This window comes from Argopecten irradians, chromosome 11, assembly GCF_041381155.1.
Source record: "Argopecten irradians isolate NY chromosome 11, Ai_NY, whole genome shotgun sequence".
In the NCBI taxonomy this organism is placed as follows: domain Eukaryota; kingdom Metazoa; phylum Mollusca; class Bivalvia; order Pectinida; family Pectinidae; genus Argopecten; species Argopecten irradians.
Window position 1 is genome coordinate 30,696,240 of NC_091144.1, and position 72,089 is coordinate 30,768,328.

General features: G+C 35.5%; 4 protein-coding genes and 1 pseudogene across 5 annotated transcripts; 2 read left to right on the forward strand and 3 right to left on the reverse strand.

Annotated features, from left to right (window-relative positions):
* Positions 1-1,868: 1,868 nt before the first annotated feature.
* LOC138335279 (syntaxin-18-like) lies at positions 1,869-17,952 on the reverse strand. The gene is made up of 11 exons (XM_069284297.1): positions 17,725-17,952; positions 17,130-17,197; positions 16,549-16,664; positions 14,691-14,768; positions 13,414-13,480; positions 12,506-12,594; positions 11,902-11,999; positions 11,338-11,396; positions 10,886-10,955; positions 10,009-10,089; positions 1,869-4,044 (listed from the first exon to the last, which is right to left on the reverse strand). The coding sequence occupies exons 1-11, from the start codon at positions 17,887-17,889 to the stop codon at positions 3,949-3,951; spliced, it is 987 nt and encodes a 328-aa protein (XP_069140398.1). The 5' UTR covers positions 17,890-17,952; the 3' UTR covers positions 1,869-3,948.
* Positions 17,953-18,850: 898 nt separating this feature from the next.
* LOC138335280 (uncharacterized protein C2orf42 homolog) lies at positions 18,851-31,680 on the reverse strand. The gene is made up of 9 exons (XM_069284298.1): positions 31,543-31,680; positions 29,840-30,530; positions 29,460-29,601; positions 29,085-29,246; positions 28,427-28,564; positions 27,715-27,819; positions 24,990-25,198; positions 23,990-24,149; positions 18,851-22,077 (listed from the first exon to the last, which is right to left on the reverse strand). Exons 2-9 carry the CDS (start codon positions 30,527-30,529, stop codon positions 21,881-21,883), a joined length of 1,803 nt encoding a protein of 600 aa, XP_069140399.1. The 5' UTR covers position 30,530; positions 31,543-31,680; the 3' UTR covers positions 18,851-21,880.
* A 3,473-nt stretch (positions 31,681-35,153) lies between these two features.
* Positions 35,154-46,912, reverse strand: LOC138335281 (uncharacterized). Its single transcript, XM_069284299.1, has 4 exons — positions 46,628-46,912; positions 38,153-38,377; positions 37,506-37,727; positions 35,154-36,838 (listed from the first exon to the last, which is right to left on the reverse strand). Exons 1-4 carry the CDS (start codon positions 46,824-46,826, stop codon positions 36,189-36,191), a joined length of 1,296 nt encoding a protein of 431 aa, XP_069140400.1. The 5' UTR covers positions 46,827-46,912; the 3' UTR covers positions 35,154-36,188.
* On the forward strand, positions 44,730-45,600 carry LOC138335284 (uncharacterized; annotated as a pseudogene).
* On the forward strand, positions 45,840-59,979 carry LOC138335283 (chitinase domain-containing protein 1-like). Of its 2 annotated transcripts, none has more exons than XM_069284301.1 (10): positions 45,840-45,926; positions 48,443-48,565; positions 49,002-49,160; positions 49,846-49,978; positions 51,757-51,798; positions 52,987-53,093; positions 57,563-57,624; positions 58,103-58,195; positions 58,697-58,795; positions 59,796-59,979. In XM_069284301.1, exons 2-10 carry the CDS (start codon positions 48,467-48,469, stop codon positions 59,962-59,964), a joined length of 963 nt encoding a protein of 320 aa, XP_069140402.1. In that variant the 5' UTR covers positions 45,840-45,926; positions 48,443-48,466; the 3' UTR covers positions 59,965-59,979. The 2 variants fall into 2 exon arrangements, with proteins under 2 accessions (XP_069140402.1, XP_069140401.1); XM_069284300.1 differs by lacking the exon at positions 45,840-45,926 and adding an exon at positions 47,090-47,143.
* Positions 59,980-72,089: the final 12,110 nt, after the last annotated feature.

A 72,089-nucleotide genomic window follows, 5' to 3' on the forward strand; every position in this document is an offset into this window, starting at 1 on the left:
CATCCAGCTGTGTTCTCCAGTCTACCAAACGCCCGCGAACCAGTTCGAATTGGCGTCAAACTTAAAATCTTAAACGGCACATATATACTACAAACCAACAGAGCTGCCTTCAGCCAGAACCAACGTGTCTTCTCTGCAAACGGGTCACTTACTACTACGTACACTGTACCGAACTACACGACAGCAGATCTTCGGCGTCAATTTTATATCAGAAACTAAAGAAGAACTATCGATGATGAAACCATTCTACAATATATTCTCGACTCCTCTAAACTTCAACTGGATTCAAAGACCACAGAAACGTTAGCGTTCCATGTTACTCCATCCACTCTCAACGCTGCATAAGACTGGCAATAAATCCGAAGCGACATAGGATGTGTATAATATCAAGAGAATACAGTATGACATATGTACAGTTCCCTATCCTAAATTCTATATCTTACCATAAAAAATCATCCCAGAACTTTTTAATCATGTAAATATGTTTTAACTCCGAAAGGAAGTGTTGCTACGAAGGAGGGAACTGCATACAAGAAAAACAAGGCAAGACAAGACAGTGGCCATGGCTTCTTCCATGGCTGACAAACTAATCAGGGGATAATGACGATGTGCACTTTTGTGCATGTTGAGCATGTTCAACTCAGAATAACTGGGAATGTAGTGACAAGTTTTACTTTCAGTCCAAACAATCATCTTGGTTTTTTTTTTAATAAAAGATGTAACTGCTTTTTACGAGTTTTGGATCAAAATGCGATACTCATATTAATTGTATACTCTAATTCTTTTACGCTAAGATGAACAACATAAAGTGATGTCACAATAAAAACAAAACTGTACAGAGTTGAGTCTGGTGTTGAGGATGTATTATCCTGTACCAGAAATCCATCACTTGATATCATTAGATAAATAGGTTGTTCGGGTTGCTTAGATTATCGCCCCATTAACAACCAGACTAAGATAGATCCAACTATCTACTATAACATATATACGACTGTATGTAGTTCACTATGACACAGAATAGTTAAAACTGGATAGCTAGACAGCATTAATAATTTATATTGCAGTAACTAAAATCTAATTCTCTATACATTCAATTTGCTGGTTCTAAATTATTCACCTGGCAATTTAGTTTGAAATTTACGACCCTCATAATTTGGAAATTTATCATCATCTGAAATATACACATAAACTGGGGGAATTTATCCCAAAAAGGAAATCAGTAGTTCATCAAGTTAGAGAAATGTAAGTATGCTATCTAATGCTGTAGTCACCAGTAAACCTCAGAGACTTTTTATTTGGCAATTTGAAGGAAACAACGACAATCCTAAAAGACATTAAAACGTCTTCAAACAAACAAAACAATCTAAATGAGTGTAATGTGCCCGGGTATAATACCATGTTGTCATTCGTCAGTACAAACAAATAAATCACAAACCCCAATATAACTTGAGCGGCCCATATATAAACTATAAAAAATTCCATGGTTAGTATTCTAAATGTCAACTCTGTTGTAATCTAAACACAATTATGAATACCAAACATGATTTATGTGTCAGCGATATGGAATAACTTGATATTTTGCTTTAAAATAGTTTTGAAATTTATACTGCATCAGTGTCCCTTTGGTGTTGGTATATCTTTGGAAGTCGTCATAAATCTTAAGTTGTATCATAGGATCATCATTGATTCCTGTCGTCTTGCAGCAAATGAGTTCCCTCGGGCGTCACATGTTTAATACTTGCATTAAAGTGCTTGTTTTGCAGAATGCAATGCAAATAGAATGTTATCTTTTCTCAAGTTAGCAATTTATACGTTACTGGAGTCATAAACACACATGTAGCACATGTAAGATATAAAATCAAGTCAAATAATTGTTTTCTTTTTATTTCACTTGAAGAATATTGCACAATTAACAAACTGATATTTCATGAATCAAAATGATAATTCATGAAAATTTTAAATGTATGAAACAGATTATCTGAATCTGCAACAACATTCAAAATCAACAGCAAAGCAATAAATTTAAATTAAGGCAATTCTGCGATACAACAATAAAGCAGACCAATTTTATTAAGTAGTCGTATTTCATTTGTAATCAATCAAAAATGTATCTTCTTTGTTTGGGTTTATTAATGTTCCATAACATTTCAATGCAATAACATTATGATATATAGTTTTAATGTGGTGCATTCCCCCACACTACTATAAACAAGAGTTTCGTTTAACAATGCTGTAAACCAACTTATTTCCATTAGCGTATTCCACAGACGTTTAGAATTCGCAAAAATAAATCGCAGCGAAAACGATTCAACATCAAGAACAGTAGAGCGTTTTACATGCAAATCGCAAAATTAAAGCTCCGTGAAAATAAGTTGGTTTGCAGTAGCTGATCTTCTACCCTTCTATCTTTGCATCTGGACAGACCATGACAATAGGTAGATGGATGATATTTCCTCTGACCCCCACACCAGACATACAACACTAATACTCAGACTTATGATGACTGGTGTTCTCGGAGTTTCCTCTGACCCCCACACCAGACATAAACACTCACACTCTGACTTATGATGCCTGGTGTACTCGGAGTTTCCTCCGACCCCCACACCAGACATAGACACTCACACTCTGACTTATGATGACTGGTGAACTCGGAGTTTCCTCTGACCCCGACACCCGACATAGACACTCACACTCTGACTTATGATGCCTGGTGTACTCGGAGTTTCCTCTGACCCCCACACCCGACATAGACACTCACACTCTGACTTATGATGACTGGTGTACTCGGAGTTTCCTCTGACCCTCACACTAGACATAGACACTCACACTCTGACTTATGATGACTGGTGTACTCGGAGTTTCCTCTGACCCCCACACCAGATATAGACACTCACACTCTGACTTGTGATGCCTGGTGTACTCGGAGTTTCCTCTGACCCCCACACCAGACATAGACACTCACACTCTGACTTATGATAGCTGGTGTACTCGGAGTTTCCTCTGACCCTCACACCAGACATAGACACTCACGCTGACTTATGATGTCTGGTGTACTCTAGTTACCTCTGGCCTCTACATCCGATTTAGACACTGACGGATGATATTTGTTTACTCAGAGTTTCCTTTGACCTCACACCAGACTAAGACAATGAGAGATATTGGCTGGTGTACTCAGTTTCCTTTGGCGCAAGTACCAGACTTAGACACTATGACAGAGGTTTCCTTGGTAGACAGATTTTACTATGAACCCAGTACCAGACTTAGACAATCTGACAGAGGATGCCTGGACTGTTAACCGAGTTTCTTTTGACCCCTGTACCAGACCTGGTTACTCTGAGAGAGGATATTAGGGCTGTTTTCAATAATACGGTTTAACTGGTTGGACCTAGTTGTTCATTTATGAATTAACGACAGACCTGGTGGTATTATAATGTTTTCAGATGAATCTTAACAAATCCCTCACAGGCCTGTTTAAAAACTACAGCTCAGCAGGAATTATACATGAAATAATGACTTTAACCAACGGTCGAACTGGTTGTTTCGAATAAACCAAAACCGCCCTGGTGTACTCTGTGTTTCCTTTGACCCTCACACCAGATTTTAACACTATCACAATATGTCTGGTGTAGCCTGAGTTTCCTTTAACCCTAGTGCCAGACACTCTGACAGAGGATGTCTTGTGTAATCAGAATTTCCTTTGACCCCCAGTACCCGACTTGGACACTCTGACAAATGATGTCTGGCTTAGTCCATGTTTCCTGTGACCCTGACACATTACCTAGACACTCTGAAAGATATGTCGTTTTAGTACAAGAGTTCTCTTGACTATGTACTCTTCTAAACCAATCAATAAACAACACTCTTCTACCACTTAAACAATACAAAGCAAAAGGGCTCCACTAGCAGCTTTGACACATATGATAGTTTATGATACATATCCATGAATTATTAGTCGTTGTACCAATGTAAGAAAAGTAGAGAGAGCGGCAGGACAAGTAAGAAAAATAAAATCCACACACGCAATCCAGCACTGTTCTTTATAGCCTGCAAAAAAGAGAGAAAATGTTATTTACAACTCACATTCCACTATATCTAATCAATAACAATTATAATAGAATAATGTTATCATTCATTCATTTAAGACAATTAAACAAGAGGCCCAAGGGCCTTAACAGTCAACTGACTACCTTAGCAATAGCCATACAGGAAATTAATTAGATATGTTGTTGTGGTTAAAAAATGAAAACACTTGGTCGGGACAATGTAAGGATCATTTCATGCAAATTTCAGACAAACTGCATGGGAAGAACTTAAGAGGAGTTCAAAATGTGTTTTCAAGATGGCGGCTATGGTGGCCATCTTGGTTTACGGACCAACCCTACAAATAACAACACTTTGTTGGGACAATGTCAAGATCATTTCATGCAAGTGTCAGCTAAATCACACTGGCAGAACTTGAGAAGAAGTTCAAAATTCAAGATTTTAGAATATTTGACCTTCGTGACCTTGATCTTCATAGTTTTCACAACTTTTGTAGCCCTTTATCTCAGCATGCTACTGGCTAAAGATGAATACCCTGGGCCTTTCGGCTAGTTTGAAGAACTTAAAGATATTAGCCTATTTGACCCCTGTGACCTTGAAAGAATGTAAAGGTCATTCATTTTAACAATTTTGGTAACCCTTCATCCCAGCATACCACAGGCCAAATGTGAGAACCCTTGACCTTTCGGTTAGTACAAAGAAGGCACTCAAAGAATTAGCCTATTTGACCCAAGTGACCTTGAAAATAAGTCAAGGTCATTCATTTTCACACCTTATTAAGCCTTCATCCCAGCATGCTACAGGCCATATATAGGTACTCTGGGCCTTACTGTTATTGAGAAGAAGTTCTTCAAAGATTTTAGCCTATTTGACCCTGTGACCGTCAAAGTAGGTCAAGGTCATTCATTTTCATAACTTTGGTCGCTTTGTACAAGCATACCAAAGGCCAAAAAATAAGCACTCTGGAACTTTCGGTTACTTTGAAGAAATTCCTTCAAAGGTTTTAGCTTATTTGACCCATGTGACCTTGAAAGTAGTCGAGGTCATACATTTTCGGAATATTGGTAGCCCTTCATCCCAGTATGCTACATACCATATATGAGTACTCTGAGCCTTACAGCTATTGAGAAGTCGTTCAAAAAATGTAGCTTATTTGACCCCTGTGACCTTGAGAGTAGGTCAAGGTCATTCATATTCACAACTTTGGTAGCCCTTGATCCCAGCATGCTACAGGCCAAATATAAGTATTCTGGGCCTTACATTTACTGAGAAGTAGTCATTCAAAGATTTTAGCCTATTTGACCCCCGTGACCTTGAGAGTAGGTCAAGGTCATTCATTTTCACAACTTTAATTGCCCTTCATCCCAGCATGCTACAGGCTAAATATGAGTACTCTTGGCCGTACAGTTATTGAGAAGAAGTTGTTCAGAAATATTTCCCTTTTTTGACCCCTGTGACCTTGAAAGTAGGTCAAGGTCATTCATTTTCACAACTTTGGTAGCTCTTCATCCTAGCTTGCTACAGGCTAAATATAAGTACTCTGGGCCTTACAGTTACTGAGAAGTAGCCATTACAATATTTTAGCCTATTTGACCCCTGTGACCTTGAGAGTAGGTCAAGGTCATTTATTTTTACAACTCTGGTAGCGCTTCATCCCTGCATGCTTCAGTTTAAATATGAGTACTATGGGCCTTATGGTTATTGAGAAGTCTTTCAAAGATTTTAGCCTTTTTGACCCCTGTGACCTTGAAAGTAGGTCAAGGTCATTCATTTTCACAATTTTGGTAGCTCTTCATCCAAGCATGCTGCAGGCCAAATATGAGTACTTTAGGCCTTACAGTTATTGAGAAGAAGTCGTTTGAATGAAAAGTTTATGCACAGTGGAAGGCAAAAGACGAAGGATGGCACATGATGACTGTAGGTCATCCTGACCCTTCGGGTCAGATGACCTAAAAATTAGTCACACCATTAAAATAATTACACCCCCTCCCAATCTCCCTTTTTTCAATGTGCTGCATTTTTTCCCAATAGAAAATATGAAAGATTGAAACCATTGCAGGTTCTTAAACTTTACACCACTTATATTTTGGTAAATCATTATTTTTTTTACATCAAATTTTTATTAACTAACCTAAAGTAATTTGTTTATTTTGATTTAACTGTACTTTATGTGCACAGCTATGGTTAATTACAATGTAATGACACGTAAGGGTTTTGGTTCAAAGTGACTTAACTGTCGAAAAACTTCTGATAACTGCATCATCAAAAGGAACCAAATCTCATACATCTACATTCATCATAGTGAGTAAAGCAGAGGAGACTTCTTGTTAGTGCTGATAATGTGTCAACACAACCTTGAGCTTCAGAGGGATATCATTTTAACTCAATTTAGTGTAGCACTCGAGAAGTGTAAATAGTTGACATGTCAAGACGTTTTTGCGATAGGTTTTGTTTATCAGTGAGAGGAAACACATTTATAAACCACACAATGCACATCTATCACCTATGGAAACTTAATGAGTTGCTATATGACACAAAAACAAGGAATCTGCACACTAGATGCATAATAAGTAAATGTGACATTAGCAAGTCGGCCCACTAATGGTGTCTACAATGCTTTTATATTAAATGCAATGCTGTGGTTCAAGGAGCCAATTTCAGACATTGATCATCACCAAAGACCTTCACAAAGCTCCCCGGAGTAATAAAGATGATAAAAATGTTCAGCTTCAGACATTTTAAGTGTGGATGAATCTCCTAAAAACTGAACAAGGCTTTCACATGCCCTTGGATAAATACATATAAACATTACCATATATAAAGGAGTATTACTTTCTTATTTCACTTTGAATTTCTTATGTTATTTAACCTCACAACTAATAGGGATAAAAAACTAATGGATCTTCTGTAAAATTACCAGTTCAGAAATTCACAATATAATGGTAACTTACATCTACAAGGAATTAGAGGTCGAATTTCAAGACTGACCATAGATCACTTCATGTTCATTTGTCTATATGTGGCCAAGTGGACTATTCCACTATTAATTAATTGATTTGTATTTTATTAATTTGATTGCATTGTATATTGATACATGGGTTGTATATTGTTTTAATTTCATTTGTTTTAAAGTTATTTCTTTCAGGTCAAGGTAATGTTGATGTCTTACTGAATTATGTATCACAGAGTTTGGTGGTGCTCTGTGATATACAAGTAATGTATATATGTAGAGTGAGCTCACTCACTCTACCTGGTAGATGAGCTATAAATAGATTTTACCTGTGTATGTATGAAGTATGTATGGTCATGTGACTTGTGTCTTTGTTAATGTCCACTATTAAATGTACTGTCCATGTTCCTGTGCCCATGTAGAGTGAAGTCCAGTGTTTGACCTTGACCTGACCTATCTGACCTGTTGTCTTATTGGTTGATATAGTTTTGGAGGGAAAGTCTTTGTGCAAAAATTAGACAGTAGCTTGAGATCTGGGGAAGGAGCAACATCTCCCCTTTTTGGAGATCTATATCCTGATATATGCCTATAAGCTCAAACCCAAATGAAAGTCTAATACTTTTTATATTATCTTTTTACGTATTATTTTGGTATCTAAAGTATGGTAATTGAGAAATGTAGATTGATTCAATTAATTATTGAGAAAGTGTATACATTTTGAATAGAGAGCAATTTGAATTAGATTGTAACTTACATTTGTCATATCTCTAAGTCCAGTATGAATTTAGTAACTGTGTAATTTGTGTATGTATTTTAAAAGTAATTGTGTATGGTTTTATACTTGTTACTGATTGATTTATTTATAAATCTTTCAGTGAAATCATGCAGATGTCTGGTATTCTGCTGTAAACATATAAGTCATAAGTGACCCTTTACCCATAGTTGAGGTAAGCTACACATACATTATAGTTAGAAATGCTTTGTATATTGATCTGATAAAGTAAGATATTATTAAGTTTGCTATAATATGTAACTAAGGGTAATTGATAAATTTATGGTATATCGGATAATACATGTACCTATTTTCTATGGTTTACCAGTTTTAATGGTGTTAAGTGGGCAAGTGGATTATTTCCCCTAGTTGGTAACAAGTGGGTTACTTCCCCTTGTTACCTGACAACCAGATTACCCCTTCTTGTGTATATTGTACACTTTATGTATAACTATAATATTTACATAAAAATTAGTATTTTTATTATAGAGTATAGGGTAAATATTTCTCTTTATCTATAATGCTAATGCATGGTTGTAAGATTATGGTAACTACCTTTACTGATAGGAATTTATAGAGTTTTACGTATGTATTTGTATTTATATAACTGATATTTCGATAGGGATAATTTGTCTAGTGTACACGTTTAGTATATATTGTATGTTTGTTAGGGTAGTGATCCTAATGTACTTTTATTTATATGTTTCAGGGTCCTATATCTATATGTATATCAACTATATCAATAAGCAATATGTACATTCATTGCTGTATATGGAACTAGGCCGACTGAACCAACATGCAAGCAGTGTGAATAAATACCAGTGAACCCTACCCGGTTGTCTATGAGTTGTCATTGAGTTCTGATTAATAAGATCCCAGTTTGCAACCCGGTTACATATACATGATTGTATCTACTTCGTCAGACAATTCATCCCTTTAATTACCTTCAAATCTGAGGAATCTGACTTACCAGAACTCGCCTATTTCAACCCTTCCTACTCCCTTCCCTAAGGAGATATGCTGGGAAGCACTTGGCTATATCTATACTGCCAACCCTTGCACATACTTAATACCTTTAAAGACTACTTGGGCAACATCTGGCTATACCAACCTAAATTTGGCCATTCATTCTAATTAAATCTTTGTTGGCACTTAATCCTTCAGTAAATTTCCACCGCATCCTCTATAGAATTTTAGAAGGAATGGGTTATCCCTCTAAAATTTAAACAAACTTTGTACCCAAGAATGTTTCTGGCCAAAGTTGGTTACACTCCATGCAGACCCACTCCACTGTCACTGTATGTTTGATCCTTACTTTGCTATCTTGACCCCTTCAACTCTCCATCCGCCCTCCCCCTCCACTGTCACTGTATGTTTGATCCTTACTTTGCTATCTTGACCCCTTCTTCTCTCGATCCGCCCTCCCCCTCCACTGTTAAAGTATAACTGATCCTTACTTTGCTATCTTGACCCCATCAACCCTCCATCCAACTCCATCCACTGTCATAGTATGGTTGATAATTAATTTGTTATCTCGATCCCCTCAACCCGCCATTTGCCCCCTCTACTGCCAAAGTATGATTAGATTGTTGTCTTGATCTTACCCAGCTGCAATATTGTAGCTCAAAAGACAGAAAATGGTGTCATCTTTAGAGCTGCAATAAGTGCCTATTACTGCTAATGGAGCAAAGAAATGATCGTGTAAACCTTTATCAAAACATCTGTATGCATTTTATCCTAATTCTTTTATATCACTTATCTACTAGGCAATAAAACTGAACTTTATAAAATATTGAATATACAGCAAGACATTTTTTTCACATAAATATGATGGTCTTTTGCGAAGGACAATTATATGGCAAGTCTACAAATTATGAATTTGAAGTCTAATGAATGGTGAAGCAAATATTAAGAATGGTCGTTATGTTTCATTTGGACAAAAATAATATATAAATGCAAGTATACGCTTAAAATAATTGGAAACCTACAGCAAAGTATAGAAAATTGTGTCCGAGTGATTTTCTGCTGAAAGGTATAGAGGCCGGGTATGTATATTTGTTCTAGATCTAACCCCACCCTCCCTACCCACCTCTTAATATACCTAATCAGCATTTGACAAGTTTATACTGATTTTGTGAGACGTGTAATATATATTTTGAAAACTATATAATAATATCCAACAACTTGGAAATAAACTCTGAACAAATAAATCTGATAGAACTCATTTATAAAAGGATTAACTAACCTCTCGGATTTCTTCATTTCCATCCTTGATGTTTTCTGTAGCACCAACCACATTTTCAGCAATTCTGTCTATTTCTTTGTCCTGTTTGGGAATAAAATCAAATTAATAATATTATAAGGTTCTCTTTATATCTGAATGCAAAAATCTCAGTCTATAAGTCTATAACGTGTCCATAGGATGATTTCAAATATTTTGAACAATGTTAAAACACTACAAGAACAGGCATGGGGTAATCGTAATCGGGTAATCGTAATCGATTGTAATTAATTACATTTTCTCATGTAATTGACAGTAATCAGTAATTGAAGGCTATTTCGATTACTTGTAATCATAATCGTAATCGATTACGATTGCAGTGGATTACAGTGAAAATCTACTGTGTAATCGTAATTACATTTCGATTACTATTCAATTACATTATATCAATTATGAAGTTGAATTAACAAGAACAAAAAGTACATCTAGTATTTTGCAACACAATACATGTAGTAATTTACAATTGATATCAAAGACTTTCCATTTCATCATATCAAACTTATGTAACAGTATTTTAAGGTATAGCCTTAACTCTCTGAAACATTTCTTGATGATATTGTTGGTACCAGTATATAACATCAGTTATTTTTTCTTGAATTGGGGAAAACATTCATAAGAATTGGGAAAATACAGCAAAATATATCTGAAGAAAAACCTTTTTTCTGCCCCAAATGCATCATATTCATTTTGAAAGAAAATGTGTGTTAAGCATTTCTCTTATGAACTACACAGAGTGCCCAGATTGGTAATTTATGGGTAGTACTGTTAAAATGTAAAGTTCAGCTGTACAGAATTATTTGTTACTGAAGCTGTTCAGATACATGTGCCAGTATTCTCTAACCTGTTCTAAAACTTTTTCTGTAAAAATCTCCTGAAGACGAGCAATCTCCACCACTTGACCTTCAATATGACTGTCACAATAGAAAATATTACAAAATATTAATCACCCCTCAACGAAATTGGGAATAACACCAAATTTGATAGACACTTATATCAAACCTATATAACTGTAATAGATAATTTCACAAATTATCAAACAGATAAATGTGCAAAATTGTTAACTTTTTGATTAACATGTAAAATTCTTTCGCTGGAAAAAAGAAATTAAATTAAGAAATTAAATGTAGTATTAACCTTTATTTAAAAACATCATTTTTATCCAAAATTCTAAAGCAATAAAACCATTTGCTCAATGCCATTTCGAAAGGTTTTTATATTGTTGTACAACACATAATTATCAACAGTGTATTTCAGAATTTTACAATAGAATCCCTTTATGAAAACATAACGTACCTGACTTCCTGGGCTAAACTGTTCATTTCATCAAACAAGGTCTGGTTTTCTCTCTCAAACTAAAATAAACACAATTGATTATGATGAAGGTACAAAATCATATTAAAACATTATACAAAAGAAAATTTCCATTATAGAAATTTATCAGGGCAAAATACAGTGGACCCTATGATAATATCCAAGTTGATAGTCTGGAAAACTTACAATAAGGATGGAAATATCAAGAAACAGATTTTATTATTGACTAAGTAAAAAGAATCTGGTCCACCTGAAAATTACATGGTATGGGCTTGGGACGCAATTGTTCAGAATAACATGGGTCAATTGTATCAAGTGTATTTCTTCTCACTTTTGATAACTTTATATTATCTTATATCTTGAGGAAAATTATCTTACATTTACAGAAGCAATTTTACATTTTAATGTGATCCAAATTAAGATTTTCAATACTCCGCTTATTTCTTATTTTATTCCATTATTCTAACACATAATTCTGCAACATTTACAGTACAAATTTTAGCACAAAGAACAATAACTCAATATCAAACAAAACATCATTTTTACCATCTGGGCATCCTCTGGTGAGATATCACTATCATCATCGTCAAACATGGGATTCTCCAATGGAAGGGAATTCTTTGTTGGCTTTTCAGATTCCTGTGCTGTAGAATAAATCAAATCCTTAATGATAGCATATAAAATGAATTTAATAGGCTTATTATAAAGTTTAAAACTGCTAATTCTGCACTGAACTTTGTATAACCAATCTAAAGGAAAACACTATCTGACATATATATTCTATCATGACTTTGATAACCATATAATGTATTTTTTCATAAAAATACTGCTTTTATAAAGAGCATTTTCATTAAATTTAATTGTAATTCAAAATATCTTATTTCATGTTATTATCAAGAATACTTTCAAACTTGTTCCTGAACCAAATTTCATTTCATTTCAAAATATTTTTATTAAATCATTAGATTTAATAGGGATTGGGCAGCAGGCTATGCCTATATAAGCCCTCTCCTGAACCAGATCTACTGATACAAAATACAATGCACCCATTTAGAAATTGAAATCATGATTTCTCCTGGAAAAGATTTTAAAATTTCAATAGGTGGGATACACAAGTAACATCTAAAAAGATTGGTTGTTCAAAACATACTTTCAATGTTACTTTCTGTTTTTCTTTCTTTGGCTTCTTTTGCATCAAGTAACGCTTTTCTCTTCTTCCTTTCTGGCTCTAATTTAGAACTGAAAATAGAAATAGTCTCTGAAAGTCACCTCGGCTTCCATCAAATCTTCAATCACTGGTGCATATGTACATAAACATGATAACAGATTAAAAATATCAAGTTTTTTTTTATTTATGTAAAATTTTAATAACTTCTGTCAACAATATCAAAACAAGTCAATGATACCGGTACACTAGAATTATCCCTTAAAATGTCATAACGTTAGTTTATAAACAGGAATGTAATTAAAAATCACCTTAAAACTTTTCAATATAAGGATCAATTTTGAGAGCAGAGCATCATCGGAAACCCACAAGTCATCGTGCTATGATTGTTTATGACAACAAAAGAGCAGTGACATGTGGAGTTCTAACGAAGATGTCAGAGTAATGTAACCATAATGTAAATTTTATTAACTAATATGCTTTAATATCTAGTCTGTGTTATACTTAACTGATATACTTTAATATCTAGTCTGTGCTATACTTAACTGATATACTTTAATATCTAGTCTGTGTTATATTTAACTAATATGCTTTAATATCTAGTCTGTGTTATACATGTACTTACATTCGTTTTCTATCATTTGACTAATATGCTTTAATATCCACTCTGTGTTATATTTAACTAATATGCTTTAATATCTAGTCTGTGTTATACTTAACTGATATACTTTAATATCTAGTCTGTGTTATACATGTACTTACATTCGTTTTCTATCATTTGACTAATATGCTTTAATATCTAGTCTGTGCTATACTTAACTGATATACTTTAATATCCACTCTGTGTTATATTTAACTAATATGCTTTAATATCTAGTCTGTGTTATACTTACATTCGTTTCCTATCAACAACTCTTTTTACTCGTACAGCCTTTTGTTCACTGTATATTTTGCAAACAACTGAAATCAAAAGACAAGCAAATACCTACATAACATTCAAGAAACAAAGTCCATTCTTCAAATTGACATTAAATGTTTCCAAATGTAATATTTACGTTAAATATGTGTGTTCAGTCCAAGTTTCCTGGGTAATACAGGACATGCCAATTTTACATTAAAATGCTACAGTCAATATAGAAACAGTATTCCACCCAATAGGCGTCCAATTTGCTTTAAAAAAATTTAGAACAAAATAAGGGGGCTGTCAATAGAACTAAATCTGGATTACCAAGTAGCCTTTCATAAAACTATTTCACGAAGTAAGCAATAAATCGATTTTGAAAAAGAATTCAAATAAAGAAACCATTGGTTTTCATATTTTCAATTACTCCCATAACATTAAAGTCGACTGGTCAGCCGTTTTTTTATCGAACGTTATTTTGCTGACTGTTGACTCTCATTTCTGAAGGCCTATTTCTGTGAGGCACCTTCCGACGTCAGATGAAAGCGGAAGGAAAAATGCAATTATATCAATATCTATAGCTCTAACAGTGATAACATTGATGTGTACTTACAGTTTAGGTATTAATTATCCCACTTATATAGTATAACCATAACTTTAGGTCTCATAAAATAGTATTTTAGCAGATTAGATATGATGAATCCTTTCCGTAACATTTTGACCTAGTTTTAAATATGGCGACTGGTTACTACAAAAACGGAACATGAATTCAAGCAGGCAGAATACAACAAAAAGTAAAGACAGTCAAGTGTTTTTGGGACTTTGCAATTTATTTTTCTATTTACTGGCCGGATTGCTATCAACATGAAGTTTTGTTTGGGTCATGAAAGTCTATGTTAGGAGATATAAATACATGTATTTGTTTTTGATGGATTTTATGGCTGATTTTATCAAAATACTTGTTAATCTATGAAAAAGAGGTAGGTATTTGACATTGATGACTATTCAAATATGATTTAAACATTTTATATTGTCACAATCCAAACTTTGAAAATGTTACCCTCAGCATCGGGTAAATGGCCTGTCGGAAGTTAGAGGTTAAACACAACGTAATGTTCCAAAAGTGTCTCGTCGTGCTATACCTCTAACATTGGAGTAATTTCAATCTGCATTAAATTAATAAGGCCGCAAAAACAGGGAGGGGTGCTTAGCTTATATAGAGGAGGGCACTTAATGAGTTGAATAAGGTAACAGCCTAGTAGTCCTCACCTTTTAAATATTCCTCAATAAGTCTAATTACTCCATCTCGATGATCTTTCACTTGTTGATGAACCTTCTGAACTTCAGCTGTGACAAACAGAAAATCAAATCATATGAATACAAAACACTCTCCTTTTCATAATGTCATCATAAGAATAGAGGCCCATGTACCAGTCTGCTGGTCATTTGGACTAGTAAACCCCAAAGTTTTACTAGTCCGACTATTTAATTACTAGTCCAAATTAAATATACAGCCGGTTTGCTTCAGCACTTAGTCATTATCAGTTTACAATTGTGACCCAGATTACAGTCTGGATGCATTCCTGTGCGCAAATTCTCATAAATTGATGAATCCAGACTGAAATAATCTCATACATAATGCACTCAACATGTGTTGAAAAATGCAATTGACCACTGCTCTTGTAAATATAATATTAACCGATCTTAATCGAGTTGGGAGCCACTAGTCCAATTGGACTAGTTCATTACAATTAGCACTAGTCCAGCCGTAAAATTACTAGTTGTGGGCATCGGACTAGTGCTTAAAGTCGCAGACTGATGTACCTGATCAAACCAAATTTTTCAGGATTACATTATCTCTACCATATAGTTCAGGAGTACAGAACAGACATTTTAACAGAATAGTCATACCAGTACAACCAGTCACAGAAGATGATGTGTCAATAGTAGTCTCGGACTAATAGTATGATGTCAACAACAGTGAGTTATATTTTAATACCTGGTAACATTAATTTTCTTTATTTAATTTATATCAATGTGGCTATTATTAAGGTAGGTCCATACTTTTGAAAATCGTGCCAATTCATTTGACGCTATACCGGAAGTTGCGGAGGTTGTTTTGAATTCCAGAATGGTTTCCGATACGCCACGACATCACACTTGGATATTTTTTCAATAGGTGAAAATTGTCTACATATAATATTGAATGTTTAAAATCATTAAATAAATCAAATAAAAGCAGTGAAGTGAAAATTATATGCTATTTCTGAGGTTTTTGCGGTCCCTGTCGTAAATGGGAATGGATTTTTAAACACCGGAAGTGCCGTTCGTCGCTATAAATCATAAGACGGGACCCGGCCGGACCGAAATTCCGGAATTCTAAAAAAATCGCATACGGATTTCCTTTAAACACACAATTTGGAGAAAATCATAAAAACAAACAGACATAAACCAGATATAATATCACAAAAACGTATGAACTGATGTGGAATGTTTTTTTGCGGCATGATTTTCAAAAAATAGTCAAATATAACCCATCTTAGCACTAGATGAAATGGGGGTAGGGTTGCGAGTTACAAACTTCAAGCTTACAAAATTGTGAAATTTTGATCGAGGACCCCGTGTTTTTATATGATATTTGAAAAACATATTACCTTGGGCATATCATATACAAATATTGTGAAATTGACATGGGTTTTCATTTCCTTTTTGGCCTATTCATTGATTTTTTACGGGCGAAAATATGGCAAAACATGGTAATTACGTATAGAAACGGTCCTGGGAAATAACAAAAATTAGTTAGCATTTGTAAAAATAAAATAGTTTTGTATATTGTTCTATCGTAAGAAATTTAGGACAAAAAATCAACAGGATCGAGACTACATTCACCCTAATATTACAGAAAACATAATTTTATGAATTTTTCTATTTTCGGTCAGCAAATTTGCATGGATGGTATATTTCAAGCTCAAATATCTCAAAAAGTAGTTCGAGAACACCCATTTATCTTTACAGATTTGAAATCTACATGAAAAATGCAGGAAAATAAGACCTGTTAGAAAAAAATGACATGGGTTTTTCCAAAAGTATGGAGCTACCTTAATAAAATAAACTTGAACAGACTTACATTCATTTTTAAATTTCATGATGGTTTCGATGCAGGTTTTGATAATATCCTGAGCATCAGAATCAATTTGGTCTCTTTCAGTATCCGTCATCCTGGAGGCTTCCATGGTTACATGGCTACAACACAATAAATAATAGAGGATATTCCTTGTTTCTTGATTAATTACAGTTATGTTTCACAGAGTGGGGTGGAAGCTTTAAGAATTATATATGTCATACCTTTTCAGAGAAAATGATGTGAAAATAAGGCATTTATGGTCTTCCAGGAAATTAAAAAGATAATTGTTGATGGACTGATGAATGGATGGACAAAACTTGACATTACAAGTCACTGAACATAACAGTATGATATCACCTGTTAGACAATCTTGGTCCTTTGGGCTGGATGAACTGAAATCTCTGTAAGGAATCAGGGAGGCATGCTTCTGCATAGACATTGCCTTTTTGATAACAATTTAAGGTTAAAATCATTTAATCCCCTATCAAAACTTAAACCAAATGTTTGATATGTACTGTGATGAGTTTAGAGACTGCATGCACTTATGAGTTTCCATCTTTTAACACAATGTAAAAATCCATTACCTCCCAGCATTTATATATTCCTTCCGATGTTCCAGGAGAAAATCTCTAAGTCTGGTAATACTGGCCACCTAAAACAAATAGAAAATTTGTTGTTCTTTTGTTACTAATTTGCCGTTAATACTACATCTTAAGTCATCAATATGTATTTTCTTATTTTTTAAACCGGCATGAAATTTTACTCTGGAAAGATAGTGGGCCTTTGTAAAACAAAATTTAGCTTTTTTGTAAATGATAAAAAGTAACAAACACATAATGAGGTTTAGCTCACTTTACCACGCACAGTATGTTCTGGAAGGTACACATTTGGATTTAGCATGAGATCAAAGTTATCTCATTACAAAAGTATGCTAATGATGCAATGTTCAATATCTGTCCATCGCACTTTATGTTTACAAAGCTCTAAGCTTAGACCTACAGTGCAGTAACAATAATCTCTTTTGAAATTCCTCCTCGAGACTCTTTTATATCCAGACGTTTGATAGATGTCGACATCTATCAAACGTCCGAATAGAAAATCTAGATTATCGAGTAGGAATTCCAATAGGGTTTATGAGGCCTACAAATAACGATAAGCTGACAGACAGTTTTACGTTACCATTTCCTTTGCTTTCTGCTCAAAATCTCCTTTCAGCTTGGAAACAGGGAAGATTGAAGAAGATGAATTATTTTTCTTTCCTCCATTTGCAAAATCGCCGAGAACTTTATTTCTTGACTTGACTGTCTTGATCGTTGCTTTAAAAAGATTCGTCACATCAGCCATTCTAGTTGGAGGACTTGACGTGTTTTCCAACCGGAAGTGATCCAGTCATGAAACTAAAGCACTAAATGCCACATCGGACAAGAAGAGACGAACAAACAGCGAGACGTTGGTCGAGAAAGTCGAAATAGTATGCCAATTATCTCACTGATATTGAATGATTAAATTGACTTTGTGTTTTAAAAAAAAAACAGTTTCATGACAGAACTTACATGATCATGACTGCAAATGACAATCAGGCATTGGACAAAATGGACCAAGGGAGATAATCCATTCGTATGTAGGATACAGTGTATCGGATTATCATGTTGCCTTCAACCATTTTTTTTCACTCTACTGTAACGTTACATTTTTAGTGTTATCCGTTCTTTCAGAGCACGATACAGCAATTATCTTATCTTTTATTTTATTTAATTTTAAATACTTTCAGATGTAACAGTAGAGTATAAATGTAGCACCAGACAGAGGCCTCCCTACCTAGTCCAATCCGGCTACACTCCTCGACCATTTTACTAAGACGTTGCCTTCAAAAGCTAGACCCTTATATACCACCTATTTCAATTCTGTAGCAGTAGACATAGCCAGGCTTGAACCTGGGACCTCCGAATACTAGCCAGATGGTCTACTGATTGAGCTACCTAGTCACTGATAATCAGCGAAGATAAATCTTGCCAGGCTAAATAATAAGTTTTTTTCCAATGATCTTTCGGTAAATTCTGTTATATCATATTCCAGTGTGGTGTCATCCAAGAATTCCAGAGGTTTTTTTCGCAGGTTCCCCACTTGTAAATTGTATTGAGGTACAATTCAAAACTTTCAAGTGCATTATTCATTTTACATCAGATATTGTCACTTCAAAAATATCTCATGGCTTCAAATTGTATAAAATTTTGTTGCAATTGATGAACATAGATTTCCATATTGATAATTGATACATACTTTTGTAAGAATAACAATAGACAAATCACAATTAACAAGTTTTAATAACAGCTTAAGGAAAATCCAAACTTTAACATACAGCACAATGTCTTTGTGCTATAATCAAATTTTTCTCTTAATTAGAGAGCATTGACAATGATGATTCTTTGGAACAATAAATTACTACTCACTTATTTACAAATAAAACTCTCTAGTATACATGCACTGTATTGCTTAAAGATAAACGAAACAACAAACAAATACAATTCCATGTTTATGATATTTTACTCAGTTTTCATGTCCAGTAGTCAACTCAATTTTTGTTCTTCTTAGAGAAGAAGTTTTTTTTCCAGATCTTCAAGCTCATAGATGGCAGAGGTTGAAGTATCAGTATCTTCCAGAAGTAAAAGATGGCAAATTGAGACCCTTACAACAGAGATTCCTCACTTTTCAAACGGACAAAAACTAAACAAAACTTTGTGTATGAATCAAATAAATACTACTTTTTTCTTAATTTCAAGACATTTCCGTATTGTAAATTAACAGAGAACTTAAAAATCAACATATGCATTATACAATTTCAGGCAAAAACTCGTTAGAAATGTGCTGAACAAGGGTAAAAGTTGCTTAGGTACTCACTTCATTATCAGCGTCTCAAAATAGACTTAAACATTTAAATGTTAAATATATCCTAAAAAATAAGCATGCAAAGTTATATGCCAGGTTCTGCAAATGCTTTGAAAACAAATTTTCAGGATATCAAATTAAAAGTCATTTGATTTATTTAATTCCGAACTACCTGTGTGCACAGCTGTCACAGATTTTGCTACATTTTATTTGTGTATTAATAATTATAAATAATGCTGTAATAAGTTATACATACAGAGATCAAGCAACATACAACATTCTTTTACAATCTAGTAATTAACCAGAAAAAAATAAATAAAATCAATTCTTCCAAATACTTGTACCAGTAAGCTCAATTTTAAAATTTAAAGTGAAAGTTATCTGCTAGCAAATGATAATGAATTGTTTTTACTATATGCATCTTCCAGTGAAAAAGAAATTACAATACTGGAAATAGAAGCAGCTATGAATATTTTTATTTTGGTCTAGTTGGATACACCCATGACAAGCTTTCTATATATTCTTATCTTCTATACAGGTCAAAGGTCAAAAGTGAGCGAAGATTAAGTAATGCACCATGTCAGCTAGATGAGAAAGTAAACTTGCAACAGGCAAATAACCTTGTTATTTTAGAGTACCATTATCGTAATTAACTTCATATACTGAAGACTTCATCTATTGAAAAATGTATTATGACAAACTTCAAAATGATGGTAGATACCTGTACATAGCAATGACCATTGAAAACACTGAATAGGGCTCGACATGTAACATCACAAATCACATGTAACAGGGCACTTACATGTACAAACAGCTATGGACTAGGTACATCATTGTATCTATTGTTTAACTTTCACTCAAATATGAATAAACATTTAATACTGAAAATCACTGGTCTACACTTCCTTACAGACCCAAGGCCGTTTTTTATGCTGTTCCTTAATGGATAAAAGACAGATGTGGTGATTTTATTTTGTTTTAAACAAGCCTTGACAAAGCCCTCACAGGCCGGTATCAGAAACTGCAGGTCTGTCAGAATTTATATTTGAAATAATTACTTTAATAAACAGTTGAAATAGTTCTTCCAAATGCATAACTTCACAGATACTAAGTTAGGCTTCATATTATTTCGTAGAAAAGAATTCTTGTTTTATAAATTTATTGATATTTTAACGAAATTGCAATAAGTTTGTCAAGCAAACAAAAATCTGAATTTTCACTGCAGTCCTAAGGTGATTGAAAAATCAAGACTAACCAAACTAGTTCATCATTTTGAAAATTATACCAGTCAACCCACATGCAATGAGTTTTGAAACAGAAAATTTTAAAATAAATATTATGTCACAAACATATATTTTGGTTAAACACTATATTTATATTACAATGTGTATGTAATAATGAAACGAGTTTAGAAACAGAAATTCTAAAATACGCGGTAAATGATTTGAAATATAAAATTTTGATAAACACTTATATTTATATTACAATGTACATAGTACCAGATACAACAATGCATTTTACATTACTAGAATGATAAAATTATGCATCTTCCATGAAACTTTTTTCACAACCATTACTTTTATAGAAATACACTACATGTAAATGATTCAGATATTTAGATTTTTTTCCATATGACAGCTCTAGACATTTTTGCGTGCTAAAATCCGAGTAAACTAGATGAGTGACATGTTTGCTATAGATATATGATGAAATCTACAAGCTTACAAGGTATATGAATTTCTTTAACATTGGCCATTCAATTACTTGGGCAAACCATTTTTAATGTAACATTTTGAACAAAAAAAGATTGCCAGATATTCATATTTATGTAGATAAAGACCTTTCAGCATGAAAGTAAACTTCTAGGTTTATCCTTGAACATCCTCGATACTCCAGGGGTTCTGATCACATACCATTTCATTGGATTATCTCATAGTAAAACTTGAGGCAATAGAACAGAACAGGTAATTTGGTCCTTTGATGTACATCAAAAGAGAAGTATAATGGTACAAAATGGTTGACTGTGCAGCTTTGAAGTAGGGCGTTGTTCTCTCTGTAGTCTTCAAAGAAACTTTTTGCAGGCCTGTGATTGGTTCAGATTTGTTGCCTTGAGCTGCCTTCAGTTTTACTATGAGAAAGTCCAGGGGTGTAGATATTGTAAGTGATTGGAACCCCTGGAGTATTGAGGATGATCCTTTAATATTTCAGAAAGAAACTCTGAATAAAGTTTGGGTTTAGCAATAGACAAAAGAGATTGAAAGCAAATTTTTCATGTTGTATTCTACTGACAAGACTTTGTTTGGTATCAGTCATATTTATAATGTCTCCACATCTGATGACATTACACAGAACAGTTTACTAAATAGCTTACACACACTTACACACAAATCTTACAACACTAATCCCTATGGCCGTGCGACACTAAGGAACAGCATTCACACAATCAACATCATAACTCCTGTACATGTATAGTCTGAACCGGGATTTCTGATGGAGTAGCTACTAATCTGTGTTCAATCTGTCCATTTCTTTGATGTCCATACTCAAATTTTATTCTTAGTTCCCCTATTCTGGTTTTAGGAAGAATATCCGGTATCCATTCTATAATGAACGGTGTTGGCTCCTTTTGGTCAGAAGTTGAATTTCCTGTAAGGATAGATTCATAAGAGTGAAGTATAGCCTATTATATATCAAGAGAAATACTGTCAGTTAAACTGTTGTATGTTTGGAACAATGACATAAAATGCATGTCACTGAAGTCATAATAACATATAAAACATTTCTATGTATCTAAACTATTTTTGACAGTTATAATCATAAGTTAAAACTGGATACAGAATTTAGCTAAACAATTCACTAGCTATTCTGGATATCCATAGATTTTTTTCTGTGGTAAAATAAAATAACCAAATTATCAAAGTGCCAAGGCCACTCATAGATGCTGTGATTGAAGGATCCAAACCAAATAATAAAGAAATTGGTTTTTCATTTAAATATTGAATTTAGTATACTTTAACTGTGCATTGTTGAATTTCGGAGTTTAACAAAATATATTTACAGTATTTTATGATATTTAAAATTTTTCAAGATTAATAAGTTGAATAACTCATTTTCCTGAAATAACTGTAATAAATTTTATATCTGAATTATTTCTGAAATAACAATTTCGACACCAATGAAACCGTTCAGAATCTGAGTATCATTTTTTATAATTCTTTTTTAATTACTAAATTATCAATTTCATCAATGTCTCTTCAAAGACAAAAAATAATAAGTAAACATATCCGTATCTTAATATCCACTTAACATTGAAGAATATTTTCCGAAAAGTATAACATTAGAAATATTACCATTTCCGGATATGTTTTGGTTTCCTTTTTAGAAAACTTAAATGGGTTGCTTTGACGACTTTTGACTAATAAATCATGGCCAGATACTTTTGCCGAATAAAAGGTACATTATTTCATTACGTATATCACTCGGATTTCTTTTAAATTCACAAGATTGTTAGCCGTTAACATCAAGAAAACTTCATGTAATGTACCAGACATTAGCAAGTCTTCGTAAGCCTAACAGTAACTGGTTGGCGAGATATTATCTTGCAGAACATTATACTTTTGTGAGTTGTGCTTTGCCGACTTTTGACTCATGATGAAACATGGCCATATACTTTTGCCAAGTAAAAGGTACATTATTTGGTTACTTAAAACACTCAAATTTCTTTTGAATTCATAAGAACGCTAACATCAAAAAAACTTCATACGATACATCGGACTTTAGCAAGTCTTCATAAGGCTACTGTACATTACACTGCAATATAAGTTTATTTCTCACTTTAAAATGCTCGTACATATATAGATCTATATCATCATTATATTTTGTAAGTTTATGTTGATAAATTTTGTACCTTTCCCCTTTCAATATAACGTAGTTGTCGATAAACAAAAGACACAACTCCCAGTGACAGACACATAGGTTAAAACTATTAACTTTTTTGCGCAATAATACAGTGTATCATCGGATATAGATCGTCAATGCAACCAACACAGAAAACTTTATAAGCGTTATAAGAACTTTCTTTTGTAGTAACCTTCCAAACATTTGATTACAGTAATCGATCAGTAGCATGAATTACGTAAAATTTAAATAAATATACACAATCCATAATCCACCGAAAGTCTGCCGCGGAGGAAGGCAGTGAAGGCGTTGTTCGTGATTTTCGGGAGACTACTACCTCGGAGTAATACCAATATCATAGAGTCCCAACGGAACAATTAAAACACTCCATCCATGGTGTATATGTATGTACAAATTCAATGACTGTGGTTTTGAATATTGGGGTTTTATTTTTCATACCATCAAGTATTAAGTGAAATGAACAAAACAACTTTTAATTTTCATCGCGGAGTGGTTTCATTGTTCTGATGTGCACAGGCTCGCCGAGCGTACCTAAGAATGCTGTTTCACAGCATGAAAAATATCCTCCAATATTTTTTTTTTAATAATTCATTGAAGTCCTTTAAAATGTCCATGCAATACTCATTAATTTTATACTAACCAACTTTAAGGTAAGTTTTGAGCTCGAATGGCCTGATTGGCATTGGACTCTTCCCTTTGAAAGCTTCATCAATGTTCTCCACTTCTACCTTGGGAACTTCATACAGATCGTAGGTTCCATCTCTATTCTCCACAAAGTTTCTTGTGATGTCCAGGGGCATCTGAAAACCACAAATGCGAAAATGCAATTATTGTACTCTTTGAAACTTTGAAAGAGCTTGTATATGAGAAGCTGTGAAACTTTGAAAGAGCTTGTAGATAAGAAGCTGTGAAACTTTGAAAGAGCTTGTAGATAAGAAGCTGAACTTTTGACACTTAGAATACTTTGCCTACGTAATTTTTGAAAAATATGGAACCCTGATCACTGTCAATTTCAACTAATTTGTCATGAAGTTTATGAGAGACTATTGTAAGAAAGACTACAAATAGCATCCATGTCTGTACGTACATGATTTCATAACATTAAACTTAAATTATCCAGTAAATTAGCACATGTATTTTTTTAATGCATGTATCATTGGTAATATGCCCTGTGCAAGATACTGCATCAATAATGATGTCACCATAAACCATTGACATGTAAATAAGTAATGAAAATGTCATCTAAATGCAATAATAAATTGGCTGCTCCAGTCTGAATTTTATAACAAGGACATTTTTTCACTTTTCTGTCTATGGATAAAATAACAAATACAACTTTCAATGACCAAGTCTTTCAAAGTTTACAGTTTTTAAACATTGAGAGGTTAACTATTGTAACTTTATGCATTCATTAAGATCTATTCTGTATTGCAGGTAGGTATTGATAATGGATTGTAACGTTTACAAGCATATCATCATATTTTTCAGATAAAAAGATGTGAATTTTGCTCACAAAATAAAGACATCACAATGTATACCTACCCGAAGGAAGGTAACTCTGTGATATGCAAAGACAGAATATTGTCCATTTTATGTTAAAACTTTGGTCCTTGTATTTGGTAGAATGCTGAAACAATTACCGCTTGTGTATCAAAGATCTGCTTGACATGTACAATGTTGGTGATATGCCAGGTGTATTTTGTGAAGGTTCCCAGAGGTAGTGCATCCTTTCGTACAAATCCCGTTGTGAAGTTTGGAAGGCGTTTCTTTCGGTTGCCTACTGAAATTCTTTGCTGTAGACAGTCAAAGAAAACTTGTGGGGCGTGGAAAACTAATGGATCTGGATTTCCTATAAACAAAGGCATTAGATTACCTTCAGGCAAACTTCAAAACTTAATTAAAATATACTCAGCTAAGAATTCATTGTAACTTAACATTAAGAATGTAGTCTCATGGTAAGGGAGACAGATCATGATTTTTTCATACAGACGCTTGAGTTATGACAGTGCCCCAAGCTCTTCAAGCATTTGAATGACCGCGATTTGATTAATACCCCCTTTTCTGAAGTTTGAATTTATGAATAAATTATTTTATTAGTTTTAAAAATAACAACACAAATAATCCTATCAATCTTAAATTGCTATTTTATGGTAAATATATATTGATTAAACATTGTTAATTATTTTAAAACTAAAACTATTGACATCTAGGCTATATTGTAACAGAAAATTCTGCAGTGAATGTATAAAAAGTTTTCTTGAAAATTGACTGATTAAAAGCAACTTTGTCACTTTTTAGTCTGTTATTTTTCTATAAAAATTGAACTTCACAATTTTGATTTATTTTCATTTTGGTGAGAATGTTTTAGGTAATTTACTTGCGTCTTTTTTACCTAATTTCCTCCAAAAATGATCACTAGAAATTAATTATGACGAGAAGTAAAGCATTTAAAAAAAAAAGGATTGATATATATCACGTCAATTAAACAATATATATATTGTAGAACATTTTGTTAATTATTTTCATTAACGGGGCGGATTTAGTACAGACTAATGCTGTTTTTTCATGTGCAGATTCTACTCAAAAATGGCAAATTTGAATATTTATTTAGAAAAAATAGATGGTTCAATTTCTTCGAAACTTTGACAGAAGATGCATAACAACATATTTACTTCATAAATCAAATATGAAAAATATTGAACGACAGGAAAATTTTGGGGAATGTGAGACTACCACCTTAACATAACGCATATATTAACCACACTATCTATACAAACACATTAAAGATGTACAATTTGTCTACATCATGATTAGATAATGATCATGTTACATTTATCTATAAATATGTTTCTATTAAGAATTAATCCTTGAAATAGTCAGTGTATATTTCAAAACAAAGTTAGAATTAAGCTTAATTGTTTATTGATGGTTAGGTAAATAATAGACTCCATCAAGGTTTGCAATTTTTTAAAGAATAATATATTAAGACATCAAAGAACAAGGATGCCACCATTGCAATTTGAGTGCTTTCCCGTGCTCACTTTCTGAGAAGAAGTTATCTATACGAAAATAGCCAATTTGACCCCTTTTGATCCACCACCCCCCTCAGGCCCCATCAATTTTGAATCCCCATCCTATAAGTATGCTACCATTGCATTATAAATGCTATCCCATGCTTAGTTTTAAAGAAGTCGTTTATATGGAAATAGTCAAATTGACCCCTCCCCTCAGGCCCCTGGGGGGTCAGCCCCAACATTTGAACAATTTTGAATTCCCACACTATAAGGATGCTACCATAGCATTATGAGTGCTCTGCCATGCTCAGTAGCAGAGAAGAAATCATTCATATAGAAATAGCCAAATTGACCCCTTTTGACCCCGCCCCTCAGGCCCCCCCGGGGGTCAGCCCCATCATTTGTACAATTTTGAATCCCCACCATATACGGATGCTACCATTGCATTATGAGTGCTCTCCCATGCTCAGTTGCAGAGGAGAAATTGTTCATATAGAAATTGCCAAATTGACCCCTTTCGACCCTGTCCATCAGGCCCCTGGGGGTCAGCCCCATCATTTATACAATTTTGAATCCCCACCCTATAAGAATGCTACCATTGCATTATGAGTGCTATCCTATACTTAGTTTAAGAGAAGAAGTCGTTTATAAGGAAATAGCCAAATTGACCCCTTTTGGCCCCGCCCCTCAGGCCCCTGGGGGGTCAGCCCCATCATTTGTACAATTTTCAGTCAGTAACCCATAAGGATGCTACCAGTCTAATTTTGTTGAATTCCTACCAGTGGTTATGGAGAAAAAGTCAATCGTTCACAGATGCACGCCGGACGCCACGGTATGGCATAAGCTCATCTTGGTCCTTCACCTGGTTTGTAATGTCAAAACATGTTCTGAATACAGGTTCATTGCTTCTTTTCTGAAGGAATTTGAATATTTACCTCTTATTTCCCTATTGGCCCCGCCCCTCCTGCCCCCGGGGGGTCAGAGCCAAAATTTATACAAGTTCTGTTCCCCTTCCCTCAAGGATGTTTGTGGCCAAATTTGCTTACAATCCATGCAGAACTCTAGGACAAGTAGCGTTTTATAGGATTTACCTTTATATTCCCTATTGGGCCCCGCCCCTCCTGCCCCTGGGGGGTCAGAGCCAAAATTTATACAAGTTCTGCTCCCCTTCCCCCAAGTATGTTTGTGGCCAAATTTAGTTACAATCCATGCAGAACTCTATGACTAGTAGCGATTTAAAGGAAATGTTGACGGACGGACGACGGACGGACGGACGACGACGGACGCCGCGCCATGACATAAGCTCACCGGCCCTTCGGGCCAGGTGAGCTAAAAATAGACCTACACATACCATCAAACTGATAATGCATGGTTTGGTTGACTCGCTCTGTAACACTTCCCAACCACTGGTAAAATGATACCATCACTTCCGACTCATCGATTGCAGTTAGTGTGGCTGAAAACAGGAAAAGATTTACATATTCAAAAGTGTTCTGGTTCCTTTTCCGAATTAAAAGGAATCAAGTTAATTTGATAAATTTATGTCCCCCACTTTGTGAGTCGTAAGTTTGCATTTGTGTTTACATCGTCTAGATGTACAATATACAAAGTATGATATTCAGTGTCTCATAGAGCCCAAATAATAGCAATGTCTTTTTTAAAATTGAGGTCAAAGATCAAAATAAAGTTCACAGTGTGGTGAACCCACATACCAACTATGAGTTCCAATGCCTTATACTATAGGAGATGAAGCATTGACAAGTTTTTGTCTTTAACTGCGGTCAAAGGTCAAAGTATACTAATTATAAGGTAATGGTATGCGACACATCGTCTCACCTCAGTCAACCAACACACCAAAATTGTACAAAGTTCCAATACCAGTAATGGAGATAGAGCCTGAACAAGGTCCAACATATGGAACTCAGTGGGGAGACTAATTACAAAATTCTAAATGGATGGAACAAATATTAAAGCATATATGTAGGTGTATATAGTAAACATGAAGCTGTTCATACATAGAAACATCTGTTACAAACTGACATATGTCTGACGGTCATATGTACCTGATCCTGGCTTTTTAGTATTGGGTGTGGCTGGTTTGTTCTGTAGCTGAACAGCTTTGGTAGGACTAGTTTTCTTTGGACTAGGAGGTGCAGGGGTGTTTCCTTCTTGTAGTGTTAACAAAGCATTACTTGCTTGGACTGAAAAAATATCAGCATTTCAGATTAATTTTAATTATTATTGCTCCCTTATTAAAACCAAATCTGTGTTCAGTGAGAGGAATAGCAAAATCAATACATCCAAAGAAACAAATGATCAACTTATTCAAAGTTCAATTCTTTCTAAATCAAAGCTTACACTTTGATTTACTTTCGGAAAAATGTTGCGAACAAATCCAAGATCTAGCAGTTTAAATTCATCTACACACCAATAAAATTCTTTCAACAATTATTTCTTATTATATTTCTTACTAGAAAGACTGAAGAAAAAGAGTTGTTAGACAGCAATTTGCTGTCACTACATGCATCTAAAGTAAAGCACAATCATATGTGATACCCCTTTGTACAGCAAAATACACACTCATTTGTGACCACAAACATTTATGAATGGAGAAACTCCTTAATATTAATCCAATTTTCTGAAGCAGAGATTTGTACTATTAGTACCAGGGGTAATTTATACATGCATATATCTCTATGTTTCACCTCAGTGTTTTATTACCTAAAGTATCATCCTTCTTCTGTTTCTTCATCACCGGAGCTAACAGATCCTCCTCTGCTACCACTACCTCTAGAGTTGTCGGATCACCTGTGTCCAGTCCAGTGTCCTGGGCCTGATATATCGTCACAATCTGACGCTCAGGGGATGGTGCAGTCTCTGTAACTGTTTGTAAGTAACATATGTATTGTGTCATTAAAAACTAGTTAATAATTTCTTAATTTTATAATTTGCATTCAGTATTTTCATCAATACAATAATATACAAATGATAATTATAATCAATGATCATGCTTACTATATATATTTTGACACTTTATCACTGAATATCACCTTTCAAAACATTTTTGAAGCATTGTTAATGTTCTTGGACACTTACGAGCATCAACTCCTGTAGAATCCATATTGATGTAGTACTCAAATTCTTCAGCAAGTTTCTCATCACTAGCAAACGCACATATACAAGCATACAAATGGACACATCGTCTCAGCATGTCATCTTTACCTCCAGCTTTAGCATTCTAAGTTAAATACAAATTGCAGTTTACAGTACTACAATGTGTATATCATTGAACTATTAGTGATACTGATATAATATGTCCGATTCATCTAGTCTATAACTTTTACTTTTTTGATAAGATATATACAAAACAATATATGCCTTGCAAGATAATGTTTAGGATTTTACTAATGTATACTGTAGAACACACTTAAAGTCTTTATTTCAATCAATGACAGTTCTCCACTTTAATTACTTACTCTAAAAGCTTTGCAGCTACATTGGAATTTGTGTTCTGGCTGGGCACGATTCCTTGAAGTCTCAAATAAAGAAAAATGCAGGAATCCAAGTGGCTGTTTCGTACTAGCTTTACACTTTACAACCATGATGTTCTTTGTCACTCTCTGTACAAGTGGCCCAGTTGTCTCTGTGGCTAGAAGCCAGATTGCTTGTTTCGTATCATTTGACACTTGTAATGAGTTCAAAACAGAATTTTTCAGAGTCAGCGGGTGTGCTTCCTGATTACATTCAATGGCTGCCTTAATATGAGGACAGGCCTCATCTTGTGAACCCAAAGGACTACTGTGGGAGCAGCTCTCAACAAAACATCTAGCATTTTGAGACAAAATTGAAGGATCAACAACTTGGGCGGGATTTCCATCGAGGTCTTGGACCAATGGTAATTGTACAAAACCTCTGTAGTCTGGACCGCGATCCCTCAATCTAACTGAGAACACTTGAACTGTTGACCCTGTGATAATCTTCACTGCATCTGCACTGTGTCCTCGCTTCTTCTCCTTTTCTTTGAATACAACATCACAAGTCTTGTTTTTACAGCTAATACCTCTAGTGCCATTGTAAGTCCCACATTTGGGACATTTCCGAACTCCTCGTAATGTTGGCTTGCCAAGATCTTCAAACAAAGTTTTCAATTTGTCTGGTGTGGTCATTCTGCAATAAGAATCAAACAAATATAGCATGGCTATAACTTGATGAATACAATTTATTTCAAGTGCATTAGTAAAAGACAATAATTTGAAATTGTGAAATTTCTCTAAACTGAAATCTTTTTAATCATAATCTCTTTTAAAATGGAAATCCTAGTTCCTTAAACATATGACCTCATAAACTTTTATTTTGAAATATAAAAAATCATTGATTTTTAAATAGAAATTCAAAACCATTGCTCTTCACTGAGTCTAGCAACTATTTTTAGACAATTATTTGCTGCATAATAAGTGTGGAAATATGAGATAAGAAAGAATGAATATGATAAACTTCCTGTATCCGAAAAAATTCATAGATCAAAACCTTTGCAATTGGAGTCTTAAAATATGTTCTTATCAGGGGTTTCAATATCAAGCTATATTTTTTGCCGGTTGAATCTGGCTGTGGCACCGCCTGATTTGGGCTAAATTACATTAGATAGCATACAGATGGTGTAGAAAAGTACCCCCTGAAATTGCAATTGTACCACTCTGCTGAAAGATAATGAAACCAATGACTTATCAGTTTATTTGACTTCATTGAATGAATATAAATATTCAATTTTTATCAAAATCATGCTACATGGCATGCCATTGATGGGGACGGCTAGTGATAAATTTCAAGATTATGCTTAGTATTACTACTACAGTATACTGCAGTAGGATAGTCCGAATTTCATAATTAAAACATCGCCATTCGTTTATTGTCATTCTACCAGTCAGGCGGACGCCATGACAGTTTACAAGCTGTTAAACATATCTAACAGTTCAACGTGTTCGACACAACTTGCAGATAATTAAAAATAATCAAAATGGTTCGGATTTCCCCGATATACGACAAACGGTGACGCCCATAACAAAACGTTCGTGTTGTTATGAATGCTGGTTGTGCGGTTGACCAGACACATATCGGCCCTAAATAAATTATTGGGAATACCTCAGTCTTGTAAATACATAGACAATGCACTATTTCGTACCTCTTCTTTGATTCTGTTGCTATCGTATTTCACTTTAAGAAAGGTAGAAAGTATACGACAATTATTCAATATCGGTCTGATATTGCTGTCTGCTGCTCGTTAACGTTCCGCCATGACACCAGTCTCCTCTAAAGGCGGTCAAGACGAAGCACCGCATTGGTTGAGACAGGACACATGATCTGTGGACGCTTTTGATTGGCTAATAGGTAAGAAGGAGGTCAACTTTTTACTTCCGGGTTAACTTATTCCCGGGAAATTATGATAACTTTATGATATTTTATCTGCCTTGAATAAAGGTTTCTAATTTATATCATAATTACAAAACCAAACCAACAAATGATTTAATTAGACCTACTTCGAATCAAAGCTTCCGATGATGGATTTTATTTCGGAAAATATTCATTGTACAGAAACATAATAGATATTATTATATATACATATATACATTTATTTAGGCCTATATATGTTTCTGGTTCATAGCAGGCGAAAACACAGGGATCTGAGACATCAGGGCCGTTTTCGATTATGCGGTTTGACTGGTTGAACCTAGTTGTTCGTTTATGAATTAAAAACGGACCATGTGATTTTATATTGTTTCCAGACGAGCCTTGACAAAGCCCTCACAGGCCTGTGTCATAAACTGCAGGTCCGTCAGGATTTATACTTGAAATAATGACTTTTACAAACGGTCGAACCGGTTGTTCCGAATAAACGAAAACGGCCTAGTTATAGATTATGGACCCACCCAGGTGTGCACTCGAGTGCCCTAAGACATTTTAGGGGTTTAGATTAAAAATCGGTAAAAATCATACAGTTTACATGGATCTAGTACTACACGTATATAGTACTATGTAGAGTATGATTTTTACCGATTTTTGATCTAGACTCATAAAACACCTAAATGTGGTTTTAGGGCACTCTGGTGGGGCCATAATTATATAATCTGTAATTAATTCTCAGATCACTGTGGTATCATTCACCCTCTTCCCACGTAGTATGCGTAGTTATCATATATTATCAGAGATTTAAAGGCCCACTGCCTTTCCGAAACGTTTTTTAATTTTCAAAATTGGAATGCAAAACGACATTGATAATTGTGTAGATTCGCAAAAATTGTTAGCTTACTGTTAATACTAGGCCTGTCATCACCCTCTGCACATTAAAAATAATGTAAATTAAATGTTAATTTTCATAACGCGGGTCGTATTATATTTCCCGCCGTCGTCCTAACTACCGAGTGTTAGTTGACTATCGCTGAACCAGACGGTAAAACAGCGAAAAGAATCTTCACTGTAAATTAGTTTACGCCGGAAATCTTGCATATGTTTGGTGTTGTAACCTCATCTTAGGCCATCTGTATATGTTTCCTTATGTTATTAATTTTTTTAAGAATCTCTAATTTTTTTGTTTCGGAAAGGTAGTAGGCCTTTAAATAGTAATTATATTTAAATCTCTGATATTATGCAGGAAACCTCGCATATATTGATATTATGCAGGAAACCTCGCATATATTTGGCGTTATTACCTCACCTTAGGACATCAATATATATATTTATTTCTCATGATATTACATGTAATGCTTTATAAAAAAAAACCTTTAAATTTACTCCAGAAAGTTAGCCGGATAAAGTGGATGGAAGTCAAGAGTTTATTGGAATAACGGACAATTCATTCGATTATGTATTTCAATGTTTTATACCATCTCGCTCCTCATGGAGACCATTCTGCTTACGAGTAGTGTAGAATTATTACAGTGTTCTTGGCTTCAGGAAACAAGTTCGTGGATTCTTGGAAAGAAATACCCAAAATACGCATGGAAACTTGGAGAGTTATAAAACTCTCCTGTCGACACGATATTTAAGAGACTGTAATTTGTCGGTTTTGTTGCAAATCTACTACCAACATCTAGAATGCATTTTCTCATACAATGTTACCGTCTCTTCGATGGTCCCGACAAATTGCTGGAATTTCTTGTAAACAATATTGATGTCCATGAATTTGTTCGTTTTGATAATTTTGAAAATATTCAGAAATGCTCACTTATCTTCGGCATCAAACAAGATATTTTACTCGATGAATGAAAATGGTCAATCTTAATTATGATGATAGATCAATCTAGCAGCTTTTGTAAACAATATGATTCAGGAGCTGTCTATTTTGATTAATCCGTCCTCTGCGGTTATGCAAATTTTGTAATGTAATTGAAGACGAAGCCCACTTCATTTTTAAATGTACCGTTAACTCTACAGTGAGAAAATTTTTCTTTAATAAACATAAAGATGTAATTAACCACCATCAAACATATTGTGAAAATTTGATAAGACTCTTGTCGTCTAACGATTTAAAACTTCTGCAGGATTTAGGCCTCTTTGTTAAAAAGTCATTTGAAATGATCATGAGGAAAGCTGGCTTGATAAATGTTTAAGTTGCATTTGTTGTTTTGATCTACTGTGTGTTATGTACATGTATGTTTTGCTATCGATCCCTGTTGTATGGGTGTAAGGAAGCAATAAAGTTGAATTGAATTAAACGAATTTGTATACTTGGCGAAGATGCGAGTAGATGGTCAATCCGAATGATCAATCTTGCAACTTTTGTAAATATTGGTGTGATGCAGAAATTGTCCATTTTGATTACTTTGTAACCATTTAACATACAAACGTATTTGTAAACTTTTTAAAGAGGAAATAAAGAATGTCTGTCTGTGTGTGTGTGTTTGCAATTGGAATTCATTTCTATAGATCTACGTTTTTGGAAGTTATTTCCAATGACCTCCTGGATTCCGACTTTCAGTGTTTATAATCGAGCTAGAGAGCAGTTTGAAATACTGGAACGTGGACGATATGAAATATTATAACACGAACAAAGCCAAAACTGAAATAGTAGTTCTTATTAACGACAAAATCATGGCTAGAGTGGCTACCAGAAAATGTTACAATCGCTAACTGTAGTTTGTGTCACAAACCATTTTTATATGACATTTACCGCCTAATAACAGGTCTGTTGGTGAAGTTGACAGTTGTGGCATGTGGAGTTAGGTCATCATACTGAACAAACGCGGTAGTCTCTTTGTCCAAAAAAAGTCGCAGAACCAATATCAAATTTCTGGACGTATTTTAAACAGAAGTCTTTAAAGATTAAAGGTTACTTGATTCCTGAGACCTTGAGTGAAGGTCAGGGTCATTTCTTTGAACAAAATTTAGCTAACCAAGGGTATTCGGTACGACATTGAGAGAGAGTATCATACTGAGTACTATTGGTAGGCGAAGTTGACATGCTACTACCATCGAGGTCCATTTGTAATTCAGAAGAACTTTAGCGATGACATTGGAATAAAGTATTGTTGTCCTTGATTTAAGAATTGAATGTTTGCTTTAGTCGATTACATGGGATGATGAATTGATTTGCTCTTGCAAATTGTAAGAAATGCGAAGAATTCGCACTTCTCCTGTGCAGCCGACGTGAACAAAACTAATGCTAAAACTGCAAAATATGAGAGTTTATAAAAACGTTCTTGAAATTGTAAAAATATATCCCTAATATTTGCACTTTTTAAAACCAACACTGTTTAGATAATAGATATAGGTCTAGAAGGAAGCTACATGTAAATATAGGTCTAGAAGGAAGCTACATGTAAAACCAACACTGTTTAGATAATAAATATAGGTCTAGAAGGAAGCTACATGTACATTGTACACATTATTGGACAAAAGTAAGTCTAAAATATATTCTTGAACGAAGACTGATGTTAAGATATATATACATCTAAGTTCATGAGCAAATTGAAACAGGATTTTAAAGTAATTTCATTGGGTCCGACTTCAGTGAAAATTGAAAATATCAGACACTAGATACAGATACAAATATGGCAACGCTTCATTCCATGCTCTATAGAGACAATTAGAATATGATCTGGTTTGTAAATTTCTGCGTCAATTACAGTGTAGTTATCCAAAAGATATCCAGCCTATTTGACTACTTTGACCCTATAGCTATGTGATCTTGAATGAAGATTAAAATAATTCATTTGAGCAAAATCGGTTGTCATCCACCCCACTATGCAACAACTCTCTGAGCATGCTAGCTGTAAGCCGCTAAAGATTTAAACTTTAAACAAAGTCAATAATGGGTTTTTTATTTACATTATAAATAAGGCAAAAATAAAAGAAAAACTAATAGACAAATTTAGCGGACTCTTTGGGTTCTTGAATGAAGGCCACAGTATTTGTTGAAAAAACCTTACTTAATATTATCGATAATCTTTTATCCCAGAATGGTACATGCTTACCATATTTTAACATAATAAGCGCTCCCATCCCTGTAGGCACTCTACACTCTTCTTGCAGCATCAGTCCACTTTGTATTTGAGATCTAATATTAAAACGATGTCAAAACCTAGCCGGAACACTGCACGTCATGCCACAGCAATTAATTAAGCTCCTGATCATTTGTCCTTTGTTCTGGTGAGCTAACAATAAAAAAAAAAAATCAAAACAAGAACATCATGAAATTTATTCTAAACCAAGAAAGACTTTAGTAAAAAGTTTATTTATGTCCTTGAGATTCAAGCTTCAAATTTTCATTCTGACACTTATACACTACTGACTTGACAGCCTAAATAAAGTAACTTGTTACCAGCTGGGATTTTATGACTTTATGGGATGTGCATGGACATACTTCCACGGTGATTCAACAGTGGGCTGTATATCAAAGTTTTCTTTTAATTTAGCCTCCCTGTAATGTGTTAGATATCCTTTCAAAGCTGCATGCAATCCAGACTTATCAATATCTTCAAATACAGCAGCTACTCTTCTCCGAGTCAAAACAGTGAAATTCAAGAAAATCCAAATGGCAATTATGGTCAATTCATTAAGTTTTTTTCTCGAACCTGGAAACCACAAGCCATATTCCTCCCTAATGTGAAGTAAACAGTCACTCTCTGGGTCATACAGACAAATGGAAACATGGTCAGATGTCACTCCAAACGTCGGAATGAAAAATCCTGACAGATTATTTTTGTCCCTGTGAACTTGAGCAAATCCATTTGTTATAGATTTAGCTAAGATTTTCTCCAAAAACTTTGGTTCTAAGAGAACACACTTATGTCGCTTGTTATAATTCACTTCTGTATCACTATCACAATCACTTTCAGTTTTTCTTTGTTTTCTCTGAGGTTCGTCATTTTCATCCTCATCGTCATCCTCTTTGCTACCATCCACTGGTGTCTTTCCAACTGTCACAGCGATCATATCATTCACGATGGTGTCAACCCTACCATGCCATGTTCGCTCTGAACCTGGTTGAGAAATCAATATATTTAATTTTACTAATTACTGTCATTAAAAATAAGAGGATTATACAATACAAATTTACATATAATCATATATATACTTATTCAAAAAGGATGGCCTTAGATGAGGTAACAACACCAAATATATGCAAGATTTCTTGTGTAATATATGATAACTGTGGAGATTCATTTCACTGTCTTGGCGTCCAGTGCAATGATAGTCATCTACCGCGTGGTATTTAGGCCGACGGCGGGAAACATATGACAAACTGCGTTACGAAAATTAACATTTTATTTATTTTGATTAAAATTTTCAGACAATGATGATGAGTGTAGTATTACCGTTAAGTTAGTAACTTTTGCAGCCCTACAATATTATTGATCTCGTTTTACATTCTCCATTAAAAATTAAAAGCCGTTTTGGAAAGGTAGTGGGCCTTTAAGTCTTTTGAACTTTTGAAACCCTATCATCGGAAACCCACAAGTCACACAGTTCTATGGATGGGACAAACAATAGAGCGATGACTCATGGATTTCTGATGATGTTACTTGCTTCATAAAGGTAAAATATACTAGTGTTCATGTCCAATATCTGACATTTGGTCATTTTATAACATTATATGCAAAGAATGAGAATCACTGCTGAAGACAGATCAGTATCAAAACAACTCACCCACTGAAGTGTTTCCTCTACATATCTTAGCCTTACAACCACATACACATTCCACAGGAAATGATTTTTCATGTTCATCAACTTCATACATATTGTTTGGTACCAACTGGGAAAACAGGTGATGGGCAAATCCAGCCAGAATGTGTTGGTCTCTAACTCCACTTGGTAAAAGTTTGGCTTCAGCTATAACTTTCTCTAGTGCCTCTTCATGTTTTTCCTTCTCTGAAAAATATTTACAAAATATCATTATGAGTAATATTCATGATAATAAACGACTTGGTTAAATCCATATTGCTTACCGTCATATTAACTGAAAAGGTCATTTATAGGAATGACCTCCCTTACATGTGCAACATGTGTAACTTCTTACAGTAAGCTTGATTCAATTTCTACTTACATTCATGAATATTCATAAGATACTGAAAAAAAAATCTTGGGAAAAAAATAAGTCCCTGTACCGACTTTGAAATGTGTCTGCTGGCAACTTTTTATGGTTGCCAACCGGGGAAGCATTGCAACTATGAATAATTTGAAGACTTATGAATGGCATTCAACTGTGTCCCTGTCTTTTTTGATACATTTATACATGTTTACTAACAATATTTAATTTAAAAGCCTAGGGATATATGATATATTATTATACTTACCGTGTAGAAATTCCAGTAACGTCAAAAATGCAAGCCAGCAACCTTCAGGATAACTCATCAGAGCGTGTACGCTGTAAGTCCTAAAATCTTCAAAAACTGATAAATCTAACAGGTCCTTTAGATAAACGAGTCCCACCTTCGGATATCTACCATATTTCTTGTGAACTATCTCCTGAATTTCGTGACAAACTTGGAGATAAATCCATGCATCACTGAACGACTTCCCTGTGTAATGAATAATAATTAACACATACCGATCAGGCATCGCCGCATATTTGTTTACAACATGTGTGCGTCCGGGTTTCCTGTTTGTTGTCTCGGTGTATTACACGCTTGGCTAGTCAAGTTTACGCTAGCGAGTAAAGCGTTTGCGAGACCCGGATTGACAAAATCCGAGGGTATAAAAGCCCGCGCTCGCAGACGAATGTGAGTCTGAAATCAACACTCAAGCTGAGAAGATCGGAGAATATCAGGTATATGCTATAACAGTATTCCCCTTGATAGAGTGTTTGGCAGCGGCTCGTGACCTGTGATAGGTCAATGACTACGCATACATAGTATAGTCGGTAGTAACAACCACAGCGTGGTTAGCGACTACATAGGTAGTCAGCGACTACAAGGTAGTCGGCGACAACGTAGTTGTCGGGAGTCACAGGACAGTGACTATACTATATAACCACAAGGTGGTTAGCGACTACAAGGTAGTCGGCGACAACGTAGTTGTCGGGAGTCACAGGACAGTGACTATAGGCAAATAACCACAAGGTGGTTAGCGACTACATAGGTAGTCAGCGACTACAAGGTAGTCAGCGACAACACTGTTGTCGAGAGTCATCGGCTAGCGATAGTCGGCGACTAGGCCAGTAACCACAGGGTGGTTAACGACTACACAGTAGTCAGTGACACGGTCAGTGACCACGGGGTGGTTGACGACTATAGGATATAGTCGGTGAATATAGATTGTTTGTTGTATACCCAATCTTTAAGACCAGGTGTCGATGGTCAGGCAGACCACTGTATATATACTTATATATGATATTGTTAATCGCTCGGAATTTATGCAATGTTTTACGCTACCAAATAGTAGTCATATCTGTATATATTTGCTTCTGTAGACTAGTCACTAACCAAGATCATTCACTATAAGTGACGAACCCATTTAGAAACGTCACAGTTTTTGGTGGCAGCGGTGGGATCTTGGTTATTTGACAACGTTTTTGTAATATAATTGTATCAGTCTACACTTTGAAATTCTTATTGATATTACAGTACTGTAAATTGTTTTTGTAATAAAATCACAAAACGGTGTGGTTGTTTGTTGTTCTCAATCATCATGGCGGAAGCCAATATCCGTGATCTTTTGGGTGATGAGTCTGACCATGGCCTTGATTTTGACAATACCGGTCAGCGGAATTTTGATTTCTCTACCCCATTCTCACAACCCTATATACCCAATATACCATATGGCAAAAGTTCAGCTACTGACTCTGGGTTGGGGACTAGGGAGAAGGATACTCGCCCAAAAGTGGTGAAACTGAACCTTGATACGAGTTTGGGGTTACAAAATGAAAGTATCCAAAAGGTTGAGAAAGAGATCAGCGATCTCAGAGAACAGATGTTGCAAATGAAAACTGACAGTTACAATCTGTTGGCAAGAACAAAACCGGCGACATCAGAACAAACCAAAGGGCCCATATCAGGTAGTCACGAGTTTGACCATGTCACGACACGCAAGAAACAATCATACAGAACTACTGGTCATGATGTTGATGAATCAGATGATGAGCATGGCGAAGTCAGCGACACGACCAGGAAACAAAGAAAGAAAACTGTTAATGTGAAAGCATCAACGTACGATGGCACAACTCCATGGGTTGACTTTAGGTCACATTTCGAGGCTTGCTCGAGAATAAATCGCTGGTCCACTAGTGAGAAAGGTCTCCACCTAGCGGTGTCGCTACGAGGCCAAGCTCAGGGCATATTAGGTGACCTCGATATTGCTGAGCAGGAGGATTATGGGGCACTGGTCAAAGCCTTAGAAGAAAGGTTTGCTCCCCCTAACCAGACGGAGTTGTATAGGGTCCAGTTAATGGAGAGACGCCAAAAGGCTAACGAAACTCTACCAGAGTTGGGGCAAGCCATCAGGCGGCTTGTAAACTTAACATACCGTACTGTGTCGAGTGATGTTAAGGAAACATTGGCCAAGCAGCAGTTCATAGAGGCCCTCGCAGACTCAGAGATGCGCATACGCATCAAGCAGGCTAGGCCTAAGAATTTGACTGAGGCTATACAGTTGTCAGTAGAGTTAGAAGCCTACAACCGCTGCGAGAAGAAGTCAACAGAAGGCCAGTCATATCTCCGTAACACTACTGCTGAACCATCTGAACAGTCAGAGATGCTTAAGCTGTTGCAAGATATGCAGAAGAAGTTAGAGTCATTAGAGAAAGATGTTGGAAAGATAAAAACTAAGAGCAAGCCAAACACAAAAACCAATACAGTCAAAAACAGAAGCTGTTTTAATTGTGGTGAGGAGGGACACTTCAAGAGAAACTGTCCTAAACCTAACAAAAAGAAAGATGTCAATAAAGATCAGAAACAGGCTGGTGCCCAGCAAGTAAACACTCGCCGTCGACAGCGACGGAAGAAGCCGAGAGCTGGTATAGGGTCCTCAACTGCAGTGCAAGAGGCAGGCATGTATATAGCTGCCGAACTGCACGGAACAAAAGTAAATCTTTTGGTTGATACGGGGGCGACAGTCACCATTATATCAGAGCGCGTCTTTGATCAAGTTCCGGATTCAGCGAAACCCCGACTGAGTCAAGTTCGCCAAGAGGTATTAACAGCCAGTGGTGAAAAAATAAAGGTCAAAGGCAAGGGCAGTTTTGTTATGAAACTTAACAGCACAAAGAATATTTGTGTTGAAGGCATTGTTGCCAAGATAAATACCGATGGTATTCTAGGACTTGACGCTATGCAGGCCCGAAATGGTTCCCTTGATTTCACAAGAGGTGTTCTCACTCTTGACGGTGTTGAAATACCGACAACCTATAAGGGCAGTATGGGTTGTTACCGACTTTCCTTGGTAGAGAAAGTGACACTCCCCGCCAACACCGAGGTTGTGGTTCAGGGAAAGGTATATGCCTACCAGAGGGCGAAACCGTCAGTAATCTGCTTCTAGTTGAGAAGCCCGATACTTTCCTTAAAACGGAAAAGGCATTAGTCGCCAGGGCACTTGTACAGTATGATACCACTGTGCCTGTAAGATTGATGAATCTGTGTAACGAAAGTCAACAGTTTTACCCTGGGACGACGATTGCACAAGTCAGCACTGTCGATAAGGTAATGGGAGATGTCGACAACCCAACGCCTAAGAAGACAGTCGGACTGAGGGCTGACATTCAATCATTATTGGATGAGTCCAAGCCCAATCTTACAGAAGAGCAGTACAATGCTGCATTCGAGTTGCTGATTGCAAACCAGGCACTTTTTGCTGTTACTGACGACGATCTGGGTAGAACGGGTGTAACCCAACATAAGATTAATACAGGGGGCGTCAGACCAATAAAACAGCCAGTCAGAAGAGTTCCGGGTAACCTCGGTCCTGAGGTTGATAGGCAGGTCAAAGACATGCTTGATCGGGGAATTATTCAGAAGTCATCCAGTCCCTGGAGCTCTGGCATTGTCCTAGTGAAAAAGAAGGACGGAAGCTTACGATTTTTGTGTGGACTATAGACAGCTGAATGCTGTCAGCATCCCTGATGCGTATCCACTTCCAACAATCGATGAGGCTCTTGATCAGATGTCAGGTTGCTCATGGTTCTCAACATTGGACCTTAACTCTGGATATTGGCAAGTTGAGTTGGCACCTGAAGATCGGCAGAAAACTGCTTTTGCAACAAGGACAGGGCTATACGAATTTACGGTCATGCCATTTGGTCTAGCATCAGCTCCTGCAACATTCGAGAGACTGATGGAGACAGTGTTAGCAGGTTTACAGTGGCAGACTTGCTTGATATACCTGGACGACGTTATTGTGACCGGAAAGACATTTGAAGAAATGGTCGAGAATCTCAGACAAGTATTCAATCGACTCCAAGAAGCGGGGTTAAAGCTTAAAGCACGCAAATGTTGTCTGTTTGCTAAGGAAGTAATTTTCCTAGGCCACAAGATCTCGGAGGAAGGTATCTCCACTGACCCTGATAAAGTGAAGAAAGTGGCAGAGTGGCCGGTGCCTGTCAACGTTAAGCAGTTGCGATCATTCTTAGGATTCTGTAGTTACTACAGAAAATTTGTCAGGGACTTTTCTGCAATTGCAAAAAGTCTACACAAACTGACAGAGAAGGGGCGGAAATTTGACTGGACACCCCAGTGTCAAACAGCATTTGACACTCTGAAGAAAGAGCTAACTAGCACAAAGACTTTAGCTCATCCCGATTTTAGTAAGGAGTTCATACTCGACACAGATGCGAGTCATGAAGCAATCGGGGCTGCACTATCACAGATAGTAGATGGTGTGGAGAGGCCAATAGCATTTGCAGGTCGTACATTGACCAAGGCGGAGAGGAAGTACTGTGTTACTCGCAAGGAGTTACTGGCAGTTGTTAACTTCACAAAATACTTCAGGCATTACCTGTATGGCAGAAAATTCACTGTCAGAACAGACCATAGTTCACTTAGGTGGTTGCTGAATTTCAAAGACCCAGAGGGGCAAATGGCCAGATGGTTGCAAGTCTTAAGCTCTTATGATATGCACATCGTCCATCGACCAGGCAAGCAACATCAAAATGCAGATGGCTTGAGCAGGATTCCATGTCGCCAGTGTAACTATGACCCGGACTGGGAACAGAAGGCTGACAACATAACATCGTCATGTGCAGCCAACGTAATAAAAAGTCAAGATCCCTGTAAGTCGGAGAACAAAGGGATACAGGAGAAGACCTTGAGCGAAAAACAAAAGGATGATGACGACCTAGGGTTGGTTATCGGCTGGGTCAGGCAGGAGGAAAAGCCTGGTTACAAGTCCATAGGTGGCAGAAACAAAACAGTAAAATCTTTGTGGTCACAGTTCGAAACACTGTCCATGCAAGATAACCTGTTGGTAAGGAAGACAGAGAAAAATATGGTTCAAGTTATCATACCTAGAGATGAGCGTCGCACAGTTCTTAACCATGCCCATGACAACAGAACAGCTGCTCATCTAGGAATAAGGAAGACCCTTGCAAAGATCCGCCAACAGTTTTACTGGCCTGGAATGCAAGATGATGTCAAACGATATGTCACAGGTTGCACACTGTGCGCTAAAAGCAAGAACATGACACAGACGAAGAAAGCACCTATGCAGGTGACAGAGTCTGGCTATCCCATGGAGCGTATAGCCATGGACATTCTGTGCGAGCTACCTGAGACTGATGATGGCAACAGGCACATCTTGGTCATCTCAGACTATTACACTAAGTGGACAGAGAGTTTCCCTATGCGAGATATGAGCGCTGAGACCGTAGCACGCATACTAGTGGAAGAAGTTGTTTGTCGATTCGGAGTCCCAAGCATAATCCATTCAGATCAGGGATCTCAGTTCGAGAGTGCTTTATTTCAGGAAATGTGTCACATATTGCAGATTGAAAAGACCCGTACCACTCCCTACCACCCTCAGTCGGACGGTATGGTCGAGAGATTCAATAAGACATTGGTCACAATGTTAAGGGCCTTTGTGAATGAACGACACACTGACTGGGATAGACACTTACCTTATGTCATGATGGCATATCGGTCAACCGAACATGAGACTACCTCCCATTCACCAAATTTTATGATGCTTGGAAGAGAGACATCTACTCCACTTGATCTACAATACTCCATGCCACGGAACTTGAAAGCCTTGCCACAGAACACGTGGGCCTGGGAACTACAGGAGAAGATGGAAGATGCACATCAGTTGGTCCGAGGAAATGTCAAAGGCCAGATGTTGCGACAGAAAAAGCTACATGACCAGAAACTTTCATGGCAACAGTTTAAAGCTGGTGATGATGTCTTTGTCTTTTTCCCTAATGTCAAGCCAGGGCAAAGCCCGAAGCTTGCTTGCCGCTGGAAAGGTCCATTCCGAGTGATAGCCAAACTCACTGACGTGACTTATCGCGTACGTTGTGGACGCAAGGGAAAGATGCAAGTCATTCATGTGGACCGCATGAAACCAAAGAAAACCCAGCGGTTACGAAATGAAAAGGCTGAAGATTTTGCAAAAGTAAAAGAGCAGCAGACACAGGTGAATGAGAGTTGCTTCGAGAGCAAGCAAGACCTAATTGGAGAGAATGTGAACAGTTCATTTGAGGAGAGTTCCTCTACCCTTATACCTGAATGTGAGACAGAGTTGAAGTGTGAGGATGAATGTCTGAAGGGTACAAAGACAGTACCACGACAAGGTCGTAGGCATAGGAAAGCACCTGCCAAACACTCTGATTATATTCTGTTCTAAAATGTTATACAATTTCCAGAATAATATGAATAAATTATTGCCAAAAGTAATATGTGATATTACTGATATATATTCCCTCTAATTAAAGTGTTCTGTACTTTCAGGATGGTAAACACTAAAACAACTCCAATGAAGGCCTGCCCAATGTGTAAACCGGAACTGATGAGCTTAAGGAGCACTTGGTGCTTTGTGGTTTGGAAAATGCGGAAAAGAATCCCTTCTCCTGCAGCCACTGCAGTTTTACAACGTCAAAGCAAATATACCTAACACGCCATGAGAAAAGGCACCAGAAGTCAGACGACAAGAATAGTCAGCCTGAAGGAGGACAAGTGTCCAGCCAGCTCGACGGGAAAGGCGACGAAGCCTTAAGCATCAGCAGCAGTAATGATAGTGACTCGGATAACGATTCTGATGTCTCATCACCAGAAGACTGACAAAACCAGGATCCGGGGCCATTACTGTCAGAGGAATCAGAAATGGAATCTAGTGATCATGTGTTCCAACCTGAGGAAGGAGCATCTACCTCGGCAGAAGGAACATGCAATGATCAGGAACCTAATGATGATTCGTTGCTTGGAAGAGTCATTCGGAAGTCCACTAAACCTACGTTGCCTTTTAACCAGAAAAGAGCGGCCATGGAGCAAAACGTTGCAACGAGCAAGAAGTTACGCGCAACAGATCTACGCAATGTTATCCCCAAACCTGTAACTCTTGAACAACCTATCAAACGACACACTCAAACAGTGACCCGTCGTTTTGTCAGTGTAGGTGTCCAGACGGACACGGCTTTAAACACCACTAAGAGAACTGTCACTACAACTTATCGCTATCATGAGGCTGATAAACGTGTAAAGCAAACTACCGTAGATGAGACATTCTTCTACTTCAAGGCATTTGGTGATAGCCGTGAATAGACTCATATAGGGGAGAAAAACATTCATTTTACTTTATATTAAAAGTTATTGATGGTTCATTACTTGTGTGTTTTCTATGATTCTTGTAATTCAGTTTTGATGATTAAGAAGCGTGGAAGCTTCAACCTCGAAGGCGTGGGTAATGTAATGAATAATAATTAACACATACCGATCAGGCATCGCCGCATATTTGTTTACAACATGTGTGCGTCCGAGTTTCCTGTTTGTTGTCTCGGTGTATTACACGCTTGGCTAGTCAAGTTTACGCTAGCGAGTAAAGCGTTTGCGAGACCCGGATTGACAAAATCCGAGGGTATAAAAGCCCGCGCTCGCAGACGAATGTGAGTCTGAAATCAACACTCAAGCTGAGAAGATCGGAGAATATCAGGTATATGCTATAACAGTATTCCCCTTGATAGAGTGTTTGGCAGCGGCTCGTGACCTGTGATAGGTCAATGACTACGCATACATAGTATAGTCGGTAGTAACAACCACAGCGTGGTTAGCGACTACATAGGTAGTCAGCGACTACAAGGTAGTCGGCGACAACGTAGTTGTCGGGAGTCACAGGACAGTGACTATACTATATAACCACAAGGTGGTTAGCGACTACAAGGTAGTCGGCGACAACGTAGTTGTCGGGAGTCACAGGACAGTGACTATAGGCAAATAACCACAAGGTGGTTAGCGACTACATAGGTAGTCAGCGACTACAAGGTAGTCAGCGACAACACTGTTGTCGAGAGTCATCGGCTAGCGATAGTCGGCGACTAGGCCAGTAACCACAGGGTGGTTAACGACTACACAGTAGTCAGTGACACGGTCAGTGACCACGGGGTGGTTGACGACTATAGGATATAATCGGTGAATATAGATTGTTTGTTGTATACCCAATCTTTAAGACCAGGTGTCGATGGTCAGGCAGACCACTGTATATATACTTATATATGATATTGTTAATCGCTCGGAATTTATGCAATGTTTTACGCTACCAAATAGTAGTCATATCTGTATATATTTGCTTCTGTAGACTAGTCACTAACCAAGATCATTCACTATAAGTGACGAACCCATTTAGAAACGTCACACCTGCTGAAGCATTACTGTTGTTGATTACCAAGTTAAGAAAAGATGGCACGGGGAATTCAGATTCTGTGCTGATTATTTCTAAAAGTTTTCGTGCGATGTCCTCTTCTTCAGATTCGCAGAATTCCCGTAATCTTGCTGACTTTTGATCGTGATCGCGAGTCGTTATGACTGTCGCCATTTTCCTTCTGCTTGCAAGCATATGAAAATGTACTAATTACAGTCCGTGACCAATCTGTACCGTGCGACATAGTCCGGCGGGTATAATAGAAATTCATACAACGGTACTTCAACGTACTACAACATTGAAATATCTTAATTTAGGTGTACTGTAGACTTTAATAATTCTGAATAACTACAAGTCCACAAAAAGCACTATAAGACATGAACAGACTTTTTATATCACTTGAACACCAATAACTTAATTTTCCCGCCAACGACATAAGAGAACTCTTTTATTGTGAAGGCGAATAAGTGTTACGTTGTAAACAACGTGTAGCTTCAGCAAGTGCCGAATTGGTTAGTAAATTCTCAGTTTATTCCATAGATCTATGTTATTTTCGCACCAGTGTAATTATTGAGTAGAACAAAATGCTAATTTCCGTTGCCACACACGTACAATGTAGGCTTTGGATGCACGAATATTGTACATAATGGACCAAAAGCGGTAACTACAGTAGGCTGTTCATAAAATACAAAATCTCAATGTTATTTTATCAATCTGGCAGCTGATCAGTGGTAATATTCTTATTCTAGATTAATTCATTTCATTAAACAGATGACGAATGCTGGATTATATTAAGCATTATTACTCTTCATATATTTTGAATTTTGATGCATAACATTTCCAAACTAACAGTATGAGCTAACAAGTTAGTGTATTTGCTTTCTAGTAGCTTAAGTAAGTTAACGTTAGAGTATTATAGCTTGCTTAAAGACCCAATAACTTACAAAATGTTTGAATGTAGTTATCTACATCTACCAAATAATCGACCTACTTCATCATATTGAAAATCATGTCGATATTGTTGAAGGTGTAGCTATGAACAGGGGAAGAGAAGAAAATAATTAAATTAGAGATGAAAGACGAGTTTTGAAGGAGTCAAGCGACTTTGAGATTACAAGATCTGGTGGAAGAGAGTTCCAGTCTTGGATAGTGCGGGGAAAGAGGGGAAAGGGGGAAGAGTTATCATGACAGCTGATCAGTGGTTATTTACATACTATACACATAGGTTAACTCCACATAATATATATCTACATGTATACATACATGAGTGCATATGCAGCAGGGTTAAAATGATTATCAAAATGATAATACATTATTTCCACTGTATGCATGTATGTGTTTTATGAACTGATTAAGAGTTGATGAGAATGTTAACTGGGTCATATTTAATCTGATGATATTATATAAGATGTACACCATTGGATACGACCAAGGACGTATACATAGATGACTTATAAATCCTTGGTAAGTGTTCAAAATTGTCTAGTCGTGCTATTGTAAGAGGGCAAGATCTAGATCTAGAGTAGAGTGCCACCAGTCGGGCTTGAACCAACGGCCCTGGACTTACTAGTCCGCCGCTCTATAGTCAGCCATGTGCTCTACTAACTGCGCTAAAGGGAAATTCCCCAAGGTGGGAAGCTCGAAAGCAACCGCATCAGTGGTATCACTATTTAATATTAAAACCTACTAGACTACCCTGCCCTTTCAAATGTGTTTGCCCCTAACATTAGACATTCTTTATACAGAGGTGATCAGTTTTAAGAAGGATCTTTACATTTTGATCAAATATTTTTTTGACATTCTGTTATCAGCTGTCAAAGAATTCGAAACCAATCATGAAAGTTGTATATAGACAACTGCTGTGTTTAGTCATCACCAACTATCTACTGATTGTCACTGAGGCTACACTTTCCAAGGGACAGAAGAAGAAAAAGGTAACTATATATTTAACAGATGATTAAATTCAATGTTGTCTTTTTATCTAAAACAAAGATCTTTACTCCATCATAAAGAAGTATATGTATATGGCCTGCCATAAAATGGTGGTGAGGTTATATAGAGAATACGTGGTCAGTATCTTAAAATATAAGCTGACATATTTTGGCAAGGGTTAGAAAGACAAAAGTGGCAAGCATCAATTTTAAGTCACTGGTGTAATAGGTACTGTTAGATTAAAAGAGTAATTCTATGAAGATCTAGACCTCAATCTCAAATTCAAACAGTCAATGTGTTTCAGCATTTCAAATTAAAACTCGGACATCTTGCCATTGACCAAGAGATACCAAAAGTTGAACTGTATTGAAGTAATTTCAATATATGTACAGTATAGTACATTTATGATATTTCATTTGGCCACATTCTATTTTGAAGGCCCCACCAGTAGAATACAGCAGTCAGAATGTGTTTGACCGAGACCTGGTTACAGAGAATATAAAGATCAAAGATATTCTGAAAGAGCACAAAGCCTACTGTGATGTGGAGAAAGAAATCAAGAGATTTCCTGGTAAAACATTGGCCTATGTTACCCCTGTAAGTATAAATGTTGCTGGTGAAAACCACTGATCACTGGCCAGTATCTGATAATTGTCTCACATTATTTTGAATTCATAACCAAGATGTTGAGGGCTTGTGGCAATATGACAGAACGTCTTGTATGATTAACCACATGGCTACCACACCTCCACAATGGGAAATTGGGAATAGGGCCAAGGAAATTTGTAAAAATTTACATTCATTTCATTATCATGAATGGGGAAACAATGTTCATGATTAAATAATAAATTTTTATTTGTTTTCATACTAAATCTAACTCTATTATTGGCAGTTTCTTTTTCTTCATATACTATGAAGAAAATAACCGAGAATGGCTCGAAAATCCAACATAATCATGACGTCACAATAGAGACGTCGACGTTGCGTATTATTTTAGAAAAAAATAATGTAAATAATACATTAAAAACCCAATAGAATCGTTCGTTTAAACGTATTTTATGTAATCAAGTAGCCTGAAAAATTGATTACCGGTATAAGCATTGATGTAACTATTTTTTCACTTCATAGGGTTATGAAATAAATTTTGTTTGCAAACTTTTGTGAGAATCGGCTATGCGGATTCACACCGTTTGCAAACAAAATTTCTTTCATAACCTTATGAAGTTAAAAAATAGTTACATCAATGCTGAATTTCATAGTTCTATTTTGCATTATATTGCAGTGGAATAATCATGGTTACACCATAGCCAAGAGGTTTTCACAAAAGTTTTCCTACGTGTCTCCAGTCTGGCTGCAGGTCAAACGCAAACCTTCAGGGGCTTTTGTTATACAAGGCACACATGATGTGGATCATGGTAAGTCACATGATGTGGATCATGGTAAATCACATGATGTGATCATGGTAAGTCACATGATGTGGATCATGGTAAGTCACATGATGTGTATCAGGGTAAGTCACATGATGTGGATCAGGATAAGTCACTTGATGTGGATCATGGTAAATCACATGATGTGGATCAGGGTAAGTCACATGATGTGGATCAGGGTAAGTCAAATGATGTGGATTAGGGTAGGTCAAATGACGTTGATCAGGGTAAGTTACATGACGTGGATCATGATAAGTCACATGATGTGGATCAGGGTAAGTCACATGATGTGGATCAGGATAAGCCAAATTACTTGGATCATTGTAAGTCACATAATGTGTATCAGGGTAAGTTATATGATGTGTATCGGGTAAGTTCTGCTCCCGCTTAGTGTTCAGCATACAGGGAGTGGGACGACTGGTTCGCCCGTTGTCAGTATAATGTGACTGGGTTGGGTGTGTTGCTTGGTGTTCTTCGGCGGCATGCTTCAGTGATATAGCACTATAAAAAGGGCAAAAGTTCCACTTTACAAGAAGACACTACATGAATATACCGCAGTCTCCCATTAAAAAAACGATCAGTCGGTTTTACACCTCGACACATGTTCAAACTCGCTCGCTGTCCACCATTACACATTGTGGTCGAACTTCTTGTATGCCGGAACCCTGTCCCTTGCTCTTAGAGTAATGCAAACTTTTTGTCTAGAACTACTCAAATCGTTTCTGACAGTAGTGTGTATACCTTATTAGGTGAGTTGTCTTGCCTAAAATTAATCATTTTATCACCTTCTCAGTGGTTATGTAGTTTATTTGTTTATGTGCGTGACTTTTGCCCGGTTTGGGTACAGCGTCCATATTGTACCTGCCTAATTATATTGATCAACGATTTGATATTTCAACGATATTAATTAAAATACTAAACAATGACGTGGAATTTGTCAATATTTTATGTTATATGTTTCATAAGAAATGTAGAACAATACATTTATGCCATATTTTGCTTCTTGGTTATGTAAAAGAATTAGCCTGAGTGAATTGTCCCTTTAAACTCATTGGGAATCAAATATTTTTCTATTGAAAACCTAAAATACACTGAAAACTCCCTAACATTCCTCCATGTCAATAATTTTCACCAAATACAGTCAAAAAAACAGGCCAGAAATTTTTGTTTTCAACATTCTATCCACTGCTCATAACAGAGAGGGCAAAACAAGCTTTTAATATATAGATTATAGGCAATTTGAATAGAAAATTGAACCGATCATTTTGTGCGATTATCGGATCGGATGAGTCTTCCGATTCCAACCGATGATCGATTATCATTTTTAGCCGATTATACAACACTAATACACGCAACACACAGCATACATGGGAGGCCGTCCCTACATGACCCTGGCTGTTAATAGGACGTTAATTAATCAAACAAACAAGTATCGGATAAGTCACATGATGTGGATCATGATAAGTCACATGACGTGGATCAGGGTAAGTCACATGACGTGTATCAGGGTAAGTCACATGATGTGGATCATTAACATCTATGATACTTATCACGTGAACATATCACCTGTAATGTACAAATAATAAAGATGTGTCATGTTTTTTTACAGTATTATTTTCATTTATACTGTAATTCTTATGTCTTTGATAACAACGATTGACTTTGCTTTGCAATTAGATGCAACCAACTTAAACTTGCATTTAAAGTGTGATCACTGTTACTTACTAAACCTTTGATATTATACTGGTATCCCTTGATCTTTGTAGGCTGGGTGGATGACGTGACCGCTGGGAAACATGCCAAAATGTGTAAGACTTTATATCTTTATCAAGTATATTACTGGCAGTAAAATGAAATGTAAATTATCACAGAATGGATTGTCACTCAGAGTAAGGTTTGGAATTTTCTCTATGAATTTTATGGAAGGCTATTTATTCGTTCTTTCTATAAACCCTCTTTTGTCTGATTGCAAGTACATGTACTGTATTTGACCCAATAAGCGCTCAGGGCGCTTTAAAAGTGGGGGGATAAAAATGAAAAGTGCTAATAAGTCAAAATTATTGCAATCTATACCGTTTTGTGTAGTTTTGGTCCTTATTTATGCCTGGGCAAATGAAATTAAAGCCTCAAAAAGGGGGAGGGGCGCTTATAGGGACATGGGCATTTATTGGGTCGATTACGGTTATGAAGTTTGTGAATTAGAATTTGTGAGCAAATTAAACTAATCAATTATATTATTTGATGAATGAGTGATTATATTTTCAAATGTTACATTGAACATGTTAATAGAGTATTTAGATGTAGATAATAAATGTGTACAATATGTATGTATGTATGTATGTGTGTGTGTGTGTGATGGTGTGTGTGTGTAGGTATGTAAGTAGTGTGTGTGAAGGTAAATGTTGTGTGTGTGTGTGTGTGTGTGTGTGTGTGTGTGTGTGTTTGCGTGCGTGCGTGCGTGCACATTTTGTATGTATGTATGTATGTATGTATGTATGTATGTATGTATGTATGTATGTATGTATGTATGTATGTATGTATGTATGTATGTATGTATGTATGTATGTATGTACGCACGCACGCACGCACGCACGTACGTACGTACGTACGTACGTACGTATGTATGTATGTATGTATGTATCATGCATGCATGCATGCATGCATGCATGTATGTATGCATGTATGTATGTATGTATGTATGTACATTTGTATGTATGTATGTATGTATGTATGTGTGTATATTGCATGAATCGGTATTTTTATGAAAATGAAAAGAATAAAAGAAAATGCTCAAAAAATTTAATATTCTCAACTCTGAGTGGAAAAAAAAAAAAAAGCCTCAAAAAGGGGGAGGGGCGCTTATAGGGACATGGGCACTTATTCGGTCGATTACGGTTATGTAGTTTGTGAATTAACAATTTAAATTTCTTCAAGAATTTGTTTTACTGATGTCTCTTTATCATTGGTGTCATCATTTTTTTCATTTCCTTTATCAGTACCTCGTGTGTTTTTCGATGGCTGGAATGGTAAAGACTATGGTGCTCTGTTCAGTAGTGAAGATGCTATAGAAGATTGTATACAAGTTATACTCGACACGATTAAGGTACAATACTCAACACAATTAAGGTACAGTCGAAACTCGTTATCTCAAAATCGCTTGAGTCGAAATTCCGGTTGAGTCGAATTAATTTTCAAGTCCCGTTTTTTGTCCTTCTTTGTGTATGTATTTTAAGATCGGATGACTCGAATTTCGATGACTCGAAACTCCGGTTGTGTCAAAGTCAATTCCTGGTCCCTAGAACGGATATTCAACGAAAAAAATAGTCGCTATCTCGAATTTAATTTTAGTCAAAATTTTAAATAAAAAAAACCCAACAATTACGTAAATATAACATGGATACAAACAATTGAAATTCACCTGTGGTTTGTCGAAACACGTGATTGGTTTACCTGCACATATCGCGATCGGTATATGCAGATTCAGGCCTATGGGAACATACTACAACAATGACTAGTAATTAATAATTGTTTAATAATGCTCTCAAGTCTGGCTTCCTAATTAGTGTCACTTTACAATTGTGACTTACCTGTACATAAACACGACGCGTGTTTACACAGCAGCGTGGCTGATCATGACCGGAAGCGTGTTTGTTTAGGAATCATTAGAAACGAAAGCGTTTTCTAAGGTTTGTTTGGAATGTTGATAGTGCAAAATATGACGATCATATTATCGTAATTCAATTTTTTTATTTCAAAATGTATTTAAAAAAAAAAACTATAACATCTGAAAACATATAACTAAAAAAGATTTAATACAAACCTTATAAGTTGGAAAATCACGATAATATGCTGATCACGGTAATAGGCATGTACCGGCTGTCATAAGATATAAGGACCGTTAAAAACCACTTTCTGACCAAACCTAATGGCATTACGTTTGAGTCGAATTCCGGATGAGTCGAATTATTTTTGTTGGTCCTTTGAATTTCGAGATAACGAGTTTCGACTGTACAATACAAGGATTGAGATAGATAAGTTATACTTGACACAATAAAGGTGAAATACTCGACACGATTAAGGTAAAATACAAGGATTGAGATAGATAAGCTAAACTCGACACAATTAATATCACAATACAAGGATTGAGATAGATAAGTTATACTCGACAAATTAATGTACAATACAAGGATTGAGATAGATAAGTAACTCGACACTCAATTAATTAATATACAATACAAGGATTAAAGATAGATAAGTTATACTCGACACAATTAATATACAATACAAGGATTGAGATAGATAAGTTATACTCGACACAATTAATATACAATACAAGGATTGAGATAGATAAGTTATACTCGACACAATTAATATACAATACAAGGATTGAGATAGATAAGTTATACTCGACACAATTAATATACAATACAAGGATTGAGATAGATAAGTTATACTCGACACAATTAATATACATACAATACAAGGATTGAGATAGATAAGTTATACTCGACACAATTAATATACAATACAAGGATTGAGATAGATAAGTTATACTCGACACAATTAATATACAATACAAGGATTGAGATAGATAAGTTATACTCGACACGATTAATATACAATACAAGGATTGAGATAGATAAGTTATACTCGACACAATTAATATACAATACAAGGATTGAGAGATAGATAAGTTATACTCGACACAGGATTAATATACAATACAAGGATTGAGATAGATAAGTTATACTCGACACGATTAATATACAATACAAGGATTGAGATAGATAAGTTATACTCGACACGATTAATATATACAATACAAGGATTGAGATAGATAAGTTATACTCGACACAGATTAATATACAATACAAGGATTGAGATAGATAAGTTATACTCGACACAATTAATATACAATACAAGGATTGAGATAGATAAGTTATACTCGACACGATTAATATACAATACAAGGATTGAGATAGATAAGTTATACTCGACACGATTAATATACAATACAAGGATTGAGATAGATAAGTTATACTCGACACAATTAATATACAATACAAGGATTGAGATAGATAAGTTATACTCGACACAATTAATATACAATACAAGGATTGAGATAGATAAGTTATACTCGACACAATTAAATATACAATACAAGGATTGAGATAGATAAGTTATACTCGACACAATTAAGTACAATACAAGGATTGAGATAGATAAGTTATACTCGACAGGATTAATATACAATACAAGGATTGAGATAGATAAGTTATACTTGACACAATTAATATACAATACAAGGATTGAGATAGATAAGTTATACTCTACAGATTAATATACAATACAAGGATTGAGATAGATAAGTTATACTGACACAATTAATATACAATACAAGGATTGAGATAGATAAGTTATAATTGACACAATTAATATACAATACAAGGATTGAGATAGATAAGTTATACTCGACAGGATTAATATACAATACAAGGATTGAGATAGATAAGTTATACTCGACACAATTAATATACAATACAAGGATTGAGATAGATAAGTTATAATACTCGACACAATTAATATACAATACAAGGATTGAGATAGATAAGTTATACTCGACACAATTAAGGTACAATACAAGGATTGAGATAGATAAGTTATACTCGACACAATTAATATACAATACAAGGATTGAGATAGATAAGTTATAATTGACACGATTAATATACAATACAAGGATTGAGATAGATAAGTTATACTCGACACAATTAATATACAATACAAGGATTGAGATAATAGTTTATTACGATTAATATACAATACAAGGATTGAGATAGATAAGTTATACTCGACACAATTAATATACAATACAAGGATTGAGATAGATAAGTTATACTCGACACAATTAATATACAATACAAGGATTGAGATAGATAAGTTATACTCGACACAATTAAGTACAATACAAGGATTGAGATAGATAAGTTATACTCGAACAGATTAATATACAATACAAGGATTGAGATAGATAAGTTATACTCATACACGATTAATATATACATATACAATACAAGGATTGAGATAGATAAGTTATACTCGACACAATTAATATACAATACAAGGATTGAGATAGATAAGTTATACTCGACACAATTAATATACAATACAAGGATTGAGATAGATAAGTTATACTCGACACAATTAATATACAATACAAGGATTGAGATAGATAAGTTATACTCGACACAATTAATATACAATACAAGGATTGAGATAGATAAGTTATACTCGACACAATTAATATACAATACAAGGATTGAGATAGATAAGTTATACTCGACACAATTAATATACAATACAAGGATTGAGATAGGATACTCGACACAATTAATATACAATACAAGATGAGATAAGTTATACTCGACACAATTAATATACAATACAAGGATTGAGATAGATAAGTTATACTTGACACAATTAATATACAATACAAGGATTGAGATAGATAAGTTATAATTGACACGATTAATATACAATACAAGGATTGAGATAGATAAGTTATACTCGACACAATTGATATACAATACAAGGATTGAGATAGATAAGTTATACTCGACACAATTAATATACAATACAAGGATTGAGATAGATAAGTTATACTCGACACAATTAATATACAATACAAGGATTGAGATAGATAAGTTATACTCGACACGATTAATATACAATACAAGGATTGAGATAGATAAGTTATACTCGACACAATTAATATACAATACAAGGATTGAGATAGATAAGTTATACTCGACACAATTAATATACAATACAAGGATTGAGATAGATAAGTTATACTCGACACGATTAATATACAATACAAGGATTGAGATAGATAAGTTATACTCGACACAATTAATATACAATACAAGGATTGAGATAGATATGTTATAATGATTTCATAATCATCAAGATTTTGGAGCCATATCAATGCTTATTCACCGGACTTTAAACTTATAATGAGGACAACTACCTTTAAATTACCTGAGAATGATGAGAAAGTTTCATTACCTTCCTAGGGAGGGGAGGGAAATGGTAGGTGATCGGTTGATGTAGTGGTTATGTCACTCACCTTTCACCTGTCCATCTGGGGGGCCCTACCATGTTGGATTTCTCTTGACACTCCAGGTTCCTTCCACTTTTAGTTCCATCGTGTATTTACATGAGGATTATCGGACGTGATTTGTATAAGAAATAAGTAATATGCAATCAATGTATAATAAATAAAGTGTAGATATAGTAAAGGAAGTGAGAGTATTCAAAATATCAATTGATTAGGATTTTTCTGGAGGAATAGAGAAACTTATAGGAACACATTATAGATTTTTTTTCTTTTATTCTATAATACTTTACTACAGTGAAATTCAGGGATGAAAAATTTACCATATTTTCCGGACATTAAGTCGCACTTGTGTATGAGCCGTAGTAAAGGGACATTGTGAATTGGTGTAACAAGAATGAAAAACGATCTTTACATAATGTATTGATTTGTAAACTTTTATTTTTGTTTTACAGCAGAACAAATTTGCTGGAGTGGTGATAGAAATTTGGTCACAACTCGGGGGACAGGCTAGCAAGTAGGTTTCACTGGGCAGAATCACTTCTTTCCCTTTATATTGAAGCATTATATATGATTTAAGAGCTGATTATGATTATTAATTTGTGATAATATCCATGGCTTGTGTAAAATATTTTACCTCTGACACATATCAAATGGGTATCTAATTGCTGTTTTAGCAACAAGGATTTGACACATTCTCTATGACCAAGACTAAAACAAAATAAATTCCAGTATTGACCCAACCTTCAGACACCTTATATATATCTTGATATATGGTTTCCAGGGGGAAGGTGCGATAAAATGTATTGATAATTTTTTATTCAAGGTCATAGGAAAATGTCAAGTCCCTGTGGTTAAAGCATATGTTCATGTGTAAATATGAATATTATTTGTTATCTGTTTAAATACAATAAAAATCAAATAGGGTTTTAGTGTAATTAATATATCACAGACTTATCGATAACTTTACTTTTTATTGTGTTCTCTATCTACAGGGAACTGAGACATTTTCTGAACCATCTTGGTGAAATGTTCCACAAAGCTAAGAAGCAATTTATACTGGTCATTCCCCCACCTGTCTATCCTGGGTAAGTTCTGGTGTTAGATTTCAACTATCAACCTGGGAGTCATAATTATGATCAACATTTTACACAAGGAGTCCATTACCTTACTATAAAAATGGGCAGGAGTTTCCAATTTCTGAAAGTGACACAACAAGAATATACCCCAGCCTCCCAAAACATACAGACATTTACACATGGAACACACTGCATACAGGGATGGATGTCTTTAAATTAAGAGCATATTAACCAACCAATCAGCATTGACAGCAGATGGATGGAAACATATTATGATTGAAACATATCAACCGTTTGGAATTGTCACAAAATTCACTTTTTGACGACCTCACAATCACGGGAGGTGGGTACGACGGTAAATTTCTTTTAGAATGTATCCGAACCCCGTAATTGAAGTGGGTTTTTACATACAGATTTCTATAAGAAATCCGCACTTCTAGGATCATCTCTGAAATGCATGCATTAACTATTGAATGTCATGTACTAAATAAGATTATGTATCTATTTCAGTGGTGTTGTAGGCATGTTTACCAGGGAGGACTTTGAGGCTCTGGAAGATAATGTAGACGGATTCAGCCTGATGACCTACGACTTCTCCAGTCAGAGAAAGTAATTAATAATAACACCAACATCTTTTATCAGGACATTGAAAGACATTAAGTCAAAACATAAAAAACACTTATTCTAGCAAAGCTTACTTAGATTATATGGCAATGTTGAATTTTAGCTAAATCATGTTTATATTAATTCATAAAGACTATCTACCTGTCATATGAATCCAGAGTCTAACTGGATTTGGCCTCTTCTACTTCTAGAATACAACTTCTGGGCACTTAATTTGTAGCTCTTCTGCTTCAGAAAGCTCTTCCGTCTATATGCTGAAATAACTTGTGAAAAGACATCTCTTCTTAGAAGAGCACCAATCAAGTTGAGCCCATGTAAAGAATAGACTGGTTCCCTTCTCTTAGATCTGTTCTCTCTGCCAGATTGCGCTCCCCTCACAAAGAACCATGTAGCGGGTAACCATGTTGATTGAAATGATGCCAATTGTGGAGTAAGAATTGCCACTCAATATGGCTGGTCTCTCTTCTATCTCTCTATATATATATATATATACACTGGTCCTCTGTGTAGCTTCAGCAAGGGATGTAACTGAGGCGGAAACCAATCACTATTATTTGAGTGGAACACTTTAACCTCAGTACATACTGAAATAAAACTAGAAAAGCCTTTAAAACTAAAAACATAATGTCCTTGCCTCCAATAATGTATATGAAATTAGATTGGAATGGAACACCATTGGACACATAAGAATTGAATAATGATTTAATATTTAAGCATTGCAAATTTTGTTTGCAAACTGTGTGAATCCAAGGGATTTCTTTTCCAAATCAATACCCAAAGTTACCCAAAGTAAATAGTTCTGTTGTGACATCACGATAGCATTGTTTTCCACGCCATTCTCAGATATTTTTTTTTCATAGTGGTATGAAAAAAAATGAATCGGCTTATCAGAAAGCTAGATTTAGTATGAAAACAAAGAAAAATTAATCATTTGGTTATGGTATGAAGATGATTATATTTAGAGTGTGCTACCCTGTTTTTACAGACCAGGAGCCAACAGTCCTATAACTTGGGTTAAGGATTGCATTGAATCGTTGGTGCCAGAAGAGGAATCGTCATCAAGGTCTAAAATCCTACTCGGTCTCAATTTCTACGGTAACGACTATACAATGGTTAAAGGAGGTAATGGCGGAGCAATAGTAGGTCATCAGTAAGTATCTATATGTTGTGTTGATAAATACTTTATTCCAAAACTTTCATACCTGTTACCTGTTACCTGTTACCTCTTCTTAGACACCGTAGTTAGCTGGTTCCAGCTAGTTGTGGCGCGTTTTGTTCATTTACTAAATAGTTGTCCGGTTGTGCCATATAAAAACTGGGGTAAAACTTGCATGGTACTGAATTCCAGTGAGTGTTCAGTCGGTTTTAAACGAGTTCAGAGTAGGGGCTTCTACTACGAAGTTGGGAAGGGATTCCATGAATCTACCACTCGCCGACTAAATATACTTTGTGTGACTTTAGTCCTGCTCTGTTTCTTAAAGAGTTTTAAACTATTACCTCTAGTATTAGCTGAAGACATTGTAAATAGCTTATCTTTATCTAGTTTATCTATACCATTCAGAATTTTATAGACTTCGATCACATCGTTCCTTTTACGTCTATATTCTAAGGTGGGAAGTCCCAACTTTTTAAGTCTTGAATGGGTATGGTAAATTTTCAATAGAGTGAACTCTTTTAGTGGCTCTACGTTGGACGTTTTTCGAGAGCGATCTGATCTTTTTTTAGCAGTGGAGACCATACCTGGGTTGCATATTCTAAGTTAGGTCTAATTAGGCTTTTGTACAGGGTTAAGAACATAGTTATATCTATATAGACAAATGTCCTGAATATTAGACCCAGTATGCGATTTCCTTTATTAACTGCTTGACTAACATGCTGACTAAATTTAAGTTTGTTGTCGAAAAGTACACCTAAATCTTTCTCACACTGTACCTTCTCTATTTGTTCACTTTGTGGGAAGGAATAATGCGTGTCTTGTTCTAGATTGCCTATATTGAGGTGTTTGCATTTTTTAGTGTTCAAGGCCATTTTCCAGTCTCTAGTCCAAATGACTACACTGTCTATGTCTGCTTGAAGTTCTTGAGACTCGGTGGGGTTGTTATTGTTTCTAAAAATTTTAGAGTCGTCAGCAAATAATTTTTATGGTGCTATGTTGGACTACTTCGGGCAGGTCATTGATATATATCAGAAATAGAACAGGACCTAAGACACTACCTTGTGGTACACCACTGGTCACATCTACTAGTCCAGAAGTTTCACCATGAATAACAACTCGTTGCTGTAGATTGGATAAGAAGTCTTCTATCCACTTCAGTACTTTTCCAGTGATACCGTAACCCTTTAGTTTTTTAAGTAGATGTTTGTGAGGGACTTTATCAAAAGCTTTACTGAAGTCAATATAAATTGCGTCGACATTACTCCCTTTATCTATGGCTTCTGCCCAATGTTTCAAGGACCTCCAATAAGGTTGGTAGTACACGATTTACCAGATCTAAAGCCATGTTGATGTTCTGTGAAGAGATGGTTCTCGTCCATATGAATTACGAGTTTGTCCCTAATGATTCTTTGGAGAATTTTGCCTGGGATTGAAGTCAGACTTATTGGACGGTAGTTCTCCACTTTGTTGTGGTTCCCACTCTTGTATAAAGGAGTCACATTAGCAATTCGCCAGTCGTCTGGAATTTTCCCTTCGTCTAAAGATTTCCTGAATATGATTTCCAAGGGTTGTGATATTTCATTTGAAGTTTCAACAAGAAGTTTAGGATGAAAGACGTCAGGCCCTGGAGATTTATTAGGGTTTAATTTCTTTATAGTTTTTTCAATTAAACTCCTGTCGAATTCGATATCATGAAGTTCTGTTTGATATGGTCTCATTTGGAAGTGTGGTGGATCTTCACTTTCTGGTGGGTTAAAGACTGATCCAAAGTAGTTATTCAGCTCATTGGCGGTTTCATAGTGGTTTAGTGGTGTGTGTACCATCCGCTTTTACCACGTTGGTTATAGACATTCCTGTTCGTGTTTTTTCTCCGACATATTTCCAAAAGAGCTCTTGCTGTTATCTTTGATGTCTTGCACTAGTTTCTTTTAAAATGATAGTGTGAACGTCGAATCTGTCGTGTTGCAGTGTTCCTGGCTCTCTGATACACTTTAAAGTTACTTTCTGTTTTACAATGAAGGTATCGGACCCACTTCCGCCTTTTTTGTCGGATGGACTGCTTGGCTTCGTTGTCAAGATGGGGCTTCCAACGCTTCCTAACTGGGGATGTCTTGTTCACGGGTATTTTATCTTCAATTAGTTTAGTTATGGTTTCAACAAGAACATTCCATGCTTGGGTCGTTGACATGTCCTCAACTTGAATGATGTTTAGCCAGTTGACAGAGGTTAGTTCTTCGCGTATAGCGTCGTAATGCCCTTTGTGATAATTCCTCCTCTCCTGTTTAGTATGATTATCACTATGTGATACACTCAGCTTAAAAGACAATAAAATATGGTCACTCCTTCCGATACTTGGAAGATAGTTAACATCGTTGACAATCTGTTCATCGTTGCTAAAAACTAGATCCAGTATAGATGGATTTTGACCTTCCCTATATCTGGTAGGCTTATGGATATGTTGGTATAAAAAAGTGTGTCTCGAACACACTCCAAGAAACGAGTAGATATATGGTTTTCTGACGTACATGTTGTCCAGTCAGTCCAATTTATTTCAGGAAAGTTGAAATCTCCAGTGATCAGAATGTGTTTTGCGTTTCTAGTTGACATTTCTCTCATTAAGTTTGTTAGGTAGCTGAAATTCTCAGCTGTGCTGTTGGGGCTACGGTAGATATTCGCAATAAGTAGCTTGTCACCATTACTCAACTTGAGTTCAACAGCTAGGTACTCTTCAAAGGTTGTTGTAAATTTTACTTGCTGGACTGTCATTTGTTCCGAGATATAAATGGCTACTCCACGTCCTTCACTGTTGTTGGTGAAGCATCTAAATCCAGGTATTTTATAAAAAACTGTTGTCCAGAGGTAATATCTTATTTTTTTGGTGGATTTCAGTGAGTATGATTATACTGGGTAATGATTTTTCTACAAGTTCCTGAAGTTCATCCATCTTGCTAGTAGATAAAATGTCTACATTTGAATAAAATATGAGAAGGTCGTTAAAAGAATCACTATTGTACAGTGGTAAAAACTATTCTCATATTTCTGCACTGCTAGGTTGCCCTGCTGTAGCGAACAATTGCATGTTTGGAGCATTCCCAAGGATAGTCTGATCAGGGGTCAGATGTCATGACAGTGTGTCTAGATTATAATAGTGAGACTCAGAATATATAGATTGTTATCCTGAAGATGGTGATTTATCCCGATAGGACTGAAAAATCGGGAGACTGTGCTTGTTGAGGACAAGTCTGTTGTGCTTTCTGTGTCCAATTCTAAGTGGGTGTGATGAAGCACCTTTGGTATTGTTTGACTAGTGTTAGGAAGTGGAGTCTTCTTAATCTTTTTTTCTTTGAATTCCTATCGTTGTTGCCTAGTTTGGTCTCGTTTACATAGCAGCTTTTTTAAGGTGTGATGGACAGTTCTTAGAGATGTTCATAAACGTTTTTCTAGTATCTTTTTCCTCTGTTGCTTGTTCCCTAGAATTACTTTCAATGGTCTGGTTTTAGTTTCATCATATTTACCGAGTCGAAAGTGTGTAATTAACTCTAAATCTGCTATACCTATTTTCGAAGTCAGAAGTCGGATGTCATCTTCATCTTCTTTTTTCTTCTGTTGACCATCTCCTCTGGTTTTCTCACGGGATGTTGAATATGATTATATTGTGTATTCCTTCTCCTTCTGTCATCTAATTCTCTCACTCTGCCATCAATGACTTTTTCAATATCTGATTGATATTTCATTAACAGCTGTTTTGGCGTACCTGTTCTATATCCACTTGTTAGCTGTGATATTTTATTACGTCATGCTCACCCTTTTTAGAGTGATGTACTTTGGTATGAGGGCAAAAGCTGTGGTTTGCTGTTCTCTAATTTTGACTAGCGTATGTTATGTTTGTATCCCTTGACTTCCTGTCAGAGTTCTGCTGTTGTTGTTCTAGAGTTAGGTTAGTGTAAGTTGGTGCTTGCAATGCATGGACTCCATCTATAATCCCTGGGCATTTTCTCCATCCTGCGAACTAAGTTCACAACGCTTTTCTTTAACGTTAGAGCCATTTAGGACAGAAGTTCAAGTTGCAACCCACTTAAAGACTTATAATCACATATGGTTATTAAAAAGTTTCAATCGCATATCTGGCTCACTCATCTCCTCCAGGAGGGAAGGGCAGAGGTCTCTTCCAAGATTGGTCCATTGTTAGGTTTACGAGTTAACAGTAGGTTGTGTATATGTGTTCACTCAACTTGCACGTTTCTATGCCGGTCAAGATAACGAACTTCTATAGACATACAACACGCAAACTGATGAATTAATAGTTCCAGACTAAAAAGTATGTATTTTTAACTGGTTAGATGGCACGGATACCTTGGTGGTCCGTGTGATGATGTAATGGTTGATAGTTTATACCACAGCGCGGATTCGATGTGAATATCAATCCGAGACCAGGGAAATCTTAAACTAATGTGAGATTAGCTGTTATTTGACCAAATAAGGGCCTAGGTTATAAAAAATGAGAATATGAGGGAGATGCTTAATGAGGTCAGATAAATCACAGCTTTAGAATTCTAATATGTAAATACACTGTATGAAAAAAGTCACACAAAAGCCGGCGAAAAGAAATCAATATAGAAAGTATGTGGTATATTCTAGCCTTCAATTAATAACAATTTTAAGTAAAAGGTAAGTGTTCTTGAGATCTTGAAACTTAAATGGGACTGGGGTCCTCATTGGGTTGATACCTTCCCATTACTGCAGTGTTACGTACTTGTGTTTAATTATTTTAAGTAATATCCTGTATAAAATAGTATGAAAATGTATTGTACCAAACTCTTAACCATTCAGGGAGTCCTACCCTGGTTTCCAAGTTAAAAACAAGTGTTCCAACTGTACTTGCCTCTTCAAAAGATGTGAGTGTGTCATGTTATTAATGTGTAAAACAATTACTGTCAGAACTATACCTGCTTTTACAGTCACTATTAAGAATTTTCTATTCTTTTAATTCAGATAACATAGATTATTCTGAAGAATTTAAGCCTAAGCTTAAGGTGGATGGAGGATACAGCTGAACATGTTTGGAGAGTACACGTAAAGTGCGTATTTTTATTACGGAATAGATCTATTACATTATTTAAATACTCTGATACATAGGTGGAATTTGTGACCATAGATAGGGAATATTCTAATTGTTGTGTAAAAATAAGCGAGGACTTTTGACCTTATAGGAGGAGTTTTGAAACATTGTGGTGATTCCGAGGGAGTGTATTAATAGTCGCTATGTCCTTCATATTGATTGTATAATAGTAAGAGGTTTTATTTTCTCATACCATGAATGTTTATATTTCAATTTCACAGCGATCATACCAAATGTTTTCGCATCTTTGAATAGTATAAAAAACCAGACGTGATGTTTATTCGCAGGGATGAAAAAATCCTGGTAAAAGACTTTGATAAGAGTGAAATAGTCAATTTAGTTGGCGGCTTTGTGTCGTCTATGAGGCACTTGTTTATTGCATGGAGTTGTCATGCAATACATGCCCTCAGGAGTCATGAGTGCATTGTATTGTAAAACTTTTTCGCCTTACCTTTTTAAATGTGTCTGATATTATTTCTATATAGAAAAAGAACATATGAAGTCTACAGTTGATTAATTACCTTCAGGGTTGATAATTGCTGTAATTGTTCCATTTATAACGTGAGGATGTGTTCGAAATTATAATGTTACAGTGCGACTACATTATCTAGTGGTAATTCACGTTTGTGCTTAAATGGACTTATATTCAATTTTGTATTGTAAATCTACCCCTGTTCGTGGCGTGATTAGCTATTGTATGTCTGAAACGCTTCGTTACTAGGTTATATAGAGTACTCGTTCTTAAATCAAACTGGCGCTTGGTGCATGCGCGTGTTCATTGTTTTGTAGCCGCCACTCGTTACACTCTATACAAATATGGTTGGCAAAAGAGTTGGTAAAGTTAATTTGAAATTAGGGCCTTATATCAATGGTAGGTCTCTACTTGGCTTTTAAGCCGGTTGATATTCATCGTGAGTGAGTGTTTGTGATATATATGGGTAAGGGTCAAATTGTCATATATGACTATTATGTATTGGTTGGTTGCTCGATTTTAGTCGGGACAAGAGCAGCTTAAAGATGCTGACGCCCACACAGGTCGCCCTAGCTAATCAACAACAAATATACCTAACAAAGCATAACAGTGAATTGAACTAATTCGGCAATATCCTTGAAAAATGATGCAAGGTACCACACTCTCCGGCAGTCTAGCTAAAATGACAGGCAGGACTTGTCTTTAGCATGTGTTCATTGCATTTTAAAGAAACATCTTAAGCTTGGGCAAGATCAATGCCAGGTGTGGATACCCCATTTACTAACTGTGTGTGTGACAACCAAAAGAGGTACACGGGTTTGACAATGGCCAAATCCTGTATTGAAGAAATTACACAAAATACAGCAAAAAGGTCTTTTGATAAATTTTGGTCACAGGTGATGAAACATGGGTGATATTTTTTCAAAACCAAAAAGAAAATGCTCTAATCGAATCTGGGCAAGCAAAACGCGCCAGGCACCCTAGCATTGCTAACAGATACGCACCGTGGGGAAGGTTTTTGTATGGTCATATTCTTTGATAAACAAGGGTCCTAATCATTTAAATCCCTGTTCCAAAAAGGCAAAACTGTCACAGCGAAGTATTATAGAGGCCGTTGTACTTGGTATCTTAAGAAAGTCTTCAAAACGCCGCCGCCCACACACAGGTTTGAAGTACCTCAGGGCTCTTACATGATAATGTGCCAGCACACAAGGCGCACATTGTAACAGAGTTTTTGAGGCAGAAAAGGTCACTATCCTCCCCACCCTGCATATTCACCAGACTTGGCCCCCTGTGACTTTTTCTTGTTCCCCAAACTAAAATTTCACCTGTCTGGAACAAAATATAAATCAAGAAATGCCCTTGGCTCTGCCATTTACCAGTATCTTATGAGTATACCAATTCAAGAGTACGAAAACTGTTTTCAAAAGTGGATCGATCACTTTGAAACGATGCATAAATGCAGAGGGGGGAGTACTTCGAGGGACAGGGCAAAGTAAAATGATTAGAATTTTTTCTATCAAAGAGAAATCACCAAAAGTAACAATAATTTAGGAACCCCCTGGTATAGAGGTTTTAGATTTCAATTCACAAATCATACAGCTTATATCCCTTTTGAATTCGAGGTTATTTGGTCTTGCATATTTCTCATGGCCTGAGAATTACCCCTTGTGGATAGGTTTCCATCGTGACATTATTTTTTGAGTAAAACTCACAATTTTCTCTGTTAAGGAAAGATAATTTAGAGATGCTTAGTCTAAAATCAAAATATGGATTTAAACTATTTACTCAGTAGATACTATGATATGTGTCATGCCTACAGGGGTTGAAAAAGTTTGAAAGAGAGTAAAACCTGGCAAGTGTTTCATGGCATTTGAAGTTAAATTGAATTTCTGGAAATTTCTAATAATGAACAAATATATTGACACAGAGATTAGAACATTATCATTGTTGATTTTTTCAGATCGATGGGAGAGACACACAGTGTACATTTCCCGACCCTGAAGTCTATACAAGTGCGACTAGACCTGGCTAAGGCTATGGGTACTGGGATCTCCATCTGGGAAATAGGTCAAGGCCTTGATTACTTCTACGACCTATTGTAGACTATTGCCAATTATTTTCACAGGTTTACGAGGTTATTTTTTTTGCAGGATATTGCTATAGTCATGAAGATTTGATCTGCAGCAAATTGAGGAATTGACGATTTATATAATCCTTTATAGCCAAATTGCAAAACATGTATTTTAAAAGTGCTGAAATTTAATTTTCTCCTTTTTAGTCCAATTCATGAAAATTTTGAGCTGTGAAAATAACTGGCTATGTGGTAGGTCAATGAAATACTTCTACGACTTCTTGTAAAACACAGGTATTTCATCGAAAATAAGTCAAGGCCATAATTATTTTATATCTATCATCTTTTGTAAACTAAAAAAGTGTAAAAGGATTGTATTCACCTACTTTCGATAGAACAAATTACTTGCTGAATTATATGGAAAAAGTGCAGATTTATAATTTATACCACTGAATTGAATATTGATTTCCTAAGAAAAAAACACAGAGGAATTATTGATGAATGCAAAATTCCTTTTACACATAAAATATAGTAAAATGCATTATTTTCTATGAAGAACACAGGAATTAATGTTACAAATGATCTGTGAATACTACAGAATAAATCTAGACATTACCAAGCTTTACACCAGAAACGCAATTATTAAAATGATTGTAAATGATGTGGTTTTTTTTAGTTATAGTACCAAGTACTGTTTGTTGTGTTTTGTTTAGTAGTTTTATTGTTATGAATAGTGTCAAAAAGTAATGAGTGTTTTTTGCTGTAATGATTTTGTTAAGAAATAGAATGACTCTGTATGAAATGCTCAAATGGTAAACGGCTAAACTGAATGCTTATTGTGATAAATATTTCTCTGTAGTTCACTTCTTCCTAGGGTCTATCCTTCAACCATCAACTTCTTTGTAATCTCTGGTCAGAATTTATCATTTGACTGGTAGCATCCTTATGGGGTGTTGGTAAAAATGGTTGGGCTAACCCTCTTGGGCCTGAGGGGTGGGGCCATAAGGGTTCACTTTGGCTATTTCCATATAAACAACTTTCTCTCAGAAAACTATGCAATGCATTATGCTCATATTAGAATTGGTAGCATTCTTATAGAGTGAGGATTGAAATTGTACACATGGTAGCCATGATCCCCTGGTTGCCGGGAGGTTGGGGAATGCAAGTGGGATGGGGTAAAATAAGCTCAATATTGCTATTTTTAATTGTAAGAGTTTTTGCCAATGGGTTATTTTTATACCATTTTGCTTTTTTGCCAAGTTTGCATTGTACATTTTGTCATTTTGAGCATTCTGGTTTTAAATTTTAGCCTTGTATTAGTGACTGAAGGGTTACAATTGTAATAAAGCGAATTGAGATTTATGATATAGGTAAGTAATTCCTAACTCTATCGAAGAGTCTGAAAATAACATAGGAAGATATTTTATTTTATTTGATTTACATCAATTACTTTTATTATAGGACCATGAACTAATATACTATCCTATTAGAGAAGTTTTGTGTTCAATTTTTCTTTGATTCCCAAATTTTCTCATTTTCATGACTGTTTTTTTCACAATATCAAGAAATCAGTTTAGAATAAGAGAAGCAATGGAGATGTGTAATTTTTAAGTGTATTTTAAATTACTATGCATTATATGTCAGAAGATCCTCAACAATTTAAACTAAAAAAATAATCCAATATACAGTGTATTTGTTACTGATCATCTATACATTTTTGATTGAATATGTATGTGTCTGTTTGATTTTGAAACAATGGTGTGAGGTATCTGTTATTAGTGAATTAACTAATTTATGTGAGTGTGTGTTGGATCAAAGTTTGTTAACTGAACTGAATTATCCAATAAATCTTTATTTTTGTTATAAAAAATTGTTGTTTCTATTTTAAATGACTGCAGAAATGACCTTTATCAGATCCAGAGAGGATACAAAGTTCATGATATAATACTTACCATAACTTTATGGAGTTCAACCCTTCAGTTTCCTGCCCATTCCTTCTCAGGCATGTTGCCCCCTGTGGCTCCATAAAGGTTTTTGAAGAAGGGAGACCACTCTATGTTACTCTCGTCTAGTAAGTGATGAGGTACAGTAGGGAGACGAAACTCTCCAATCTTATATTTGTTGGGTCTACAAAGATGGGTGTAAGTAGTGTATTTATACTTTCATCAAGCTTTAAATAGCTATATACACAGGCTAAATGTATTCAAAATAAATTCAGGTAAAAAATGTATTCAAAATAAATTCAGGTAAATATAACCTGAAATACACCTGAAAATGAGATTGTTTCACTATTATTGTGGGAAATTATTACAATTCCTCATGTTTCGATTTGGAAATACATGTGTACAATGCAATGATGTGCTTTCAAAATAGATAGAGGATATTACATGCTCTTTCATCTTTCATTTAGAAATATATTTAGTTGTTTGCAGCCCTTCATGATCATTAGCTTAATATCTTCATAAATGCAGCATGTACAGTTACTGGTATGACAAAATTTTTAGAATGTAATACACTGTCAAGACCAATAACATCTATAAAATATTTATTGAATTGTGAAAATATACATACATAACAGGTTCAAATAACAAGAAATAACAAAAATATAAATATTTTATATAAACAATGAACAATGCTTAATTGTCAGATTTATAAGAGTACACAACTATAATATTTTGAGTCTTGAAATTTGTGTAAAAATATATGCATGTATCTCTGATAATGAAAGTTCTAGATCAAGTTGAACAAGGTCTATATAACAAGGGGCATCATGTATGATCCAAAAACATTCTGATTTTATAAATCATGTGGAGTCTGTATTTATTTCATTTAACAGTTGGAATCTTGATAATTATATATAAAGTGGTCAGTATAGATACACTCTGACCTCAGGGTGAAGGCCATTTATATTGACCTCTGTTGAATGTCTGTAATGATAGACCTTAGAGACTTCAATAATGACAAATAGGAATCAGGAATCTCAAAGAAAGAATTGATTCAACTTGTACAAATTGACTTTCCATGAGTCACTATTAACTCTTTGTTTGAGAATATGTTCCGTTTATTGCTATTAATGCAAACATCAGGAAGACCTTGATCAGATGAAAATATTAACTTGATGCAGATGTAGAATGCAAGGATCCACAGTAAGGCAAACATTGGAAAGATCCTCATGAAGATATCCATCTGTTCCAGGTTGGTATTCTAATTTACATTTCCTCTTCTAACTGCTGTAGGATGTGAAGGTTGATGTCGTCCATGTTGTCCATGTCTAGGGAAATATCTTGTTCCTCTTGAGGTTCCTCGTCTAGCTCGTTAACCTGTAATTAGTGAATATCATTCAGTGTTTTTTACCTGTTTCTGTTCTTTTGCTACATCATTTTAAAGATAGTCGGTCTACTTTACATTGCTTCAAGCACGATCACAGGTTAATTAACTTATTTGACAATATTAAAAATATGAATATATATTGATGAGAACAATATCTTTTTCACAATCGTAATTTGAAATTGCCGGATTATGAGTTGAAACTGTATAGTCACTTGCATTATTTTGAAACTGACACTGTATAGTTCCTTTCTGAGAAAACTGTGTAGTCGCTTGTTTTATAGATAAGATATATTTAGTGATAAAATGGATATGATACATCTCCGATGAATGATAATTTCGATCTATTAAACAAATTCGTAATTTTCTTCAGTAATAAAAGTTAAATACTTCACAATGGTGCCATTATTGGAAATGTTTGATCATTTATTTTACTTCAGAATAGTAGTATTGAAAATAATTAACTGCCTCCGAAAAAAATCCTAGGCATTATGCCCTAATTCGAATGAGTTACTGATTGCAAAGACAACAAAAGCAAAACAAAATATTTCATATGTGTTTTTGTGTTTATTAGACATATATACACACATCAATTATTGTCCAAATGATGATCATAGTAAATACTCTGTTATAAACATTTGCATATAAGTGTTCGGAAACTTATCACAGCATTACAACTCCACAACATATATTCTTTTCTCCCTTTGGCTTAAACAAAGTTTACGTAATATACGTATAGCATGCGATGCCATTGTGAGAGTAAACCAGCCAAAGCCTTTAATACCGAGAGTTTCAACATTATACTATCTTGTACGTAAAAGATACTAAGTTGTACGTACAAGATACTATATGTACGTACAAGATACTATCTTGTACGTACAAGATAGTAACCTGTACGTACAAGATACTACTTGTACGTACAAGATACTAACTTGTACGTACAAGATACTAAGTTGTACGTACAAGATAACTTGTACGTACAAGATTTATCTTGTACGTACTAACTTGTACGTACAAGATAATAACTTGTACGTACAAGATAAATAAAAGTTTGTAGTGGCCCTAATACGCCGCCGTACTTTTATGATCCATTCAACACTTATATACTGGCCCTTAAAGTCGGTCAGTGAT

What these genes read in the sequence shown, in the direction of transcription:
- LOC138335279 (XM_069284297.1), bottom strand. Translation starts at nt 17,889, where the DNA reads ATGGCTGATGTGACGAATCTTTTTAAAGCAACGATCAAGACAGTCAAG. An exon ending in AGCAGAAAGCAAAGGAAATG is followed by an intron (nt 17,198 to 17,724) that starts GTAACGTAAAAC and finishes TATTTGTTTTAG; the next exon opens with GTGGCCAGTATTACCAGACT. An exon ending in GAATATATAAATGCTGGGAG is followed by an intron (nt 16,665 to 17,129) that starts GTAATGGATTTT and finishes ATTGTGTTGTAG; the next exon opens with CCATGTAACCATGGAAGCCT.
- LOC138335280 (XM_069284298.1), bottom strand. Translation starts at nt 30,529, where the DNA reads ATGACCACACCAGACAAATTGAAAACTTTGTTTGAAGATCTTGGCAAG. An exon ending in GTAGCTGCAAAGCTTTTAGA is followed by an intron (nt 29,602 to 29,839) that starts GTAAGTAATTAA and finishes TATTTAACTTAG; the next exon opens with AATGCTAAAGCTGGAGGTAA. An exon ending in AGATCTTTGATACACAAGCG is followed by an intron (nt 24,150 to 24,989) that starts GTAATTGTTTCA and finishes TGTGGTTTTCAG; the next exon opens with ATGCCCCTGGACATCACAAG.
- LOC138335281 (XM_069284299.1), bottom strand. Translation starts at nt 46,826, where the DNA reads ATGCTTGCAAGCAGAAGGAAAATGGCGACAGTCATAACGACTCGCGAT. An exon ending in GTTACTGGAATTTCTACACG is followed by an intron (nt 37,728 to 38,152) that starts GTAAGTATAATA and finishes AATATTTTTCAG; the next exon opens with AGAAGGAAAAACATGAAGAG. An exon ending in TAGAGGAAACACTTCAGTGG is followed by an intron (nt 36,839 to 37,505) that starts GTGAGTTGTTTT and finishes TTTCTCAACCAG; the next exon opens with GTTCAGAGCGAACATGGCAT.
- LOC138335283 (XM_069284301.1), top strand. Translation starts at nt 48,467, where the DNA reads ATGAAAGTTGTATATAGACAACTGCTGTGTTTAGTCATCACCAACTAT. An exon ending in CCCCCACCTGTCTATCCTGG is followed by an intron (nt 58,196 to 58,696) that starts GTAAGTTCTGGT and finishes TATCTATTTCAG; the next exon opens with TGGTGTTGTAGGCATGTTTA. An exon ending in GACTTCTCCAGTCAGAGAAA is followed by an intron (nt 58,796 to 59,795) that starts GTAATTAATAAT and finishes CTGTTTTTACAG; the next exon opens with ACCAGGAGCCAACAGTCCTA.